Here is a 72,089-nt window from a genome sequence, read left to right on the forward strand (position 1 = left end):
ATATTAATAATACTTGTGATAATAATAACGTTAATTATATTAATAATAATAGTAATAGTTTTACTAATAATGATACGAAAATAATAATAATAGTAATAATTATAAATTACTACCTTAAGAGTATAAGCTCCAAAATAAAATAAAACTGTCTCTGCTAGGACTCGAACCCGCGACCTCTCGTTTAACCAACACAAGCCCAACCACTCAACTGTAAGTTCATTTTTGATTTAACCCTTATGATTAATTATTTTAACCCGTGTATACCTGTTGCCTACTACAAAACCCTATCGTCATCATCATCAAAAATGTTATCATACTCGTCGATCCTCATAAAATCATCTATGTATCAACTAAAATCTTCAATCGTGATATCATTTTCATCATCTTTTCGTACAATCAACTTCATTATCCTTATCATCACATCATCACTCATCATCAAATAAACATAATCATCATTATCAGTTTCGCTTATGCACCATCGCCATACGCCATTTATCATCGCCACCATCATCCCCTTCATCATCATATATCATCTCTCATTATCATCAACACTTCGTATATATATAGAAACAGATCGAATAGCAATAGCAGAAAACATACGTGTACACTCATCATCATCTCGGTTGGGATTGCTATGCTGTTGGGCTTATTTTGCTAGAAAACAAGTTGGTCAGGCTTGTTAGATGGGCTGAGCAGGTAAAACAAGATCGAATAAGTAACAGTTCAATTGTAAATTTGTTTAAGAATATGAATGGCCCGATAGCGGCTTTAATTAATTTGATGGGTTGGCTTTTGGCTCCACAACAAAAGAAATGGACTATAGCATCAGTCATGATCGAAGGTTGATAGCAAGATATAGGTTAGTAATAACCATGAACAAGAAAAGAAACCGGCATGAGCATGTCACGTGATGGGATGGGTGGCATGCCGGGCGAATAAATAGGTTGGCTCATGTCTCTAAACTTACTTCATATATTTGATCAAGTATTGGAAGGTAAAGAGTCTCAACAACGCAACAAACATAAATGGGTCCCGGCTTTTGAGTGGAGGCCTAAATCGAACATTAGAAAGTAATTTAAAGCAGTAAGTAGGGTCTTGATTAGCAGTTTTTTCTTCAATCATGATATAAACAAACAACTAAAAAAAATATAGTAACAACAAGGGTATTTAAGTGGTCTTGATCTTCATTGATAATAGTAAACAACATAAAGCTTTGGAAGTTTTGTTTTGGGTTGGGTTTTAGACCTTTGAACAGCAGTAAGCAGCAATCGTGTACTAGTAGAAACATGGAACTAAGCAGCATCCGTTCAATGGTTATTTACAGCTTCAGACTGCAGCAGGTGATCATCGTCATTAACAGCAATCGATCTGAGCAGTAGTAACCTTCGAAACAATAGTAATACATCGAAATAAAAACAGGAAAAATGATAATGGTGATCGAGTAAAAAAAAATATGAGGGTGGTGTCTAGTGGGTTCATGAAAAAGAGGGAGAGTGAGAGAGAGAAAAATGGCGGTTGTGATGGGGTTTCCCGATTAATATGGCTATAGTTATGATGGTTATTCATGGTGGTGGTCTTATGTGATTCTTGCTCGACAGGGAATAGAAGTAAATGAAATGGATGGCGATGGTTGTGGCTTGTTTGATTTAAAAAAAAAGTCCAAAGTTTGTGGTTTGTGGGTGATGTATGGTGGTGGTTTGCGGCTGTACCGAACAGTAGTGTGGTGGTCCGGTGAGGTGGTTGTGATGACCCGGAAATTTCCGAACAAATTTAAACTTTAATCTTTATATGTTCCCGACACGATGAGCAAAAATATGTAATGTTGAGTCTCGAAAGTTTTGAAAACTATATCCATATAATCAATTACCCTTTGACCATGCCTAGCGATTCACGAACAATTATATATACATATACATATGTGTGATTATTAAATTGTGATATATTATATAAAACTTTGAACGGATTAGTTAATATGAATATAAGCTATGAGATCTATTTTTTGAACTTGGAAATGCTATCAAGGTATTGAATGAATAATATATTACATAAACATATTTGTTCGGTGTAAGTTTATCGACGAGATTAAAAGATAATATCAAATGATTGAATTATCGGATACATTGAACTATGATTATGAGTCTCTGTTATGAGGTCCACTTTGAATTAGGAAACCCTTACTTTTTAACGGTATTCGGAATAAATGGTAAAGTGATTTATAAGTAAGAACAAAGTATCACTTATTGGGAGTTAGACAAAAGTTAGTGGAGAATCGAATTTCATAATACTCGATTTATCATATAGAAGGAATAATTGGGATAAGATTCGTTGACTAGATAAACCCATTTGATATGTTATATTAAGATATATTATTTAGAAAGTTAAAGAAATTAAACTAAACATTTACGCATAAAAGATTGAAATCAAATTAAGTTTTAAAGCATAAACGTTATAGGATTTTTTTCGATTTTGTAAAGGATCTTAAATTATATAATTAGTTTTGAAAGGATAACTAGTATGTTATTAGATAAATATTTTAAAAATATGTATAAGATTATAACTTTTAATTTAAATTAGTCATAAAACGTTTTGATATTAAACTAATATTAATAAATATGCTTTGATAAATAACAAGATTATGAATTATAAAAGTAAATGACCAAAACACTCAAAAGATTAAGTTACACTTTGAGTGGGTTAGATTTTAATTAATTTAAGTCTAGTTATTAATAAAGGTACGTGTCACAAAATGTTTAATTTAAAATAAAATATTTTGACAAACAACGAGACTTTAATTTATAGAAGGAAATGACCACAACACTCAATTTTATAAGTTATATTTTTATAAAGGTAATTTATTGTTGAGTAAGTCTAATTTTTGTAAAAGGTACACGTCACGTAACGCAAAAGGCTAGTTTTCTAAACGTACGAAAGTGCGCCCGAAAAACCGAAAGTGGTACATGAGTCGTGAGACCACGACCGTGTCATTTTTGTAAAAATTATATTTTTACCATGACCGTAAATATAATATAATATTTAATTAATTCTAAAGATTAAATATATTATATATTAAATAATATTTAAATAAAACCATATATTACGTATCATGAGAATGATATAGCGAGTGTCGGTGTTATATATTTTTTTTTATTTTTTTATTTTGTTAGTGCTCATGAGCTGGGGAGTAGGTGAACTAATTTTATAAATTGGCACGATTCAATTCATTTGCTCACAATCTCTCATTCCTCTAAGTATTGCTCTGTATTATATATTTTTATTTTATTATTATTATTATTAAGAAGAATATTATTATTAATCTTATGATAAGGAGTGTCATTATTAGTAATATTATACATAAAATACGATGACGAGGTCATGAGCGGGTCATTTCAAGACAAGTTTTATGAGTAGGATAGGGCTAAGGGAATTATGGGTTATGACTATGGAGGTGATGGGTATGGTTCATTGGTATGCTCGTGAGGTCAAATTTAGTGGTTGTCATCTCTGTTGTGTCTACGTACCTTTCCTGCAATATTGAATCTCAATATTGATATGTGAGTACTCCTAATTTAATTTTTACATACTAATAGTGTATCCCTGACTAGTGCTCGAGAAAATAGGATTATGCATGCTTGTACATTTGATATTGCCCTTAGATAGGTTATGTTGAATCTTAAAGGTTGTTATACTAGGGATGAATTAAGGTATAAGATATGCATGTCATTGGAAAGCTAGTGAAAAATTAATAACTTTACCTTTAGATGCCAAAGGGATCCGATGGACGGATTAGAAGTTATAGCCAATTGAAATTTCGTAAAAATGATTATTATTATCGTCGTTAATATCGTTGTTCTAATTTTTATCTAATTGTTAATATTATTATTATTATAATTATTATTATTATTATCATTATCATTATCATTATTATTATTATTATTATTATTATTATTATTATTATTATTATTATTATTATTATTATTATTATTATTATTATTATTATTATTATTATTATTATTATTATTATGTTAATATTAAAAAGGTATTGTGGAAATTAAAATTAGAATTACCATTTTATAATATTTTTTTTAGTAAAAATAAATATTGATTTTTTTATTAATAAAATAATAATAATTATTATTATAAAATTAAACGACTGTTACTTATTATTATTATCAATGCTAGTTTATCAAATAAAAATGGAATACAAATTATATAAATACCTCAATAGAATCTATCACAATATTTTTATAATATTAATTGCACTTTATAAATTTTATTAATTAAAAATATATAAAAGTATACTTTAACATAAAATGGCATTTATAAATGAATTATATTATTTACTCTATTAAATCTTTTAAAAATATTTTAAAAATATAAAACGACGATATTTAAAAATTATATAATAATCATTTTTGAATTTGGAAATCATTTTGAGTCAAACTAATTTTTGTCGATCCTTGCATATTAGACTCGAGCATTAGGATTGTGGTACACTATGGCTTAACTTAATTTATTAGACAAATATTGACAAATATACGAATATATATATAATTACTATAGGTTCGTGAATCCGAGGCCAACCCTACTTTTGTTCAATGTCGTTATATGTATTTTTACTACAAAATACAGTATGGTGAGTTTCATTTGCTCCCTTTTTAAATGCTTTTGCAATATATATTTTTGGGACTGAGAATACATGCGCTGCTTTTATAACTGTTTTACGAAATAGACACAAGTAATCGAAACTACATTCTATGGTTGAATTATTAAACCGAATATGCCCCTTTTTAGTCTGGTAATTTAAGAATTAGGGAACAGACACCCTAATTGACGCGAATCCTAAAGATAGATCTATTGGGCCTAACAAACCCCATCCAAAGTACCGGATGCTTTAGTACTTCGAAATTATATCATGTCCGAAGGAGGATCCCGGAATGATAGGGGATATTCTTATATGTATCTAGTTAATGTCGGTTACCAGGTGTTCACCATATGAATGATTATTTTTTGTCTCTATGCATGGGACGTATATTTATGAGAACTGGAAATGAAATTCTTGTGGTCTATTAAAATGATGGAAATAAATGATTATGATAAACTAATGAACTCACCAACCTTTTGGTTGACACTTTAAAGCATGTTTATTCTCAGGTGTTAAAGAAATCTTCCGCTGTGCATTTGCTCATTTTAAAGATATTACTTGGAGTCTTTCATAGCATATTTCGAAGAATGTTGCATTCGAGTCATTGAGTTCATCAAAGATTATTATTAAATCAATTTATAGTTGGATAGTGGATATTATGAAATGGTATGCATGCCTGTCAATTTTTTTGATGTAAAGAAAGATTGTCTTTTAAAAACGAATGCAATGTTTGTAAAATGTATCATATAGAGCTCAAATACCTCGCAATGTAATCAACTATTGTGAATCGTTTATAATGTATATGAACGGGTCCTTTCAGTTGGTATCAGAGCGGTGGTCTTAGCGAACCAGGTCTGCATTAGTGTGTCTAACTGATAAGTCGTTAGGATGCATTAGTGAGTCTGGACTTCGACCGTGTCTGCATGTCAAAAGTTTTGCTTATCATTTCTAGTCGGAAATCATCTACTTATCATCCATAGGAAATTACCTGCTTATCATTATTAGTCTAGACACGTCTTGCTATATTAATTGCATGAGTAGTGTATAGACAAACTTCATATCTTAGCGTATCTGCTAAATCATATCTTATCGTATCTGTTACTTTAAACTTTACCTGACATACCCCGCAAATTCCTCTGTAATCTATTTAATCTTTTGATCTCTATATATAGATATCCTATGTAAATAGAATACCACCCGATAGCCGAAAAATCATTTTTATATCGAAAATCCTTTATCCAATCGTACAAAATGGAATTTGTCCTTAGTTCAAGTCACTCGGATTCCGAAAAGGAATCTCACTCAAGCTCCGAAAGCAGTGCGACCGGAATGGATCAACCAATCAGTCATCACCTATTCTGGATGAATTGGGGATGGGTTCGTAGCCTCCTCAATCATTGGAAACAAGAAGAAGGCGATCCTTTCCATCCACCACATTGCCCTCTTGGCGAAGAACCTGAAGCACTTACCGGCGAACCTGTTCGAGACACCATTTTCTCTCTCATTTCCAGGGTATCTCGTCACGATTATATACTACATCAAATTCTAGATTTTATTTATCCGCTCGTTCCGACCGACAATCATCCTGGAATAATAGAAGAAGTCATCGAACTTCGCGCTCGGGTAGTGGCTTTGGAGAATATGGTGCAAAGGTTACAAACACCAGCAGCAGCACCTGCAGCATAACCAGTACCACCATCATCAACGCCAACAGTACCATTACCACCTCCAACCACAACCGCGTCGTAAACCTCAAACTTCACAACCTGTCCCACGAGCATCAACGTCATACGCATCATAGATGCCAAGGAATACCAACAACAATAACTGACGAAGTATTAATTCATAACTTCATTGGAGAAACATTCCGCGGAGATTATGTAATCTTTAAAGTCTTAAAGATTATCTAATCTAGCCCTAACCATAAATCAGTTAAGCGAACCAAAATGATAGAAGGAAGAGTAGAAAACCTGACAAAAATGGTGTGTGATTAACCAACTAAACTTGTTTTTATCAACAGCATCATCAGTACCGTCAGCGTCACCATCATCGTCAGTGCAGTCAGCATCAGAATCAACAACATCTATAATATCACAAATTCCGTCAGTACAAGAATCACTGTGGACATAATTACGAATCAATAACGCGTATATTGTATCAACGAGTTATGAAGAATTAACTCATTCCCTCTGAAGAAATTATATGTATATTTTATATATATATATATATATATATATATATATATATATATATATATATATATATATATATTTTGAAATAAAAATAAATCTTTCCGTGCTAAGCTATTGTGTGTGAATCTTAACTACTCGGTTAATTCATATTACAAATATGCAATAATGTACGTCATTCTCCCGCGACTTAACCATCGTTAACTACAATCTCTGTCTCAATTCAACAAATTCCAATTCCTAATAAATCAAGTATAGATTTGATTTTACACTTTCATCATCGATGTACTCAAAACTTTCCAGATACCATCATTCGTACTTTGCGAAGTTCACAAGAATTTAACAAAAACCAACATCACGCCTCAACATATAACGAAGTATTGATTCATAATTTCAATATTATTGAAGAAATACTTATGTAATCTCTAAAGCCTTCAAGGGATTATTCAATTCTAGTTCTAGCCGTAAATAGAATGAGTTTAATTTAGTATTAACTCATTAAAATCTATGTTACATCTGAAGAGAATATATACATGTATATTTTCATAAAGACTGTAATAAAATTATTTTGTACAAAATATTAATTGTGAATTTTTTTTAACGGGTAGGTAATACCCGAGAGATATATATATATATATATATATATATATATATATATATATATATATATATATATATATATATATATATATATATTCACAATTAATATGTTACATTCTTCGAATCTGATTAAGCAAATTATCAACTATACTTCCTACTTTCACAATAATATACATTCTTTCATAGAAATCAAAACAACCATATTCATTCAAACTCAATTACATATTCTGATTTTGAAACCTCGGAATTCAATTCGAGATATAACCGGTACCATCACTTTTAGATTCCTACATCTTTCAAAGCTATACTTTGACTTCAAAAGTGTGTTAGAACATCAAATGTATACAAACGATTACAATCTATGTTCAAACCCTTCGAAAATCTCTGAAGACACTTCAAATAATGAGCAATCGAGATGATGATCCAACCACATATTACCCACAGTTATGTACTTAAAAAGCTCTCGAAACCAAAGTCATAATTCAACACATATCTGTGTCAGATCTTTTGGCATTTATTAACAAAAATAACCTTGCAATTCCTTTGCAAAGTAGCAAATTATATCACAGCTCCTGCAAGACAACTTCAATTTTTTCATTCGGAGTAGCCTTATCATAATTTTGATATATGTGATTACCCTTTTGTTACCGGAGAACCTTTCATATTCCACCACATTAGCAATAAACTTACCAACAACTTCCCTGATCTTGGGCATTCCGAAGAATCTTTATATTTATCGAAACCTCATCATTTACTCATCTGCCTCTTGTAACGAGAATTGTCATAAGAATCATTGGGAGTTAGCAATCAGTATTTTGAAATCTCACAGCATGTTGACGCCAACAGTTATACATAACGTCTATTTCCAAGACTTACATACTTCGAATGTGAAGTTTCTGAAAAACACTCTGAACCACGAACTAGTTCTCGAAATGCTGATGAAGCAACAAAAACTGTAAACGACCTTAGCAGTAAAAAGTTTGATGATAAAGATTAGTGTATTAACAAAGCTCGGAAATAGAGAAGTTTTGGAACTGGAAAACGGATTGAGCAAAGTATGAAGGAGGCTGTGGAAAAATCACAAAGACTGAACCTGCCTTCAAAGAATCCAAATGATTCCGTGTCTGCTGAAGTCATTAATGAATACCTTGCTCCTGACACTAAACCCTTACAGACAATATTCTTCATCATCCTCTGATATTAGAAATTCTAAGATATCATCGTATCTTTCATTATAAATATCCTCCATATTTCTGAAAATATTTCCATAACTATTCTTATCTGGAATCATTTATCTCTTTGCGCTATCTGTATTACATCAAAAAGGAAACTGTTTAGTTCCTATACTCTGTAAACCTTTGAGTTTAAAATATGAATGTTTTTGAAGTAGTGTTGGAAACTGAAGCATGAGTTAGTATAATATAATGACACTTGATCAACGTGATTATATTACAGTAATTCATGCTGAGTTTCTAATGGACGCGATGATTCACAGAACATACCGTCATCATGTACCATTTACATGACTCTTACATTCTATCTAATCTCTAAACATATCAAGAAAATATTTCTTGATGATTCGGTCCTTTCCAGGGTATTCTGGTAATTTAAACAAATCAGGATTTACCATTACCCTTTCCTTCTTAGAACAATTACTATATTCCTTCTGAAATCCATACATACGAATTCCGGACCATTACAAGAGCTACTTAATCGCAAGAAGAAGAAACGAAAGGACAAAGCTCCGAAACAGAAATTGGGGTATAAACCGCAGCAAATAGAAGAGAACATTAACTGTGGATGACAATGATTATAGAAGACAGAAACAGGGACATCGAAGTATAAGGGAAGATGTAAAACCCAACAAATCACCCATAAATTATAAACCGTATATATCGATGCATATAGCAATATAAAGACACGGGAGGACTAGAAACACTATAAACCCTAGAGTATAGTAGAAGTAAATAGATTCTTCCGGTGGCAGATTAAAAAGAAGAACGACAGATATGAAAGTTAAGAGGATATCAAGGATCAGGATGGGATGGAGCATATTAACGAATACTTTAAAGTAGGAATTGAGAAAGAAAGAATAGAAGGTGTGAGTTGTAAGGAAATGGAGAGGGTGGATTTATAGGAAAATTTTCTACAGAGCAATCGAAGCAGATTATCGCGTTTGATCAAAGAAGATCTAAATCTCCTTAATTACCGAAGAATCAAATCTTAATATGAAGATTTCTTCTAAATTCCTTAAATTCCGAAAATCAATCTTGACTACGTCACCGGTTAAGTCAAACCTGCATTTATTCATTTTCACTCTTAAGCGATAACTACATTCGTGCTCTTCACAAAAATGAATTGTTTTATCTATATTACTCAATGTTGATAAAACCCTATTTACCAACTCATATTCGTCATAATAACGTTCTTACTGTTAGCCATGACGACCTCTACCAAATTTCGGGACGAAATTTCTTTTAACGGGTAGGTACTGTGATGACCCGGAAATTTCCGAACAAATTTAAACTTTAATCTTTATATGTTCCCGACACGATGAGCAAAAATATGTAATGTTGAGTCTCGAAAGTTTTGAAAACTATATCCATATAATCAATTACCCTTTGACCATGCCTAGCGATTCACGAACAATTATATATACATATACATATGTGTGATTATTAAATTGTGATATATTATATAAAACTTTGAACGGATTAGTTAATATGAATATAAGCTATGAGATCTATTTTTTGAACTTGGAAATGCTATCAAGGTATTGAATGAATAATATATTACATAAACATATTTGTTCGGTGTAAGTTTATCGACGAGATTAAAAGATAATATCAAATGATTGAATTATCGGATACATTGAACTATGATTATGAGTCTCTGTTATGAGGTCCACTTTGAATTAGGAAACCCTTACTTTTTAACGGTATTCGGAATAAATGGTAAAGTGATTTATAAGTAAGAACAAAGTATCACTTATTGGGAGTTAGACAAAAGTTAGTGGAGAATCGAATTTCATAATACTCGATTTATCATATAGAAGGAATAATTGGGATAAGATTCGTTGACTAGATAAACCCATTTGATATGTTATATTAAGATATATTATTTAGAAAGTTAAAGAAATTAAACTAAACATTTACGCATAAAAGATTGAAATCAAATTAAGTTTTAAAGCATAAACGTTATAGGATTTTTTTTGATTTTGTAAAGGATCTTAAATTATATAATTAGTTTTGAAAGGATAACTAGTATGTTATTAGATAAATATTTTAAAAATATGTATAAGATTATAACTTTTAATTTAAATTAGTCATAAAACGTTTTGATATTAAACTAATATTAATAAATATGCTTTGATAAATAACAAGATTATGAATTATAAAAGTAAATGACCAAAACACTCAAAAGATTAAGTTACACTTTGAGTGGGTTAGATTTTAATTAATTTAAGTCTAGTTATTAATAAAGGTACGTGTCACAAAATGTTTAATTTAAAATAAAATATTTTGACAAACAACGAGACTTTAATTTATAGAAGGAAATGACCACAACACTCAATTTTATAAGTTATATTTTTATAAAGGTAATTTATTGTTGAGTAAGTCTAATTTTTGTAAAAGGTACACGTCACGTAACGCAAAAGGCTAGTTTTCTAAACGTACGAAAGTGCGCCCGAAAAACCGAAAGTGGTACATGAGTCGTGAGACCACGACCGTGTCATTTTTGTAAAAATTATATTTTTACCATGACCGTAAATATAATATAATATTTAATTAATTCTAAAGATTAAATATATTATATATTAAATAATATTTAAATAAAACCATATATTACGTATCATGAGAATGATATAGCGAGTGTCGGTGTTATATATTTTTTTTTATTTTTTTATTTTGTTAGTGCTCATGAGCTGGGGAGTAGGTGAACTAATTTTATAAATTGGCACGATTCAATTCATTTGCTCACAATCTCTCATTCCTCTAAGTATTGCTCTGTATTATATATTTTTATTTTATTATTATTATTATTAAGAAGAATATTATTATTAATCTTATGATAAGGAGTGTCATTATTAGTAATATTATACATAAAATACGATGACGAGGTCATGAGCGGGTCATTTCAAGACAAGTTTTATGAGTAGGATAGGGCTAAGGGAATTATGGGTTATGACTATGGAGGTGATGGGTATGGTTCATTGGTATGCTCGTGAGGTCAAATTTAGTGGTTGTCATCTCTGTTGTGTCTACGTACCTTTCCTGCAATATTGAATCTCAATATTGATATGTGAGTACTCCTAATTTAATTTTTACATACTAATAGTGTATCCCTGACTAGTGCTCGAGAAAATAGGATTATGCATGCTTGTACATTTGATATTGCCCTTAGATAGGTTATGTTGAATCTTAAAGGTTGTTATACTAGGGATGAATTAAGGTATAAGATATGCATGTCATTGGAAAGCTAGTGAAAAATTAATAACTTTACCTTTAGATGCCAAAGGGATCCGATGGACGGATTAGAAGTTATAGCCAATTGAAATTTCGTAAAAATGATTATTATTATCGTCGTTAATATCGTTGTTCTAATTTTTATCTAATTGTTAATATTATTATTATTATAATTATTATTATTATTATCATTATCATTATCATTATTATTATTATTATTATTATTATTATTATTATTATTATTATTATTATTATTATTATTATTATTATTATTATTATTATTATTATTATGTTAATATTAAAAAGGTATTGTGGAAATTAAAATTAGAATTACCATTTTATAATATTTTTTTTAGTAAAAATAAATATTGATTTTTTTATTAATAAAATAATAATAATTATTATTATAAAATTAAACGACTGTTACTTATTATTATTATCAATGCTAGTTTATCAAATAAAAATGGAATACAAATTATATAAATACCTCAATAGAATCTATCACAATATTTTTATAATATTAATTGCACTTTATAAATTTTATTAATTAAAAATATATAAAAGTATACTTTAACATAAAATGGCATTTATAAATGAATTATATTATTTACTCTATTAAATCTTTTAAAAATATTTTAAAAATATAAAACGACGATATTTAAAAATTATATAATAATCATTTTTGAATTTGGAAATCATTTTGAGTCAAACTAATTTTTGTCGATCCTTGCATATTAGACTCGAGCATTAGGATTGTGGTACACTATGGCTTAACTTAATTTATTAGACAAATATTGACAAATATACGAATATATATATAATTACTATAGGTTCGTGAATCCGAGGCCAACCCTACTTTTGTTCAATGTCGTTATATGTATTTTTACTACAAAATACAGTATGGTGAGTTTCATTTGCTCCCTTTTTAAATGCTTTTGCAATATATATTTTTGGGACTGAGAATACATGCGCTGCTTTTATAACTGTTTTACGAAATAGACACAAGTAATCGAAACTACATTCTATGGTTGAATTATTAAACCGAATATGCCCCTTTTTAGTCTGGTAATTTAAGAATTAGGGAACAGACACCCTAATTGACGCGAATCCTAAAGATAGATCTATTGGGCCTAACAAACCCCATCCAAAGTACCGGATGCTTTAGTACTTCGAAATTATATCATGTCCGAAGGAGGATCCCGGAATGATAGGGGATATTCTTATATGTATCTAGTTAATGTCGGTTACCAGGTGTTCACCATATGAATGATTATTTTTTGTCTCTATGCATGGGACGTATATTTATGAGAACTGGAAATGAAATTCTTGTGGTCTATTAAAATGATGGAAATAAATGATTATGATAAACTAATGAACTCACCAACCTTTTGGTTGACACTTTAAAGCATGTTTATTCTCAGGTGTTAAAGAAATCTTCCGCTGTGCATTTGCTCATTTTAAAGATATTACTTGGAGTCTTTCATAGCATATTTCGAAGAATGTTGCATTCGAGTCATTGAGTTCATCAAAGATTATTATTAAATCAATTTATAGTTGGATAGTGGATATTATGAAATGGTATGCATGCCTGTCAATTTTTTTGATGTAAAGAAAGATTGTCTTTTAAAAACGAATGCAATGTTTGTAAAATGTATCATATAGAGCTCAAATACCTCGCAATGTAATCAACTATTGTGAATCGTTTATAATGTATATGAACGGGTCCTTTCAGTGGTGGAGGTAAAGATCAGTGGGGTTTGTGTAGGTTAATCGAAAATAAATGAAAACAGAAGTAATCGATGGTTTATGTTTCAAGTTCACAATATATATATATATATATATGTATATATGTATATATATATGTATATGTATATATATATATTATATCATATTGTTATTGTTATGCGATTAAATAACAAAAGGAAATAGTAACACAGTAATATTCGTTTTGATAATTCAATTCACGGATAGTCATTTGATAATGGAAAGATATAATATAATAATAATAATATATAATAATTAATAATAATAATAATAATAATAATAATAATAATAATAATAATAATAATAATAATAAGCGTGTGAATTAGAATTAGCATAATCTACCGACAGTTTTCTCGGACTGCTAAATCGTACTCCGTTGTTAAATCAGTGGTGGATAAAAAGTACTCAGATAAATTCCAAATTTTTATGATAATTATATTTATTTATTTCAGTCATTATGGTGTAAAATTTGGTTATTAATTATTAAATAAAAATTACATCACTGTCCATGCTCGATTTAAGGTAAAATATGAAAAATGTTCAAATTTAACAATTAGTTCCTAAATATATTTTTAATAAGCCTATAATTTATATAACACATTTTCGGATCACCGTTTATTTTAAAATCATCTAAGTTTGTTTAAATAACCATTTGAATGATAAACGAGTGTTATTATTGTTTCCTAAATGAATTCAAAACCATTTATTTTCGAATTACATTATATTTGCATAAATATATATTAACTAACAATTTAATTATTAATTCAAATCATCAAATCATATAATACTTTATTTAATATCTCTAATTAATATTATATATACCTATATATACATATTTATTTACAAATAATTGTTCGTGAATCGTCGGGAACAGTCGAAGGTCAAATGAATTCATGTAAACAGTTCAAAATTTTTGAGACTCAACCTAACAGACTTTTCTTATCGTGTCAAAAATATAATATCGTATCGGGAGTTTGGTTTAAAATTAGTCAAAATTTTTCGGGTCGTCACAATTGACATACCTGGTATTAATGATGTAGAATAGGAACAACACTAAAGAACCCTAATCGAATTGAAGAAATCGATTTGATTATATCGTTGGTGTTGAATACGATTGCCGGATGGTTTATATTATTACCGATGCCGAAACCATATTACAACAACCGATCTAAAAATGTGAACGAATCTTTTGAAAGAGCCCTAATTTTAACTAATTTTGAGCGAGGATTTAAGAATGGATTGATATGCTTGAACCCGTAATCACCCTCTTTTCTTTTGTGTTACATTCGTTAGAGACGATAGATTGATGAACTGATCAAATTGTGAATTGAAATACCACATATGATCTTGAATGTTTGCGAAGTTAGTGAACCGATGGAAGCCATGAATCAGAGAGAGTGTATGATCAAAAATACCTGGAGAGCGTATTCTGATTGAACCCTAAATTTTGAATTTTTTTTTGTTAAACTTTGAATGTGAAGATAAACTTGATTTTGTATTAGGTTGAAACTCTAAAATTTTGTATCTCAGTCAACTAATTGAGTTGAAAGTGTTAAATCTGCATTTAATTTGGTTAATTTTTATCCTATTTAATACATACACCATTGACTTTTAGGCTCAATTTTTAGTAAGGCAATTAATGTGATTAAGGATTTTTGAATTTTGAAATGCATACAAATGATTTTAATATGGTTTTGAAGGGTGTTTTGGTAATCAAACAATTCAAAGTTAGGAATATGAGCTCATAAGCTAGATTAAGAAAAAATTAAGGGTGTAGATCATTGATGATTAATTTAATGGGTGACTAAGATTAGTTTAGGCTTTTTAAAATGAGCTAATTTAGGTTTTGTTATTATATATAGTATAGAAGTATAGAAGTATAGATTTTTATGTATATTCTTTTTATAACTTTAAATTCAATTGATTTTGTTTATATTATGTGATACTTGATTAAAATTATATCAGTGAAAACACATTCAAAACTCAATTTATTATATGGCCTTTCAAAAAAAAAAAAATTATGATATGGCCTTTTTCAATATTATTTAAAATAAATGAAAATATTTAAAGTCAAAATTGAAAAAAAAAATGTTTTAAAAGTCAATATGAAACAGTTATTATGAGGCGAAGAGAGTTGAATACTAATTCGGGATGGTTTAAGAATCGTGTTCTAGCAATGCGATTCGGATTTCCTTTCAAAAGTGCGTGCCTACTTGGCAAATGATCGCTCGTTAAATCTCCTTTGATTGATGACGACAACTTACCTTAAAAAAAAAGAAAAAGAAAAAAAAAAAAGAATACTACTTTAACAATTATCATAAGATAGAGATTTATCACAAGAGGGGTTGTCTCTCCATAGTTTAAATGTGATCTGTCTGCTTAAATCCAATGTTGTGTCACTTTCATTATCAAAGCTTGTATTAATCTTCTTGCCATCTTTCTTCATAAAACATATCAAACTCTTTCAAATGCATCGCTATAATATCCATATCTACTTCACCTCCACTTGACTTTAATTCTTAATTTTATCCCATCCACACACATATAACATTATTTATTTATTTTATGGAGTTATTAAAAGATATCCATTATGCTATCTTTAAGAAATTTAGGAATGCAAATATCTTTTGTATTTATATGATAACCACCCATTCCCTATAAATATTACCATAATGTACAACTATTTGTGCATAAATTTAATCCTTTAACTATTTAGATGTATTTGTATATTTTGGTTTCAAGACAGTTGATTTCCTGACAATCGTAAAAATACATGCGGAGTATATGAGTATATAATACTGTAGCATCCGTCAAAAAACTTCTCATATATTATAAGGAGCTATATTGAAAAACTACAAACTCGAGGGAGCAAAATGAAAATTTTTATTGTACTAATTTGAGTAATTCCATGATTGAAGGCATTCACTGAAATTGTGAAATGGTCTTTATTTCTCTCTCACTTTCACACTTATCTTCTTTCATCAACTAAATCAAATTTCTCAAAATCTTTTGCCAAAATAACAAAACTTTCTTACCATTTTATACTTTGACCTTAACTTCAAATGGCAGCAGTATTATTTTTATTTTAGTTAATTATTATTAAATCATTTGTTAACCCCAAAGAATCTATCAATCTGTCACCATCTTATGTTAGCCGTCCAGTTCAAACCGGCCTGGCTGGATTAATATCCTCTCTGTTCTCTTCTGTTTTCCTCAACCCATCAACTAAATATTCAATCAATTCATCAAATTTGCTGTTCTTGATCTGGCAGGTGTTATTTTTTCATTCTATTTTTATAATAATCTTTAGATCTTTTATTGCTACCCGTTTGTTTGAAATCTCTTATGGGTATTCAATAATTCATGCTTATTACTACTGATCTGAGCTCAAGAACCCGAAAGTTCACAACTTTATTGGGTATTTGTTTAGATCTCTTATTGCTACTATTTTAAGCTCAAGAACCCTAGAGTTTGTAAGTTTATTGAATTTTTTTCTTCATTTCGTGTTCAGTAATTGTATATCAGATTGTTTGATCTCTTATTGCTATTGATCTTGTCTCAATACTTTAAAGTTCACAACTTTATTGAGTTTTATTGAAAACCCAATTGAAATCTTGCTCTAATTATGATGGGTTTTAGGGGATTTAAGTCATTTTGCATCTGGATTGTGTTCTTGATATGTTTATCATCATCATTCTCTTGTTATGCCCAATTTGTTCCTGCTGATAAATACTCAATTGATTGTGGATCTCCAACCAATACAACAGTTGGTAATAGAGTATTTGTATCTGATAGCTTAGGTTCAAGTTATCTTACAGCCCAACAAGCTATTTTAGTTGATACATCTTCAAATTCAATCCCATCATCAGAATATTCACAACTTTATAAAACAGCAAGAATCTTTTCACAACCAGCTACATATACTTTCAAAATCAATCAAGCAGGTCGTCACTGGATCCGACTTTTTTTCTTTCCGTTTTCGGCAAGTAATTATGTCTTAACCACTGCTGCTTTCTCCGTTTCAACTCGAGATCATTCCTTATTAAGTGATTTCACTACTAAAAATGGCACAATCAAGGAATATTCGGTAAATATTACATCTGGTGATCTTGAAATCACTTTTACACCTACCGGGACTTCGTTTGCGTTCTTGAACGCAATAGAAGTTGCGTCGGTCCCTGATCCGTTAATCTCAGATGACGCGAGTACTATTACCCCTCCTTCAAATTTCAAGGGCCTGTTGACCCAGGCCATGGAAACAATGGCCAGGGTCAATATGGGCGGTCCAATGGTTACATCAAGAAACGATTCGTTATGGAGGACTTGGGTTCCCGATTCAAGTTATGTGAAAAACCCGAATCTTGAATCGAACGTGTCAAATGTTCCGGCGGTTATATACCCTGACGGTGGTGCTACACAGGACGATGCTCCACGTAGCGTTTACGGTACAGCAGCGCGCATGGCGTCTGAAAACGACCCGAAAAGTAACTTTAATGTGACTTGGGAGTTTTCAGTTGACCCGGGTTTTCAGTACTTTATTCGGCTTCATTTTTGTGATATTGTGAGTAAATCCCCGAATAATCTTTACTTCAATGTTTACATTCAAGATTCGAATGTTTTAAACGATTTTGATCTGTCAACTAAAGTCGGGGGGTTAATAGCAATTGCTTATTACTCGGATTTTGTTACACCGTCGATTAACAACAACCAAATTCGTATTAGCATTGGGCCGTCATCTGGTGTAAAAGATGTTTACCCAAATGCTATTTTGAACGGTGTCGAGATTATGAAGATGAGTAACTCAGACGGGTCTCTTTCGGGTAAGAACGGGCCCAACGGGCCCGGGTCCAAAAGCTCGAAAAGCAAAGTAGGTGTGATTATTGGTGTAGTAGTTGGTGTACTTGTTGCTTTGTTATTGGCTCTTGTTTTCGTTTGTGTGTATAGACGTCGAAAACAAGAACGACTTAATCAATCAAAGATTTGGATTCCGTTATCGACTAACGGGCTTTCACAAACAATGGGAAGCAAATGTTCAAATGGAACAACAATTAGCGCGGGCTCAAATTTCAATTATCGGTGTCCGTTTGCCGCTATTCAAGAAGCTACAAATAACTTTGATGAAAGTTGGGTGATTGGAATTGGCGGTTTTGGTAAAGTTTATAAAGGCGTTTTAAGCGACGGTACGAAAGTGGCGGTAAAACGAGGTAACCCGAAATCCCAACAAGGTTTAGCCGAGTTTCAAACCGAAATCGAGATGCTTTCACAATTTCGTCATCGTCATTTAGTGTCGTTAATCGGTTATTGTGATGAAAAGAGCGAAATGATTTTGATATACGAGTACATGGAAAACGGGACTTTGAAAAGTCATCTATACGGGTCAAGTTTCCCTAGTATGAGTTGGAAACAACGTCTTGAAATTTGTATTGGTGCGGCCCGCGGGCTCCATTATCTTCACACGGGCTATTCAAAAGCTGTTATTCATCGTGATGTGAAGTCGGCTAACATTTTACTTGATGAGAATCTAATGGCTAAAGTTGCTGATTTTGGGCTGTCGAAAACGGGGCCCGAAATTGACCAGACCCATGTGAGTACTGCGGTTAAAGGTAGTTTTGGGTATTTGGATCCCGAGTACTTTAGACGACAACAGTTAACTGAAAAATCAGATGTGTACTCGTTCGGGGTTGTTTTGTTTGAAGTTTTATGTGCGAGACCTGTGATTGACCCGTCTTTACCCAGAGAACGGGTCAATTTGGCCGAATGGGCGATGATCTGGCAGAAAAAGGGTCAATTGGAGCAAATTATTGATGTTACTTTAAAGGGAAAGATTCGACCCGATTCGTTAAGGAAGTTTGGTGAAACTGCTGAAAAATGTTTGTCTGATTTTGGTGTTGATCGGCCTTCGATGGGTGACGTTTTGTGGAATCTTGAATATGTTCTTCAACTTCAAGAAGCGGTTTTACAAAATGACCCGGATGAAAATAGTACGAATGTTATCGGTGAATTGTCTCCACAGATTCATGATTTTAGTCATGATGGTGATGATAATACGAGCACGAATATTGGTCAATTTGAAATGTCGAGCAGTGATGATATTTCGGGTGTTTCGATGAGTAAGGTTTTTTCACAGTTGGTGAAATCAGAAGGTAGATGAAGAAATGAAGCGGGATTATTTGTTGGATTTGATATAGAGGAGTGAAGAAGATGGTGTTTTATAAGTAGTTCATTAATAATTTTCAGTAATTTATGTTTTGATAAATGATGTAATGAGTAACTTATTTGATTATTTGATATGTTTATGTGTTGCTGAGTTTTCTAAACCATGAAAGTATGGACACATGATTTGTGTGTTTCAGTTGATGAATCTTCTTTGCAAATATTTGTGTTAAAGTCTTTTGTTGTTCACTGCAGATTGGGTGCTCTGTTTTGTCTTTGGATGTTTGGTCCATTATTCAATTGTTTGTATGTGACTGTACATGTGTTAATTAAGATCTTTAGCTTTTTTTATGTTATTGTGTAAGTTGCAATGAATTCATCTCAGGCAGTTCATGTTGATATTGCTTTTTTGTGTGTTCTGATACAAAATCTGTGACGTTAGGGTTCAGTTTAATCAGTCATCTGCAAAAGCTAAAGGTAATCTCAAAATCTGAAAAGAAAGTGTCTCCAAATCTTCTAAAGGTATGTTTTTTATGTTGGGTATTTATTTAATTTGGTTGTCTTCAGTATGATATATAAAGGGGTTTTTTTGTGTATGAACCTTAATGATAAGTGATTGTAATGATTTGTTGTATGTTTAGGTTCACTAAAGGTAGCTTCTTTAACTTGGGTTTTTCTGTATGAAACTGTAAGTTGATATTTTTATTTAATGATTTATGGTATTGCTTTTGATAGTTGTAATGATATTGTATATGTATATGTATATTATGTACATATGAATTATGAATTATGCTTAAATTCACTATGATATCTCCAATATGTGAGTTAAAAGTTGCATTGAAGTTTGATGTAAAAAGGGCACATTAAATTTGGCTTCCACTTCAATGTTTACACCAAAATATTACTCCTAATTTTTTTTTACTACAGCATTATCATGAAATTATAATCAGTTCTACTGTTAACCAAAATATTCTCTTCCACAAGGCCGTTTCAACAATTCGAAGGCCCAAGGCGAAAATAAAAGTGAGCCCTTGTACACAGAAATCCTATAAACATGAGTAAAAATGTGTGAGCTTGAGAACTGAGCTTGAAAAGAGGGGAAAAAAAAGAGGCTCTAAAATTATATAGACCAACACTCATATGTTAACTTACTATTTTTTTTTATTAAATTTATTGAACACATTATTTTTATTTACCTTACTATATATATATATATATATATATATATATATATATATATATATATATATATATATATATATATATATATATACATACATACATACATACATACATACATACATACATACATACATACATACATACATACATACATACATACATACATACATTAAAAATTTTGGGCCCTTAAAAAATTTAGGGCCCTAGGCGATCGAATTTAGGGCCCTAGGCGATCGCCTATCTTGTCTATGTCCAAAGACGCCACTGCTCTTCCACGTTCGGTAAAATATATATGGCAAGCGGTAGAGTGGACAACAGTTTATCTAATTTGGAAAAATTGAAACGCAAGTTTATTTGGTAAAAGTAAATCAACTCATGCCGTGCTCGTCAACGAAATACAACTAAGAAGTTTCGAGTAGATCTATAATAGATCGAAAAAAGCTTCCCTCGATTGGCTTATTTGGCTCACAAACCCTCTCTTCTTTGATGCTCATTTGTCAAATAGAGTGAGAATCGGCTAAAGACGTGGCTAACATACAACTCTCAGCAGAAGCTACTGAGAATCGTTGCTCATACCACCCTCGGTTGAGTTATTCTTACTATCCAAATAATCTTTTCGAGCTGTTAACTTTCTATTGCAACTGCTGCTCGATATCTCCAATAGGTAACATGGTTTCAACATTGTGGTCCAAACTTTCCCTGCTTGGTTGCAAGTCAGTTTTCAAGTCCTGGTGTCTAATTGTGTGATTCGTGCAGAATTTCGTAGTCTATAGAAATATCTCCAATTGTAACATGTATATACATTTATATGTATTTATAGTAATATAGTAGTAGTATTAATATTAATATTAATAATATATTGCCTTTAAAAACAAAAGAGTGATGTATAATGTTGACTTGTTGCATCCAAATTTGATGTTTTGGTTTGGTGCATAGAGATGGTTGGTTTAAAGGTTGGGCCTTTTTTATATTTTTCTTATTGATAAATTAAGAACCTAATCCAATATTTTATAGGTTTTTTTTTTTTTTTTTTTTTTTTTTATGTACTTGCGATGTTAAATGATCATGTTTAATGTTTTATGTCTATTTCAACTAAAGGTAAGCTCTTTGATACGGTATTATTTTTTAGATTTTTTTTTTTTTTTTTGAAAGGCAAACACACACACCCATATACGAATTTAAACACGAATATATACATGTCCACCCTGGGACTCGAACTCCCAACCTATAGGCCGAAAGAGTCACCTGGATACCGCTAAGCCAATGGCCCTTTGGTATTAGTTTTTAGAATTTAAAAACTAATTTTCCTTAAAGTATGAGGTTTTATCTAATTTTCCACCCAAATTCGATTTGTATGCCTTTTGTAGTTTTCGTCTGTTGTTTGTACGTTATACGTTTGTCGTTTGATCTCGTTTTTTACGGTGTAATTTTAGTACTTCTGTTTCAAAGAGTCCTGTAATAAAAAAGTAAAATAGAAGTGGGATCATATAAAATTTTGAGGTCCGACAACTAGTTTGAAGTTTGAACACTGTCATTGGTTAGATTATATTGAATATTGAAGTGGTTTAGCTGCAGTTGTAACTTGCAAAGTTGCAAGTACTAAAAAGATGTTTGTTTATGTTATTAACTTGTATCAAATTTTTATAATAAAAGGTTAATAGTGTTGACTTTGAAAAGTCATATTATGTTTGTTTATACACTTCTTTATAATAGTTCATGTTCTGTGAGATTGGAGGCCCAAATTTTCTTACTGCTTTTTTGAAGTGATTCTTTTAATGTTCAAGATTAAGAATTACTCTTTATAATCATAATAATTACTCCTTATTATCATATAGTTAGTTGTAATAAAGTGATTATAGTAGAAGGGTTGTTAGATAAATTTACATTCTAGAGGAAACCTCTCAAAATTTTTTTATTTTTTTTTAATCTAATAAGATAATAAGAATATGATGGGATAAATACTGCAGAACTGATTATGGCGAATAATTTGTATAAGGCAGAACAGGACACACAACAGTTGTAGTTCATGACATGTAATTGTTTTTGTTCTTTTTGGTCATATTTCTATTAGTTTGAATGAAAATTAGTTTATGTGTGTTGTGCGCTTTTAAGCATGTTTTTTTTACTATTTAGTGAACTTTAATGAACGATAAGCATCCATAACTAAATGTTGCATAGTTTAATTGCATGATATCAGTTGAAATTTATAGGAGTCAATCTTGACCCATCTAGTTATGAAAAGTCAATTTGATGTGTACGCTTTAGTTAATGTGGTTGATGTTTTTTTGTTCTTGACATTTTGATTGTCTTGCTGTTTTGGGCTCTTGTAATATGATAGGTTAGTTTGTGTATTTTGGTTTATGGCATCGTTGAGCTAGACTTGAGTTAGCGTTTTACTTAGGTTAGCCTAGGTTGGTTTGTCCTTTTCGAGCCCTCTCGTTCGTTGTTTATCATTTTAGCAATCTTTCATCTATCAATGAAGGTTAATTTTATTTTATGTTCGAATAGGATGTATAAATTTCGATTTGTATATGTATCAAAATAAAAATTAAAACCGTATCAAAGTTAAAGCAAATTCAACAACATTCTTTTATAAAGATAAGAAATTTCATGTTTGTCGTTTATGTTCTTATAATTTTATTCGGTGGTAAAATTTGTCTACTTGTTGAATCAGTTAAAACTTCCATATCTTCCTATCAGTAATCCCATTTCATCAATTTTTGTTACACCCAAAGTCGTTAGATGCCGATTCACATAACAGCATTCACAGGCTATTCAGTGTTCATGCTCACTAGGTGTTTGGTAAAATGCTTAAACGAAACATTTTTCACTTAATTAACGATTTTTGTTTCCGGTGTCATTCACAACCTTCGATTATGACAGTCCCTTGGAGTATGACACTGTGGACGGCAAACTGGGTGCAGTTGGCTCTTTGTTGCTGGGTTATTGTTGTTTCATTTTTGCTGCTGAGATTGTTGAATCACTTCGTACTTGTGATACTGGCCTCTTTCATGTTGGTTAGATCGAAAGTTGCTACCTGTTTCAGTTGGTTTACTGGTTAGTAATTGTTTTCCACATAATTTTGATGCATTACTTTGCTTTATTGGTTTGTGATTGTTTTGTCTCTAGATGAGTTTGGCTAGCTTGTGCCCCAAGGGTACAAGATAAGATAAAGGATAATTTAAAACAATTAAAATTTTCAATTATAACTTGATTCTTCACTATTTTTGGACAGTGTTTTCTTGACAAGTGGGTCAAGATTTTCAACCGTTAGAATTCGTCTCAAGAGATGTTTAGCTCAAGTTACATCCGGTCAAACAACATGAGTTTTGGGTGATGTTATTCCGCTTTTGCCTTTAGATAGTTTTCATATACTTGTTGATTGTTGTGTTCAAGAATATGATGATTTCTATAGTGTATCTAAAAAACTATTGTATTGCTCTCTTGTTGGTGATAGTTGATTTTAAGTGACCTATGGGTCCCGTGGTTTAACTCTCGTTTTGAGGTGTTTTTCACGTAAAAAGTATCGTGTCTTTATGTGTGTTTGATTATCACTTTAATGTTGATGGGGATAACAAAAATACCCGTACTCGATGGGAAATCTGAAACTCGATATAATTAGGTCGTGTTCGGGGGTCCACGGATCTAGGGTCGGGTAAGAGGATGGTTTTAGGTATAAACTCGATTACCCGACCCGTATAGCCGTAAATAGACCCGAATTTATATAACTGCGCTTAAAATTCAATAATATATGATACACATATCATTTTATAATATATGTATATTTGTTGATAATATTCCTTGAGGATATCTGTTTACTCGCTAGTTTGGATGTAAATTGGGACCGAACATCCGTAGGAATACCTGTTTGCCCGCTAGTGAGTTCCTAAATGTGGACTCGTTCACTCGTCAGGTATGGGCCAATTTTGAGACGAAGTTTCTTAATCAGATTCGGGTTCGGGATTACCTATACCCGCCCAAAACCCTGCCCGATTCATTTCTGGTTGTAAGTGAAAGATATAAAGGATAAATGGAAGGAGAGGGTAAAAATGAAAATAATACCCACACATGCTACGCATGTGTGGAAACTCAACGTAATTTTACTGACGATTATTAGCGTTGGGACTAACTGCATAAAGATGTAAATATCATAAACCAACCTGATAATTTTGTTTAAAACTTGCATATTATTTAAGAAAAATACAAGAATAACATTAACATAAAATTACACGTCATTACAATCAACTACTATTATCGAAAAACTGTATTAAATCAATTTATATATTAATTTATTTATTTTGAATTTAAATTTGAAAATTATATTCCGTAGCTAATTTAGAAAGCATACCTTGGCCCCTAAACTATAGAATCCTAGTTAATGTAGAATACTTTTTGAGCTATGCTAACCCTATAATAACACTTTCCTTTTATTAAATTTAAATATATTCATCATACTGTATGTATATATAGATACAAATTCTTTTTAATCGACCAAAGCCATCATACCCTCAAACTAATTGAACGATCTTCAATCTCTACGTACTCTCAAACTAATTAAACGATCTCTAATCTCTAAATCCATCAATATGGCTGTCTTTTTTCACGATGATATTGTTCTCAGAATACTTGTTCATCTTCCGACAAGATCCTTAGTACGGTTCCAATGCGTATCGAAACATTGGAACCGTTTGATTAAATATCCTTACATCATGAAGTTTAGATCACCCAAACTCTTCGCTCTGCCCATAGACAAATCTTTACATCTCATTGACGCCGCGTCTAATTCCATAGTCAATAGTTGTTGTCCTACTGAAGACGTATGTGATTGGGGCCAATATGAACGAGTTTACGCTATTGGAGCATTCAATGGGATTGTCGTTTTAAGTTTAGAAGATATTAGAAGTTTAATCCTGTACAACCCGTTAACATACGAGTACAAGAAACTTAATCCTCCACCGGATAATAATGTTCGACAGATCCCATATGGATATGGATTCGGGTACGGTGCAACCCCGGATGACCTAAAGATTGTTACGCTTAAACATGATCATATTTGTCAAGTTTTTAGTATAAAAAAGAATACTTCGTGGAACATATTAGTACCATACCAAAGGAACACTCGTTTTTTAGATAAAGTGGGTACGTTTTTAAATGGATTTCTACATTGGATCAACTATGAAACCGACGTCTTACACGTACTGAATCTTAAAAATATGATGTTTTGGAATAGAGTTGTGCCATTTGAGACAAGAGACAATACTGTTTTAGGTACTATAGATGGATGTCTTTGTTTGCTTAACCGGAGGTTTGAATGTAATGAGTTGGAGATGTGGGTTATGAAAGAATACGGATGGGCTAAAACATTCACCTTCGAAATACCTCGTCCAAAAGACATTAATGGTTTATACCGCTTCTACTGTAAACCTCTTTCGATAATGGATAGCGGACAAATTCTTTTGGGTGATTACTATGATCAACTTATTTTATATGACATTCTCAATAAATCATATAGAAGTTTAAACGTGTCGTTGGGGAAGAAGTTAGAGGATTATTGGAGACGGATTAATTGCGTGGAGTATGTGGAGACTCTGATTTCACCTTCAGAAATATGTGTTTAACTGAAAAAATAATCAAGAAAGTTATTTTATCTTGAACTTTAAGGTCTCAAAGCCTGCATCATTGAGGTAAACAAGAAAGTTGCCTAGTTTAAGATACTATTCTTACAATATTTTTGTTTTTCTATATTTTGATTTGAGTGTTTTTCTATATTTTGATGAGTATGAATGTATGATAATAGCAGATGAATTATTTTTATTTTGTGAAATTGTTAATCAAATTATTTAACTATTAATTTGAATACGGAACTTACAATATATGAATTACTTGACATATGTAAAATCCGAGGGCATAGGCGGAAAAATCACCAGCCCTCGCAACGTAATGTGCGGAAGGCACCTTTGGGTTGAATTCAAGGGGTGAGAGACAACCTTGTGTACAATGTTGCACCTGACCTCACACTAAGAACTACTGACTACATGAGTTACAACACAACGTTTAAAACTCAAATCAATCTAGTTGACTCATAAATTTGATTAAGTTACTTAACTTATAAATATTATAATGTAGATCTAATTGACCTATGGTAATAATTATATTGATAAGTTACTCAACTTGAATTTTATGTTTTATATAGGGCAAATTGTCAACAAAAAAAAAAAAAAAAAAAAAAAAAAAAAAAAAAAAAAACGAGAGGTATAGTGGTATTGAATTCGAGATGTGGGTTATAAGGTATATGGATGGGGTAAAACACATACATTCGAATTAGGCATCAGATATATACGGCCGGTACTTGCAACCTCTTTCTATAATAGAATGTGGAACAATTCTTTTTGTTGGTGCCTACTGCAATGACATTGTTTTCTAAGACATTCTCGAAAATTCATGTAAAACGTATATGTTAATGAATGAATTTGATTATCTGAGACCGACCGATTAATATCACATTGAGTACATTGAGAGTCTGGTTTTACCTTCTGATATATTTGTGTTTCATGAGATCTGCGACGAAAGTGGAATCTAGAAGACGAATAATAACAGAAACAATAAGTTGTGTGTTCTCTGAGTTATCTCGAGTTAAGTTGAGTTAGCGTATCGTAAAATCAAAAATCAATTCATCGAAGTTAAAATTGGTACACCGATAATACAAGGACCTTTCTGTCACTTAATCAAAGTAAAAGTACACACTTCGTAACATCTCTACACATTAGGGTTATATATGTAACTTTTGATATTCAGAAAGTGACATTAAAAATGAACTATACAAACATCATCCATCTTTTTCCTTTTGATCTTGATTCGTATAACCATTAACTCGAATTTGAATATACAACAATGGAACACACAACAACATAACGAACCAATAACGAGCTGAGAACCCGAACAAATCAATACTTCGACTAACAACCACCATAAACACCGCATTACTAATCCACAAGTCAACCGAAGGCCTAATGATCCCAGTAATAGCAACCACATCAACCCAAACACACATCACAAACACTAAACCCATAACCGAATGTTCGGGGACTATATATAGCACGTAAACCCCTCTCATAGCCGTTATCCTGAAAGCCCATTTCATTGCTGATCCATTAAACGAGAATATGTTTTTAAGTTTTTGTGAGTTTGAGAAGAATATGATCAAGTGGAAGGCAATGGTGAATGAGAATATGTAGTTGATGGAAAATATGAAGTTGTTTGCGTATTGTGGAGTTGATTTGAAGGTGACGATAGTGCCGGTGACTGCGGTGGCGGAGATTAATGACCAGAGTTTGGTGTCTGTCATTGATAAATTTGTATTGAGTTTGAAGATTTGAAGTAGGAGTATATAGGTGTGTTTTGATGACAGTCAATTGTTAGTCAATTGTAACTGCCGTTAGATTCCGTTAGTCAACTACAAGATGTAAACTCTATTCTAATATTTCTTAAACTTAGTTTTAATAAAAATAAAAATATGATCTCTTTTGCCAATAATGGGTAGCTTCTTGAACATCTCCATTAACTAGGATGACTTTTTCAAATATAAAAGTCAACAAAAAGAACGTGAAGTAAATATGATTAATAAAATGCCATATGCATTTTGAATATTTGGTTATCTTAGCATACAATCTACTCATTTGTTTATAAAAATTATTACTGTATTTCTTTTTATTTGCAAAATACTGTTTCTACAAAATATTGTAAAACGATGATTCAAAAGATTTTTCTAATCTTTAAAAAGTAAAATTATGAAAAGGTATTTGTAGATATGGTTGGTTTTGGATAAAGAAAGGTAGAAGGTTTTTCCTGACCAGCAGGATTATTTACTGACTGTTTCCAACCCTTCCCTGACCACCACAATATATTTGTCCTAAACAGATCTCGAACTTGAAATCTCTTGCAGGAAACTGAGGGCCCCAATCACTAGGTTATCTTGCAATGGTTGAGGATAGTTAATTAAGAAAGTGGCTAGTTATTCTCTTCAAATTACTTAATGACAACCGGCTATTATCAGAAAACTTCACTTTTAAAATATTAATTCATTATTTATTTGTTTAAAATCAAAACCATATATCTGGTATATAACCTACTTTGAAAAAAAAAAAAGAATTTGTGGGCATCACCTGGAGCTTGAGTCGAGCTTTTAAAGAGTTGTAACTCGAGCTCAACTTGACTTGTTTATAGGGTCGTCTCAACAATTCAAAGGCTCTAGACAAAAATAAAAATGGGCTCACAAATACGTTAAATTTTTTATTACGCATAAAAAAATAATATTCCAATTTATTTATTTATTTACTTACATTATATTTAACTATTAAAAATAATGTATTTGAACTTTAATTGACAATTTTTTATTTGATTTAAATAAAAATATTGAAAAAAATATTTACATATTCAAAATTTTAGGCCCTTCTAAATTTTTGAGCCCTAGCCGATTGCCTATCTTGCCTATACTCAAAGAAACCTCTGCTTGTTTACACCTATGGTCAACATAACACGCTTGCATACATTTGCAGTTTGCACACATCAACTGCAGCCATTGCTAGGACTGGTTTGATCCGACGTTGCACGTTTACTAATTTGCTTGATGTGAACAAACTCAAGGAATCCTACTAACATCTAACACAAATCAATTACCGAAAGTAACTATCAACAATAATACTTGCATCATCACGACATCACATACAAAAGATCACAGTCATACAGATAGTACAGAAACAAGAAGAATAAACATATAATCAGTCATTTAGTAAATAAACGATTTAATCGCGGACTAATACTAGTATATTGAGTTTGTACACATCACATAAAAAGCCAACTCCTTCAGGTCCACCTAATATCCATACGAAGTTTTCTTCATCATTCTCATAAACTCTTCTGCACTAACTTCTCCATCACCTAAACAACGCAGACACAAACACATACATAAAACCTTTTAACAATAATTAATTAACCAAATGATACGCCAATAATAAGAATAAATATATGTTAAACGAATTAATAAGATGAAGTGATAAAAAAGAATTAGATGGACTCACGATCACGATCTGCTTCCTCCACCATCTCGCTGATCTCTTTATCGGTAAAATGTTCACCCAACTCCTTAGCAATACTCTTGATATCTGAAACAGATATCTTCCCCTGTTTTTCACCACAGAGATGTTTATAATTTCCGATTTCGAATAATGTAATATGATAATAAGTCTGATTAATAGTAATAAAAAAAAGGTTACATTTTTATCATGATCAATGATGTTGAAAGCTTTTGTAAGCTCTTGTTTGCTGTCCCTCTCACCGATTTTGGCAGTCATCATGTACACAAATTCATCGAAATCAATGGCACCGCTGCCATCTTTGTCTACATCCGCAATCATTTGATTAATTTGCTGAAAAACAAAAAAATGAGATACATTTACACGTGTACAAAATGACAAGTTGAGAGAAAATTAGAAAAATGTATGCATATCAGCATATGACACCCAAAATATTGACAAGGTTACATAAGGCCGGCCCAAAATTTGAAGATAAAAAAGAACTAAAAGTATCACTCTGGTTTCATTTAGCCAATTCCGACCACAACATGCTAGAAAATTTAAAATGACAAAAATGACCCTAGTTATGTAAAAGTTAAAACAGTAAATATCTTAAAATGAAATTTTTTTGGTACTTGTAACCCAGATAGTTTTTGACTAAAACTGCCAGTCTGCCATAACCGAAACAGATTAAATACTCAGGCGTTTATATATGAATTTAGGCACAAATTTGTTAATCAAGAGTGAATAATAAGACTAATAAGAATCATATAAGTAACTGAAACAACTAACGTTATACAAAAGAAAAATCATGAGATTCAGAAGTTACCTCCTCTGTCATTTCAAAACCAAGAGCCCTGAAATGAAATTAAAGATGTTATTGTTTGCATAATGCAATATGTCAAGACAATTTAGGTATGTGGATGTGACAATTTTTACCCATTTACTAATGTCACTTATGTTACACCTCCAAGAGGCAGCATATAGCTAAAGGAAAACTTGCCAAACAGGGTTGAACGGGTTCAAAATTACCTCAATTATACATTCACTTCATACTTCACACAACATTTAACATCGATTTGTTTGAAAAACAGTTCCATTATGCAATATTATAGTATTTACAATCAGTTTTTACCAACATACTAGCCCAATCCAACCCATTTCAACATGTACACAAAATTACCCATTTTACCAGCTCTAGTTATACGGTTATAGAAAGCTCATACCTCATTGCAACATTCAACTCCTTGGCATCAATGGTGCCTATAATAGAAAGAGCACATACCACACACGTTAAATCATATATTCTTCAACAATATAAAAATGATATGTGGATTATATAGACTTACCAGAGCCATCAGTATCAAATAGCTCAAACGCTTCTTTGATCTCTTGCCTTTTCTGCGGAGTTAACCCTTGATGACGTCCTCTAGGTTTCTCTCTCCTCGATGCTTCTCCATAAACGCCCTGAACAAAACCCAACCGCAAAAAAAAAAAAAAAAAAAAAAAAAAAAAAAAAAAAAAAAAAAATTATACGAAGTGAAAATGGAACAAGATATATACCAGATATATCTAAGACTACATGAAATATATACAAGCATAGCCACATAATCACACATTTCATTCTCATGTGCATCAATAGTATAACAATTAATTTAGGGTAGGGCCAATAATATGAAGCTGTGTGTTTAAATGAAGATAACTAGAAACAATTGCCATCTTTATTACCTATTTTCAATTGTTATGCAAAACAAAATATTCATATAATGTTCAAATTTATGATCAGAATAACATAAGTTAATTACTTTACTGTAATCAACAAACCCTAAACCTCCAATTTCAAAACTTTACGTTTGCTAAATTATCAGACACCGCTAATTCAACGCATCTATCTAACTGACCTAATCCCTCAAATTCAAAAATTCTGTATACCTCAATACCCGTTACAAATTTGTTGATCAATCATAAAAAAAGAAATTGAGCATAAAGTAGTTTAATTTCATACGATCACATGAAATCGGAACTATAAGATTAAGGGGAAAACTAAAAGATTATTAAAGCAGTTGGTATGAAATAATGAAAATAAAAACTCACCATTTTCACTTAAATCCTTGGATCAATCGTTAAACAACCCAGCTCCTTTTTACGTATACGCCTTGAACAAAGAAATTGGAAGATCTTGAATTGGGTCACACTAACACATGTATAAATAAGTTACAAAGGGCCCTTCAACTATTTATAAAGTATCACTTATACCCCCTTTAAACTTTATTGACACATAGTTGATGGGTTAGTCACATATTATTAGGTCAAAATCTCTGATTATGATATTAATCATCTATCTATACTTTCTATTAAATTGCTAAAATGATGGTGTGATTCTAACTTTATTTTAAACCATCATTTGACACATGTCATCTTCATAATAGTCATGGTGATGTTATTAATATTTTAATAATTTATATAAATAAATAAAACAATTTAGGAAATGATTATTAACATAATTGAAAAAACAAGCTTTTAAATCTATCATTTTTTTCTTAAAATATTAAAATTTAATTTTATAACGAGACTTACACTCCATAAGCTTAAAAAAATCTACTAATTTTTCTTTGAAAATATTAAAAGAAGCTTACTATTGTGTAGTATGATGATTTTATATTTTTAATGTAAGTGCTATTAAAGTCATTAATTTTTAGCTATGTTTAACAATTGTCTTTTAAATTTTCATATGAGAATATTTATCAAAAGTTTGATACGTCGTGTGTTGTACGTTTAATTTATATCTCTAAAATGATAATGTCATAAATAAATCTTATTTAAGCTTAAAAAAATTCTAAAATAAAAGAGAAAATTTTAAATCTCCATGATAATGTCATTAAAATAATTAATTGTATTTAATAAAAAAAATAGCATGTTAATTGTATAATATATGAAACATAATGTAAAACTTTATGAAAAAACATCTTATTACCATATGTACAATATTTGAGACATTATGTATAACCTTATGATAAAACACATGCATAACCATATGTATAAACTTTAAAACAAATAGTACAATCTTTTACAAAACATCCCATAATAATAATAATAATAATAATAATAATAATATTATTATTATTATTATTATTATTATTATTATTATTATTATTATTATTATTATTATTATTATTATTATTATTATTATTATTATTCAAAATACACCAAGTTTTTTTAGTGTATTTTCGTTTACATAAACCCGTGATTCCACGGGTCATTTCACTAGTTACATTAGTATTTCTCTATATAAAATAAAAGGGCTTTTAATCGATTGGTATAAACGGAACTCATTAACTTTGAGTTTGTATATGCGAATTCAATCGTAAAAAAATAATAATTTTATGTCAAGTATGTCAATTTAGTATTCCTTAATCCTTATTTATCAACCGTGACATGTGGTTATTACAAGTTTTTCATCATACCTCAAATAAAATAGATTCAAACAAGAGGAAGTGTAGCGTTCTGTGAAAGGTTAACACTTGTTAAGTCGGTTTTTATTAGATTAATCATTATACATCTTTTCACTCTTCCATGCTTGGGGCATAGTGATCAAATCTCTCGAATCTCTAAGGTTCGTTTTCTTTTGAGAAGGTTCGGGATCGCAAAATATAATGGGTTGGGTAAACTGGTAACGTTATATAATGTCTTGTGGGGCGGGAGGTCTCAATATCGAGTTACTTAATGCAAAAAAATTAGCTTTATTAGGTAAATGGTGGTGGTAGTTTAAAATTGAGCACAACGCCTTATGGGTCAAAATTAAAGAGAGTTTATGTGAGTACTATTCTTTGATAGACAACATAATTCCTATGTCATCGCGTCCCAAGTGGATTATACAACTTGGTTGCCACAAAAAGTAATTACATTTACATTTACGTTTACATTTACATTACAATTATAAGCAAAACAAAACCAAGTTCTGGATCATTCACATTGAATATCAAAAAGGTAAAAACAAAACCAAAATCCTATAAATAGCAAATGATCAAAATATATAAAACAAAGCGGCGATAAAAAAAAAGGAAAAAAAGCAAAAATATTGTAAATCTAAACTCAAAAAATCCCACAAGTCCAACCTCATAACTAAATTTATACCTCACCAGACACAACCACCATCAATCATTATTTGACAGTTCAAATGCATGAAGTTATTTACCAAAACTTCTGTCTACTTGGCCTGAATGCCTACCTGCAGCAAGAAGAAAGCTACTTTCAGTGGTCATTCTGACCCATTATTTATTTACTAACGAATGGGTTGGTTTGGGTTAGGCTTTACATCAAATTAGTCAAAGGGGTCTAACTTAAAAGGCAAAGGGTAATAGGGTATATATTTGACCAAAATGTTTTTTTAATGCATAAAACAAAGCGTCCTTAATCATTTAATCAAGAAAAAAGATTATTAATGAAATAATATAATTTTTATGATCATATCTGACACATAAATAGTATTTTCAGAAGAAAAAAAACACAAATTTAACTTGTTACCAACTTTGCCCCATTTTGACACTTCCATGTGCAGCTGAGTAAAACGGGCATGTATGTACCTTCTGATAACAATGTTCAAGTAACTACACTAAAAAAAGTTGCCTCGACATGCCACAAATGAGCACAAATATGAGTTAAAATATATATCGTATAATAATGCCTCAACTTTTCTTACCCCGAATATTTTTTGTTTATAAACCTAAAACGGATTTCATAACTATAATTTTGCCTCAAATTATTAGTCTTTTTAGCTAACACAGGAAAAAATTTAGGAACCCGTGGCACATTTCAACGGTTTATTCTTACAGTTGATATGAAATGGCACAATATAGTACCGTGAGTAACACTAAATATCATATTGATATATAGTGTCCAACCTTTTATTATCTCCTACAGGCCAGGACACATATCAATACCCTCTCTGTAATTCAAATTTTTTATTTTATCAGATGTCAAAAAATCATACCTTGAATGTCGCCGTTGACATTAGGAATCAAAATGTCTGTATCTGCTGCTGCTAGGTAAGGTGATCTAGAATAGTTGTCAAGTATATCTGCAACAAAATGTACATGTCAATTTAAAGCAGGAAAGTTTGACCCGTTGACATTTGATTCTCCAAATATATCAAACTTGATTCATTATTTATCAACAGGTTCACGGTATAGTTTTGACGCGTACAACCTACTACACTGTTTAATGAAAATAGTTAGGCCGTTATAGTAATTTTTCAACGTTGCAAAAATTGCTACTCAGGGAGTAGTCGGGACTTCTTAGGGAGTAGTCAGCAACTCCAGGAGTACTCAGATGTTGACCAAATTTGACTTTGACTGACTTTAAACAAGTTTTGACCGATATTCCGAGTCATCCCAAATTCTGACCGAATTTTGACCGATTAACCGAGTAATTCCAAGTTTGACCAAGTTTGACCGAGTACTCGCCGAGTTGCAAAAACTGGGTACTCACTGAGTTGCAAATACCGAGTACTTGCCGAGTAATTTTGAGTTCGGCAACAATCGGTAACTAGATATTTTCCGAATAATAATTAACACAAAAAATTAATACATGAGTCAAAGTTAATCAGGCCACTCTTCAACAGTAAAAAAGAAAAGAGAGAAACCTGAACTAATAGAAAAGTCTGCTGTCAAATCTGAAAGACTGAAGTTTCTGGGGATCCGTCCTAAAAATCCAAATGATGATGATGATGTATCCGGATCTACAATCGGTTCATTCACGGGTTTAAAATTTGATTCTTCTCCAACAAAAGAAGGAATAGGTGCACTTGCCCCTGCAGGGTGTCTTACAACAACATTATTTGGGGCATTGTACATAAGTGAAGGTTCTTCAGCGTAACAAAACTCCGGTTTAATCGTTTCGTCACCATTTCTTCCTTGAACAAGTCCCATATTTGAATCATGAACCATTAAACCGACACCCGATTGCATGCCCGGGTGAACTAATGGCCCACTGTTGATGAATCCGCTAGGATTAGCCACAACTGACTGATGCATGTTCTCTAGTTTCATAACTTGTCTTGTTTTATCTTCCGAATAACCTGAAGGGTTTTGGGACAAATAAACATAACAGCTAAAAATTCACATGTGTCGTAAGTTGTCCAACGTGTATTATTAAACATACAACCATACAACCTCCTAATACTAATGCTTACCTAGCCTAAGTAGCACTTATTTTCCCTTAATTAGATCGCTATAAAATCTTAAATGGACAAAAGAATGTTTCACACGGTTCAACTCGTGCCAAAATAACTGTTATAATCTGAAATTCATGTTTACCCAACCCATACATCTTGCTACACTTACATATAAGCATTTGACCCGTCAATATAATAAGAAGTATAACACAAAGGAAAATATATTGAAAAATTCAATTAAATATGTTACTTACATAAAGGAAGCTGAGATCCATTTGGGGTAGGAACTGAAGCTGATGCAGTAGGGGGTGGTATCTTTTTCATTAACTTAGCTTGTGTTTCGAGCAATTCATTAAATCTTATTATTTGGTCCTTCAAAATCAACCTCATGTGATAAGCTTTGTAAAACTCTTGATTTTGTTCTTCAAGCTTTTGCCAAACTGAATAAAGATAACAAATGTGTCACATCCTATAATCAACAGATTATACCACTGCAAGATAACAAATTTATCGTTTTTGAATCGTACCAAGTTCAGTAAAACTAGGTTCTATTTTTGCTTGTTGTTGTAGTGTTTTGACAACTTCATCCCGAGTCATATAAAGCTGCACACATCTTTCTATAAGATTTTGTACCTGAACCGAAACAACCCAAAAATGAATATAACTCACTGTAATACTAAAAAAACAACACTCAGGAGGTCACATATATAACAGAGAAACAGATATGCATCAAACAAGTGATCAACATATAGAAGCTTTAATTTATTAATGTAAACATTATGAAAAATGAACCATTTTTTAGCTCAAAATCATACCAGTTGTAAATCTTGAAGTGAAACCTTATTTACCTCTCCACTAGACATCTTCTCCAATTAATACCTGAACAAAAAAGTTCGATATATAAACTCTGAGAACGAAATTAATACACTTTAAACCGTAAATACAAATAACTATATTCAATTACTAATAATAATACCAAAAAATTGCAATAACATAAATTATATAGATACACATTCAAACCCTAGGGTATGATGATCTGTAGCAAAAAAATCAGTAAGCAAACATAAAATAACAACAACATTAATTTAAATGATTAAGCTTCTACGGCAATTATATAAACAAAAATTGATAGGATCAATGAAATATATGTATATTCTTAGATAAGAAAAAAAATATGAAGATACAGTTGTTATTTTGCATGCGATCACACAGCACAAATCACCAACAACATCAAATTAGTGTAACATTTCAACTCAAATCGACCAAATTACCTCGGCAATGAATATATTTTCAACGGAATTCGATTAATTTGTGTTGAATTTTTTTTTTTAAATAACTTTGAAAATCAAATTGAATTAAATTGAAGAATAGATAGGAAATAAAGAGGGAAAGGATATACGTTTGTTTGTTTTGGCGTTATCTTTGAGGGGAAAAAATATTACGTAATATTTTACTTTCTTAGCCGAAAAAACATGAATTTAAAATTAGTTTATCTTAATCAATAAATAAATGATCCGATAAGATCAAATGAAACCAATCATAAAGGGTGCAGCTATTTTTTTTTTTTTTTATCGGCGAAATAAATGATTTTGTTAAAACACGATAACTTCATCAAAACAATAAAGATTATCGGAGAGAGTTACAAGTCACGAAACATACAAGACAACAAAGAAGGATTACATTGAAAAATCCCTATTGGCATATATAAAACGGATTTTGCTCCCAAACGTAAACTTGAAACTCGTGCACTAACTTGAAATTTGTCGCCCAAAGAAAGATTTTTAGCCTGGTGTTCTGAACAACAATTGAGCGGCATGTTAATTACCATTGATAACGATGTCGTTTCTAGCCATCCAACTGGCCCAAATGGTGGTGGGGCCGATCATCTTTTAAAATTTCGACGCTTTGATGCGCATACCATAAAATCAATCAAAAGAGAAGTCAACAATTGATCTTGGAAGAACCCACCGAATATTCCACCCACCGAAATAAATCTGACCAGATACTATCCAAATTGATAAAAGATCACCGAACCTTCGACTTGCTTGAACTTGAATCGAATCAAACGCGAAATGTTTCCAAATTCCATATAACACCGGTTGACTTACTTCACTCACCACTGTTTCTTGAATTGGAAGGAATTAAATATGAAAACGATTGACTATTGATCCCGCCATCCGACCCCTTGATTTGTTACCGAGGCCGCGGTTGTTCCATGAGGCAAACCTCATCGCTTTGAGGTTTTTTCGGGCGTATAGTCATCCGCCATGTTCTCCATAAATACACCGAAATTGAACATCTCCTCTTTATAAGTTAGTTTCTTGTTTCCATAACCGGAGGTACCAATATGAGTGTTTGACGACACTTGACCAATAACATGATCGATCTCACTAGTTGTATCGAACATATCGGAGAGATTGGGTACTTCATCAATCCATTTGCAACCTTTATCCTTTCCACATTTTTTGGATGGAACAGACGGTTGTAGGAAAATTTCTTTGTTGCCACTAGAAGGGAGTTGTCAAGACTTAATTTCAGCACATGATATTCGACGAGAATTACTAATGCAGGTTTCGCTTATGAATAAAGGAGAGGGTGACTTTTCAATAACTTTTGCAGCAAAGGAAACTTTTTTGTAATAAAGGGTGATGCTATTTCTAAATTGATTTTTAATATATTCACTACAATTTAATGTTATCTTCTCATAATACCTTCAAATAAATTGTAACAAGAAAATTGTATTGTATAAAGGATCATTTAAGGGTATTTTAGTAACTCGTGTAGATCTATCAAAAATTAATTTGAAATTATCAACTCCCAATCATAAAAGTTCACAAAAAGTAAACAAGTGGAATCAACTAAAACTAAATCATGCTAATTCTAACCAAGCATTAACATAAGCGAACACCTAAACCTAAGCAAACAAAACAATTCGACTAAAACAATCAATAATCCAAAATTAACATCTTAATAATCATAGACACAAGATACCGAATCAACCCGCTTTGGAGGCACACCTCTTATGCCTTTACCGATCTGAGAGTAAAAGTTATAAGTTAAAATTTTAGTCAAATTACTACTAATGAGGTTGCCTGAAGATTGGAGAATCGGCCTTGATCTGCCAAATTTTGAAAGAAAATTTTTTTGATCAAAGACTGGTTACTCGACATCCACTCGACATTTTTCAATGCAGAATCCACCTTATACTTCCTTATTTTGGATTTAAAACCTTGGCACCACTATCAACCTTTTGATTAAATCTAGTACCACTCATTTTCACACAAATTTCGTTATCAGGAGGATTAGTTTTACCCGAATTAATTTCATCCACCAAAGGACTAACAGGGGCAACATTCACGTCAGGCATTGAAGCAAGAATCGAGTTCAAATTAATCCGCTCTACAACATCAACCTCGATCGGATCCAAACCGCTACATCCATAAATCCAATACTCCTGAATCGTAAACCGACATCAACCCCATCACCGTCCACGATATCGTCTAAAGCTTCATTAGCACTCTCGTGTTGATCAATGTTCACTTCTTTTCCATGATTACCTTGATCATCGCCACTAACATTAACGTTCAAAGCCCTGTTGACTAAACCAAAATGATGACCATAATAAGGATGACCCGTAAGAACAATTCGATTTAAAATAGCCAAAAGATCGGTGAAAATCTCATTTAACTCGAGATCCGAAGTGGAACCTAACTCATTGACCAAAAAATACACCGAGAATATGCCATCCTCGAGATCAACCACCATCCAATCATGTAAATACTTTCGGTTTACAATTTTGACGACGTGTAATAAGAACCTATGTTGCCTAAATTGATAGATGTGTTCGCAACCTTTAGAACATCACCAAATAAACTTGCAATAGTAGAAGCATTATCGCGGAAAGCATACAAAACGGGGATGCCTTTTATCTCCAACTAAGTGAACCTAAAGTAGGACTAAACTAAATTTTTAACCAGTGTCATGAGCACAAAGTTATTTGACGAAGAAGAGAGTACCCCGTTGAATCCAGCAGCATCAACGCAAGCCAAGCTAGCTCAGAATCGACCCACTATACACACCATATTAACCGAGACTTTATTCTTGATCAATAAAACTTTAACCTTTGATTCCTCTAACGGAACCGACTTAACAACCAATACATTTAACCCCAACTAATCTGTGACTAGTTTATTTGCTCCAATCCTGCATCAAATCATGTCCGGCAAAGAGGAACAATTATGGATAGGAAGTGAACAAATATTTCGATTGGCTCGTCGGTCCAGCAAACCCAAAAAAATGGCCTGGCCAAAAACACGTAAACCGTTCATAGAATCAACAACAACGGTATGAAAAGAAGCATTGTAATAAGAGACGAAACAATACCTTCGACTTGGACAAAACTTAATTTCCAACAAAGGATGAAACTTGTCGAAGGTGGACTCAATTGAATAGATCCTTGATATCGGCTAAAAATTCACGTTTTTGCCCCCCACATTTATGATAAAGTAATTGAATTTAACATCAAATTAAGCATTTTTGTAAAAAGTGTGGAGCATGTCCTTTCATCTCCCCTCAAACAGTGTTCCCCGTCCCACCCAACACCTCAGCCTCCACCTCCACCACCCCCACCACCTCCACCACTACTACCACAAGCCTCCGCTTCCACCACCTCCACCTCCTACATCTTCCCACAAGATGGAAAATAAGATCAAAAATATCTTTGTCGGCGGTCTTTCTAGTCATGCTAATCCCCCCATTCTCTTAGACTCCTTTCGAAAATTTGGTTCCATTCAGCGTATTTTTTGGAGAAGGGATCGGAACTATGCCTTTATTAAGTTTTCTCTTCGTTCACAGGCCGAAGCTACTGAATACGCTATGAATGATTGACACATTTGTAACACCCCATCAAAAACCATTAACGGCGATGTTAACTCTGGTCTCAGTGCTTGGCTTGACTTCTATGTTACAGTAAAGTTATACAGCGGAAGCAAAAAGTACCTGTGAATAAACATGCTTAGTGAGTTCATAGGTTTGTCATAATTAATGATTTTGATAATAGTAATAGATCACAAGATTTCAGTTCCAATAAATATTCTTACACCGCAGTGTAATAAAAAGATTCTACAACCATGGGCACCTGGTAACAAGCCTTAACGATAATAATATAATAATGAATACCCCTGATGTCTATAGAGCACCGAATCAAGTGCGATGAATACCCTCGAAGTACTAAACATCCCTTGACTGCTAGCGCGACTAGCCCTGATGGGGTTGTCAAACCCGATAGATCTATCAATAGGATTCGCGCCTACGGTACAGAGACCAGTAGATTCTGTTACCAAGCTAGGGGAATATTTGTGATTCTAACCCACGTAGAATTAAGTTTAGTACTTGTATCTATTTTGTAAAACAAATATAAAACATTGCATGTATTCTCAGCCCAAAAATATATATAAAAAGGAAACTATGAAAACTCACGATACGATAGTTTGTAGTAAATACGAGTATGATGGCACTGAACAAGTGCAGAGTTGTCCTCGGATTCACGAACCTATATCAAGTATATATATTAACACATATACTCGTAATCGAATAAGTTTATATATTTATTTCAATTGTTATATATTTCTATATATATACTTTTATATATATTCTATATATAAGTATTTGTTTGATAAAATGATATTAATATTGATAATGAATAATGGGTTGTATTATTTTGTAATAATAATAATAATAATAATAATAATGTTAGTAGTAAAAATAATAATGATAATAATAATAATGTAGTGAAATAACAACAATAATAATAGTAAAAATGAAAGTTCTTATAATACTAATAATAAAATAATTAAATTGTTATGTGTTAACAATAGTAATGATATTAATAATTTTTGTAATATCCATAATAATAATTATAGTAGTAGTAATAATATTAAAACTTAGAAATGATAATTTTTATTTAAAAATGATAGTTTTGATAATAATGATTTACTAATAATAATAATAATAACTTTATTAATAATGGTAATACTAATAACAAAAATGATAATGATAATTCTTAATATTAATGATAATAATGATAGTATTGATTATAAACAGATCAATAATACTAATATTTATAAAATGATACCAATACTAGTATTAATGAAAATAATAATAACTTTTATTATTTTCATAATAATAATAATAATAATAATAATAATAATAATAATAATAATAATAATAATAATAATAATAATAATAATAATAATAATAATAATAATAATAATAATGAAAACTACCTTAGGAGCTCTTCAAAAAAATAAATACCCAAGACGGGGCTTAAACCCAAGACCTCCCGCTATCACGAAACACCCCTTAACCATCCAATCCATTCTGTTTTTCTGAATTATAATCGATATTTATTTTATTTAATGTATTTCTGTTTCTGTTTCATCTTCTTCATATCAAATCGGCCAAAAGCTCAAACAAATTAATAACCAGTAATAGGTTTTGTTTTGGACTTTCAACTGAAATAAAATCAACCTATAATGGTTTTTGAATTATTTGAAAATGAAAAAAAAAAATCATAATTTGCTGCTACTGCAGCTCGCGATGATCTTCAAAAACTCATACATTGATTTCGATTTTAAGACTGTTTTGGAGAATAACTTTAACACAAATTGTGTTGCAAATCACATTTAGAAACTTTTCAAATCATCAATGTAAACAGAAACCTCAAAACAAATACGAATTTCATGAAGAACAATATGTTTAACTTTTAAAAATTAAACTTTGACTCTCAAATTCGATCTCATTTTGAAATATTGAAGGCTGTAACTTTATGGATAGTTTGAGTAATTGATTCACAACAACTCTGTATTATTACATTTCAAAATTATATTCGAATTCGAAGTTTGAGTAAAAAGTTATCACGTACAGAGTATCCGACTAGTTTCTTAAACTTTTCTGTTAAATTCAACAGCTAATAGCTGTTAAATGTGATTGGAATTTTTATTGATGGTGGATACTTGAATGAATTTTCTCAATACTCTGATCTTTTTTTTATAACGATTAAAGGGTCGCTTAAAAATAATTTTAAGGCCAGTAGGATATATAAAAAAAAATATCACGTTCACTAAAATTTAAAAGAAGGTTAATCACTTTAATAGTGCAAAATTAATAATAAATGGAAATCAATCGTGATCTGAAAAAAAATAAAAAAATAAAAGCAGATTTCCTAACCTAATTTTGTTATCTGCATTGTTTTATTTTCTATTTAAATAATTTTAATAATTAATAAATATATTAACACTAATAATACTAATTAATAATTATTATATTAATAATGATATTAAGAATAATAATACTAATAATAATAATCATATTAATAATAATAATAATAAAAATGAAGATAATAATAATAAACCTAATGATAATGATAATTGTAATAAGTTTATTAATAATTAATAATAATGATAATAATAATTATAAAATGATAATAATAATAATTTTGATAATAATAATATTAATAATAATAATAATAATAATAATAATGATATTTCATTATTTTGATATTAATGTAAAGTATTAATACTAATACTAATAATATTAATAATATAGTAGTAATTATATTAATGATAATTAATAATAACAATAATAATAAAGATAACACTAATAATATTGATATCAATATTAATAATGAAAGTAATAATAATTGTAAATGATAATGATGAGTGATAATAATATTAATATAACAATTTAATGTTAATACATAATTATTTATAAATAATGGTTCGTGAATCGTCAGAATTAGTCGAGGTTAAATGAAATCATATGAGAATTAGGTTTAAATTTATTCGGAAATTTTCGGGTTGTCACAGTACCTACCCGTTAAAAGAAATTTCGTCCCGAAATTTAGTTGTTGTCATTAATCGGCGTTGTTTGTAAACATGTGAGGATATTTTCATTTTATTTAGTCTTCACGTTGCCAGGTATACTCGGGGCCTTACGTGAATTCCAACGGATAGAATATTGTTTTGTTTTAAGAGTTTAAATCATACAAACCATAAATTCTACAGGTTCTTCGATGATGTGCATTTTATCATTAATGCGGTGATTATCTAAAGATTAACAAGAGTGTTCCAATGGATAGAATATTGTTTTGTTTCAAGAGTTTAAATCATACAAACCATAAATTCTATAGGTTCTTCGATGATGTGCATTCTTTCATTAATGCGGTGGTTATCTAAAGATTAACAAGAGTGTCATTTGACTAGGTTATCCTCAGAAGGGATGATGGTGCTATACAAGTAAACTGAACACATGAAATGTGTTATGAATAGTATTGAGCTCATTTAAAACCTTGAGCGTTTATGCTACAGTATTAGGGCGGACAACAAAGAGAGGAGTTCGTATAGTCATGAAATTTGATAGAGATCGTCATTGTTTACAACAAGAATATTTTAATGATGAAATAGAGTTTTATCATCGTTGAGTAATATGAATAAAACGATTTGATTATAGGAAGAGTATAAATGAAGCTATCGTAAAAGATTGAAATGAGAAAATTAAATGTTCGTCTTAACTTTTGACATAGTTAAAGTTGATTTCCGGAATTCAAGGGATTTAAAGAAATCTTCATAATCTTTATAAGATTTGATTCTCCGATAATTAAGGAAATTAGAATTTTCTTTAATTAAATGCGGTGAATTGCCTCGATTGCTGTGTCTAGAATTTTGCTATAAATTAGCTTCTTTCGTTTCATTATCTTCACCACTTCTATACTTTCTTTCTCAATTCATACTTCTAAAAGATTTGTTAATATGCTCAATTCAGTATTGATACTTGTTATTATATTGACCATATATGCAGTCATTCTTCTTTTTTATTTACCACCAGAGGAATCTGTTTACTTCTACTATGCTCTTGGTTTTATAGTGTTTTTAGTTCTTCCGTGTCTTTGTAACATCCCGCATTTTTCCGTTAAATTATTTTAACGCCCGTCTTTTTATTTTAAAAATATCCTTCGTAACTAAATTCGTATCCTCCGTTAGCTAACATTCTTAATATTTTTCCGTTATTGGATTTTAACATCCTCCGTTAATACGCGTTTTAAAATATTCCGTTTAGGTAATTTTCGCACCCGACTACAAACTCGAGGGACTAAAATTGACACGGGGCAAACTAGTTGACTAGGTCACCTAGTCCACCCCAATCACCACCATTCAACCATCTCCATCTCTCTCTCTTTCTCTCTAGCAAGAACACACACACAATTTCCAAATTCATTCAATCATCATCTAAATTCGACCTAGGAGGCTTACAATAAAATAAATTACATATTCGTGATCCTCTCTTCATCCTCTTCATTTTGGTACCAACTTCATCTCGTTTGGGTAACATTTCTAAAACACTAGTTTTCTTTAAATTTGTGTTCTTGACTTAAAAGTATGTTAATTAGTGTCTATGGCTCATTGTGATGTCGTGTATGTAATTTGTATGCTCGATTTGTTGTTTTTGGTGTAACTAGTTCATTATGAAAATTACTTGCTAAATCCTTGATTTTGGATGATCAAATGTTATTAGATTGTTAATGTGCATGTTTTAAAAGTGTTACTAGTATCATTAGCTTCATTTTGATGTATAGATTGATTAAAGAAACTTCATAAACGCGATTATTGATTTTGTGAACTTTTGGTTAGGGTTTGATAGCTTTACAATGAACTTTTGATGCGTTGAATGCTTGTTAATGTTATTGATAAGTGTTTAGTTGTATTACATGTTTCATTACCTTCAAAACGGCATATCATACATGTAAATTGGATTCCCGGAACTTGAAATGCATCTTGATGAACTTGAAACTTTGATTTTGGACGTTTAACTAACATTCAATGAGGTTATTGTTGTCTTAAATGATAAATTTGATTTAGTTAATGTATCTAGTTGTGTTCCTTGTCGAAAGAGCTTTCCGGTGATATAAAATACATGTTCTAATTGTTTGCGGATCATAAATTATGATTATTTGAAGTTTGGGTCGTGCACTTGTGTAATTCAGCAAACAGGACCTGTAAGCCATTTGGGACGCCGTCCCACCCTCTTGGACGCCGTCCCACTCTTCATATCAGGACACCGTCCTGATTTTGGGACGCCGTCCCACTCTTCATACTGGGACACCGTCCTGATTTTGGGACACCGTCCTGATACACTAAAACTGGCTGTTTGCTTTGGTCATTTGACATAAAAATGTTTGCTATGCTACGGACCTCCGATTAACATGAAACTTGGCCAACATGCTCATATATGATTATATAACTTAGAAAAATTGTCGGATACCCAACCCGACCCGTTGACTTTTCCGTTGACTTTGACCCGACCAAGTTGACTTTTAATCAAACTTAACCAAATAATTGTGCAATCGTTCTAACATGTTTTTATACTTGTACCTTGCATGAAACATGACAATTTGATTCACATGCTATTATGATCGAGTCTTAACGAGCCATAGGACTAATTGAACATCTTTGACCTATCGTGTTTACCGTTATTGATACAACCTATTGTTTAGGTCAAGACTAGCATTGTTCTTTGCACACGTTTACTTGTTGAAGTACTTTACTACTCGTGCACTCAAGGTGAGATCATAGTTCCACTTTTACTCTTTTTGAACTTACATTTGGGATGAGAAAACATAAACATTTCTTTACTAAGTGAACACAAGTACAGGAAAACAAACATTCTACATACGAGTTTAGAACAAAATCCTCAATTCGATTATCATTAGTTACACTTGCCGGGTGTAAGTGAGAACTTATGTTGTATGGATCCATATGGGTTTGACAAACCCTCATTCAAACGGTTCGCTACCGTTTACGAATGAAATATATTTTCGAGAAACAGTGTATGTTCTAGCACTAAGTGATGGGGTTCAATGGGAGAAATGTTAAGCATTGATAATTGGGTGCTCGTGAAACAAATTTTGGAATGGTTAACTATTAATTCGATGTTGCAAATCTTGTGGTTCAATCTACTTATTTACTCACTTACTTACTTAAACCTATGATTTCACCAACGTTTTCGTTGACAGATTTCTATGTTTTTCTCAGGTCTTTGAACGATATGTGTTACATGCTTCCGCTCATTATTTTGATACTTGCTTTGGATGTCGAGTATTTATGCATACATGGAGCATCTTTTGGCTACTTTTAAATTGTGTCGCATAGGTTTCATTTGTACTTATAACTTTGTAACGTAACTTTTGGATGAACAATTCTTGTAAAATAGGGAACACTCTTTACTTTCGCAATGAATGCGACATATTTTGGTCAAACGTTATTTTAAAGACTTATGACCGCATAACGGGACCTAAGTAGTCGGCGCCGTCAAATGATATTTTTTTTCGGGTCGCTACAATTGGTATCAGAGCATTGGTTGTAGGGATTTAGAGTTCATTGGTGTCAACCCCGAGTCATAGGGTACATTAGTGAGTCTAGACTACAACCGGCATATCGACTTGGAGTAGGAATTACTTGACTACTTGTGCATTTATACTCGATCTCTTCTATTCACATCTAACTCTTATTCTACCTTAATCTCACGTGGTTGATTTGATTGACACGCCACCTTGACTATATGAAATGATGTCGAATGCACATATGAATCAGGGTAATATAATTTCCGGGATTATATTACGGTGACTCATATGAACATTCCGACATTATGACATAAAGAATTTAAGGCGAGTCAAGGAAAAATTTCCTCTTTATCTTGATTTCCATATCACGATTAGTATTATTGATAATACTAAACAACGGTATTCTTGTGTCATGAAGGAACAATGGCTCACCAAGGTCAACCCAATACTCCTTCCGAAACTCTCGAACAAGCTCTTCAACGAATGATAACCACCGCCGTGGGTGCGGCCGTGGCCGATCACTTTTCCAACAACAATAATCATGGAGCTGATAATTCAAACGAGGGGTGCTCCTACAAGAACTTCATGGGGTGCAAACCTCCCACTTTCGATGGAACCGAGGGACCGGTTGCTCTCACCAGGTGGTTTGAACAAACGGAAGCCGTTTTTAACATAAGCGGTTGTCGGGACCAAGATAAGGTCAAGTTTTCCACCCTCACTCTCACCGGTATTGCTTTCTCATGGTGGAACACGTATGTACAATCGGTGGGTATCGATGAAGCCCACGCACTCTCTTGGACTGAATTAAGAGAAAGAATGATCACCGAATACTTTCCGCGCGACGAAACTCGAAGGCTCGAACAGGGGCTAAGAAATTTACAAACGGTCTGGAATGACCTCGAAGCTTATAATCAACGGTTTGCTGAACTAGTTTTATTGTGTCCAAACCTCATGACTCTCGAGTCCCTAAGAGTTGAACTTTACATGGATGGCCTTCCGAAGAGCATTCAACACAGGGTAATGTCATCCAAACCCGCCAACCTACAAGAGGCTTTAACGATGGCTCGCCAATCTATAGAAACGGTGGATGAAATTGAAGCACCGGCACCAACGGCCGAGGACCAACTGGGTAACAACAAAAGAAAATGGGAAGCCTCTCAATCCAGCAACTACAACAGCAACAACTTTGCCAAGGAACTTTTCACCTCCGTCGGCAAGAAAAGTTATGCTGGAACTCGACCTTTTTGCAACAAATGCCACAAGCATCACTTTGGTGAATGTGGCAAGCTAATTTGCCACCGGTGCCAGGGAAGTGGTCATATTGCCAAATATTGTGGAAGTACCGCCCCCGTCAGTCAAAAGGGACCCAACACACAAAAGCCGGGTGTTTGTTTCGAATGTGGCCAACCGGGTCATTTTAGGAATGCATGTCCAACGAAGAAAGTCAACCCCAACACACGCGGCCGAACTTCCAACATTAGCACCGAGGATGCTAGAGACGACATGAACTAGTCACGGGTACGTTTCTTCTTAACAACTCCTATACTTCATGTTTATTCGATTCGGATGTCGATAAATGTTTTGTATCCAAGGCTTTGGAGCCTACTATTTGCACTCCACCACCCCCTAGATATTACTTTGGCCATTCAAGTGACCAACGGAAAACTATTGCGTACCGACAAATTTATCGGAGAGTGTACGTCAAACTTATTGGGTAGGTAATTTGAACTTTGATTTGACATCTATGGAACTAGGGAGCCCAAAACCTATACGTTAGGAAGGGAATGTTTTCCCACATATATGTGATTTTAGTGAACTAAATAATTTCCGTTTAAGAACCGATATCCTCTTCCCCGTATCAACAACCTCTTGAACCGTTACACGGATCTCGCGTATATTCTAAAATCGACCTTCATTCTGGTTATCATCAATTGAGGGTTAAGGTAGAAGATGTCTCCTAAACCGCTTTCGGAACTCGCTACGATAGTTATAAATTTCTTTTAGTGCCGTTCAGTTTATCTAAGGCTCCGCCCGTATTCATAGACCTCCGGAACCGCGTATGCAAACTTATCTAGACAAATTCGTTACCGTACTTATAATTTTTAAGCTATTCAAGCGGAAAGGAAAAACGAACAACGTCTCCGTCTTACGCTCGAACTCTTGAGAAAAGAGCAACTCTATGCCGAATTCTTCAAGTGAGAATTTTGGTTAAACGAAGTCCAAATTCTAAACCATATTGTTAGTGGTCAAGGTATTACAGTAGATCTCGCAAAAAAAAAAAAAAAAAAATAATTTAAACATTTTCCGCGTCCGGACTTTGAACGTGATTTTTCACACCAACCTTACTAGATAAATTCGTGTGGCACAAAATGGAACTCAAATATAGAAATACTTCTACGTGAACGCCTGAAAGACAACCCCTCTCGACTCGAAATCAAGGAAGCTGAAATTCGTTATTTTACACGGAGAATTTGAATACTTATTTATGGATCCGATCAATCTTCTCGTCATCGCGTACCACGATACATAGCTCTGCTATTTCACTATTACCGTCTGATATTACTGAGACCAAAGATAACACACAATCCAAGGATACCCCTTTCTTCTTTGACTTAACGTCCTTGTGCTTCTGTTATACGGCCAACTACTACTCAACCCCGAGCTATACAACTACGTGTACTATCTCGTTTCCCACCAAGTCTCAACATTTGGCCACTAGATGCGCGATATGGCTACCTCAAAATGTGAACTCATCCTATTCTAAGTTCTCATTTCACTCCTATCTTTACGCTCGTACTTCCATATACGGAAACCTTTTTATATAATTTCTCAATGGAGAGAGAGACTCTTCACGTGTTACTAGTATTCGCCACGAGGGTGACTAACCCTTACGAACATTTTTCAGTAGCCGACAAGAAACCTGTTCCAACAAATGCTTTCGAACCCTAACTAACTTGTCCAAGCATATCTTAAGAAATTATATTCCAACACGGTGTATCATTGTCAATTATCCCGGATCGAAAATACTCGTTACACATCTTGTTTACAAGAAGCCTTCGGAACACGTTTAGACGTGAGTACTGTGTATCTTCCACAAACAGACGAGCTAAGCAAACGAACAATTTACATCTTGGAAAGACATGTTACAAACTTGTATTGTCGCCTTTAGTTGATCCCTATTACAACAGTAGTTACCACTCGCGTGTTAACGCGCACTTTTCGAAACTTTATATAACCACAAATGTTGTTCTCCTATTCGTTGGACCGAAGTAGGTGACAAGAAAATCATCAGATCCGAAATCATTCAAGAAACAACCTTTGAGATAGTTCAAGTCCGAGAAGGGCTCAAGACGGCCCGTGGTCGCCAAAGGAGTTATACCAATGTTAGATGAAAATCTCTCAAATTTAAAGTCAGTAACCGTGTAATATTGAAAACCACACCTTGGAAAGGTGTAATCCGTTTCGGGAAATCGAGGAAATTTATAGCCGCAATATTGATCCTTTTGAAATCTTGGGGCGTCTTGGAACCGCTTCCTACCGTTTAGAACCTCCGACTCAATTAAGTTTCCGTTTACCTTACGTTCCATGTAACAAACTTAGATACGTGTCCTACGGAACAGGAACGTGCTATCCTTCTAGATAAACTTACTATTGATGACAACTCCTCTTCGTAGAAAGACCGGTTGAAATTGTGGATCGTAAAACCAAGCCTTAATACAACATAAAACCCCGACTGTCCAAATTCGTGGGAATGCCCAAGGACGTATCTTCACTTATTCATAGCATTGACAATGCAAGGTCTCAAGGAAGAGACATCGACTATTACTTCCAACTAAATTTCGGGACGAAATTTCTTTTAAGGTGTGGGTAATGTAACATCCCGCATTTTTCCGTTAAATTATTTTAACGCCCGTCTTTTTATTTTAAAAATATCCTTCGTAACTAAATTCGTATCCTCTGTTAGCTAACATTCTTAATATTTTTCCGTTATTGGATTTTAATATCCTCCGTTAATACGCGTTTTAAAATATTCCGTTTAGGTAATTTTCGCACCCGACTACAAACTCGAGGGACTAAAATTGACACGGGGCAAACTAGTTGACTAGGTCACCTAGTCCACCCCAATCACCACCATTCAACCATCTCCATCTCTCTCTCTTTCTCTCTAGCAAGAACACACACACAATTTCCAAATTCATTCAATCATCATCTAAATTCGACCTAGGAGGCTTACAATAAAATAAATTACATATTCGTGATCCTCTCTTCATCCTCTTCATTTTGGTACCAACTTCATCTCGTTTGGGTAACATTTCTAAAACACTAGTTTTCTTTAAATTTGTGTTCTTGACTTAAAAGTATGTTAATTAGTGTCTATGGCTCATTGTGATGTCGTGTATGTAATTTGTATGCTCGATTTGTTGTTTTTGGTGTAACTAGTTCATTATGAAAATTACTTGCTAAATCCTTGATTTTGGATGATCAAATGTTATTAGATTGTTAATGTGCATGTTTTAAAAGTGTTACTAGTATCATTAGCTTCATTTTGATGTATAGATTGATTAAAGAAACTTCATAAACGCGATTATTGATTTTGTGAACTTTTGGTTAGGGTTTGATAGCTTTACAACGAACTTTTGATGCGTTGAATGCTTGTTAATGTTATTGATAAGTGTTTAGTTGTATTACATGTTTCATTACCTTCAAAACGGCATATCATACATGTAAATTGGATTCCCGGAACTTGAAATACATCTTGATGAACTTGAAACATTGATTTTGGACGTTTAACTAACATTCGACGAGGTTATTGTTGTCTTAAATGATAAATTTGATTTAGTTAATGTATCTAGTTGTGTTCCTTGTCGAAAGAGCTTTCCGGTGATATAAAATACATGTTCTAATTGTTTGCGGATCATAAATTATGATTATTTGAAGTTTGGGTCGTGCACTTGTGTAATTCAGCAAACAGGACCTGTAAGCCATTTGGGACGCCGTCCCACCCTCTTGGACGCCGTCCCACTCTTCATATCAGGACACCGTCATGATTTTGGGATGCCGTCCCACTCTTCATACTGGGACACCGTCCTGATTTTGGGACACCGTCCTGATACACTAAAACTGGCTGTTTGCTTTGGTCATTTGACATAAAAATGTTTGCTATGCTACGGACCTCCGATTAACATGAAACTTGGCCAACATGCTCATATATGATTATATAACTTAGAAAAATTGTCAGATACCCAACCCGACCCCGTTGACTTTTCCGTTGACTTTGACCCGACCAAGTTGACTTTTAATCAAACTTAACCAAATAATTGTGCAATCGTTCTAACATGTTTTTATACTTGTACCTTGCATGAAACATGACAATTTGATTCACATGCTATTATGATCGAGTCTTAACGAGCCATAGGACTAATTGAACATCTTTGACCTATCGTGTTTACCGTTATTGATACAACCTATTGTTTAGGTCAAGACTAGCATTGTTCTTTGCACACGTTTACTTGTTGAAGTACTTTACTACTCGTGCACTCAAGGTGAGATCATAGTCCCACTTTTACTCTTTTTGAACTTACATTTGGGATGAGAAAACATAAACATTTCTTTACTAAGTGAACACAAGTACAGGAAAACAAACATTCTACATACGAGTTTAGAACAAAATCCTCAATTCGATTATCATTAGTTACACTTGCCGGGTGTAAGCGAGAACTTATGTTGTATGGATCCATATGGGTTTGACAAACCCTCATTCAAACGGTTCGCTACCGTTTACGAATGAAATATATTTTCGAGAAACAGTGTATGTTCTAGCACTAAGTGATGGGGTTCAATGGGAGAAATGTTAAGCATTGATAATTGGGTGCTCGTGAAACAAATTTTGGAATGGTTAACTATTAATTCGATGTTGCAAATCTTGTGGTTCAATCTACTTATTTACTCACTTACTTACTTAAACCTATGATTTCACCAACGTTTTCGTTGACAGATTTCTATGTTTTTCTCAGGTCTTTGAACGATATGTGTTACATGCTTCCGCTCATTATTTTGATACTTGCTTTGGATGTCGAGTATTTATGCATACATGGAGCATCTTTTGGCTACTTTTAAATTGTGTCGCATAGGTTTCATTTGTACTTATAACTTTGTAACGTAACTTTTGGATGAACAATTCTTGTAAAATAGGGAACACTCTTTACTTTCGCAATGAATGCGACATATTTTGGTCAAACGTTATTTTAAAGACTTATGACCACGTAACGGGACCTAAGTAGTCGGCGCCGTCAAATGATATTTTTTTTCGGGTCGCTACAGTCTTTATATTGCTATACGCATTGATATACACGGTTTGTAATTTCGGTGTCGTTATCGGGCTTTATATTTTCCCTTATATATCGAAGCTTCATGCTTTTGTAAAGCATGTAATGGTTTAGAATTCGTAGGTATGAAGTTTCGAATGATCATAATGTTCTAAGTAGAAAGGAACATAATATCATGATTTGATTTGTTAAATTACCAGAATATCCGAAAAAGACCGAATCATCAAGAAAAATATTTTCTTGATATGTTTAGAGGTTAAATAGAATGTAAGAGTCGTGTAACATGGAAAATGATGATTATAAAGTCTATGAATCATCATCTTCCATTAAAAATTTAGCATGACTTACTGTAATATAATCACGTTGGCCTGACGTCATTATATTATACTAACTCATGCTTCAATTCTCAACACTTCTTCAAAACATTTATAATTTAAACTTGAATTTTACAGAATATAGAAACTAAAACAGTTTCCTTTATGTTGTGATAAAGATATCGCAAAGAGATAATTAATTGCGAACAAGAATCGTTATGAAGATATCTTCAGAAATATAGAGGATATTTATAACGAAGATACGATGATATCTTAGAATTTTCTAAGATCAAATGATAATGAGGAAAATTCTCCCGTAAGGATTTAGAATACTTAAAGAGAACTTTTGTGGTTTTCATCAGAAATCGAATCATCTAGATTCTTGGATTATAGTTTTAGTCCTTGTGATTTGTCCACAGCTTCCTTCATGGTTTGCTCAATTCATTTTTCAGTTCCAACTTTTCCATTGAGTATTTCCAATACCCCATTCTTTGTCATCAAACTCTTGGCCATTTAGGCCATCTACAATTTTGCTGTTTCCTCTGCAATTAATGCAGCCATATTTGAATCATCGGTTATCAATCCAAGATGGTTTCAAGAAATTTCTTTTTAGATGATTAAACGCTGATTGTAATCGTCAAGATACAAAGGATGTTTTCAAGAATTTTGAATTTGAGTGTTGAACGCAGGATGTAAGTGTCAACGGATCTAACGGTTGACGAAGAAATGTTGTAAATTTCAAAAGTAATGAATGGTAATTTTGGTGGTTTGATGTGATAATTCATCACAGAATACGATTGAATATAATTCATGAATGTAGTGATCTTTAGGCAGATAACACCTGCTAAAGCTTTACTTGGATTCTGATATGTCAAAATCAAAATATGTAATTGAATTTATATGAAAATGGTTGTTCTTTAGTGAACGGATACATATATTTGTGAATGTAAGTAGTATAGTTACTGTCTATTGAATCAGAATTGAAGAATGTACAATGTAACATATTAATGTGAGATATAATTATTTCTCGGGTATTACCTAACCGTTAAAATATTTTCACAATTAACAGTTTGTACAAAAGAGTTTTTTTTTAATTACAATCTTTATGAAGATATATATTCATAAATATATTCTTCAGATGTAATCATGGATTTAATGAGTTAATATAATATTAAACTCATTTGATTTGCGGTTGAAACGAGAATAAATAATCTCCAAAACCTTAGAGATTTCATGGTTGTCGCGAAATATTTCACTAATGAAGTTATGATTCAATAGTTCATCGTTACACTTGATTTATTATGAAATGGAGTTTATTGTATTGAAGCAGTGATTAACAATTGTTAAGTCATTAACAAAGGGTGTACATCATAGCATATTTGTGATATGAATTAACCAAGTAGTACTTACTAGTTAAGATTTACACGTAATAGCTTAGTACGGAAAGATTTATTATTATTCCAAACCATATATATAAAGTATACATATATAATTCTTCAGGAAGAATGAGTCAATACTTCTTAACTCATTATTACTAATATTCCTTGGTATCTATGTGCGTATGATGTTGATGTTTGAGGTACCGAGTGTGATGTTGAGGCGTGGAATGCGGATGTTGTTGTTGGTGAAGCTGGTGCTGTTGGTGGTGATGTTGATGGTACTGGTGGTGCTGGTTATGCTGCTGGTGCTGCTGATGCTTGTAGATATTGCACCATATTCTCCAGAGCCACAACTCGAGCTTGAAGCTCATTGACTTCTTCTATTATACTGGGATGATTGGCGGTTCGGATAAGGGGACGAATAAGATCTATAATTCTAGATATTATATAATCGTGGCGAGCTGTTCTGGAAATGAGGGTGAAAATGGTGTTTCGGATTGGTTCGCCGGTAAGTGCTTCAGGTTCTTCGCCAAGAGGTGAATTCGGTTGGTGGAAGGGATCACCTTCTTCTTGTCTCCATTGATTGAGTCAACTACGAACCCAACCCCAATTCATCCAGAATTGATGATGACTAATTGGTTCATTCGTTCTGGTTACACTGCCTGTGGAGCTCGAGGAATCAAGTGAGAAATCCATATTATGTGTTTAGAATAGGGTTTGATATGAAATAAGTGTTGGATACTGAATGATATATTCGTTTCCTTGAATACGTATATATAGCAAAAAGATTTTCGTGATTTACAAGGGAAATTAAGGAAAAGTGGTAGACAAAGTTTACTAGGATAGATATGATAAGATATGATTTGTCTATACTCCATTTATGCAATAATTGCAGTATGACGTTGTGATGCTCCGTACAAAACCATCGTGTATGAATCATCAACAACAGGATTATTACAAGGTCAAACACTATATGCTAACACAAAATACGTTTGCAATTATGATAAAAGGTGGCGTCATAACTAACGTCGAATGTTTTACATCAAAAGTATGCTTCAATGAATAGAAGCAATCAGTAATAGTGCGTGACCCTTAGGTCGTTACAAATCATTGTTCAAAAATAATTAAGTTTATGAATGCAAGATAACGTTCATGCAGTGACATCTCTAAAGCAGCGGGTGTCTACAGCAAGACTAGTATACAGCGGAAGCAACCTTAAGCACCTGAGAAAAACATGCTTAAAAACGTCAACACAAAGGTTGGTGAGCTATAGTTTAAGTATAACAGTAATGTAAGGTAGGCCACGAGATTTCAGTGCTATAAAGAGCGTTTCAAAATAGTATGATAAAGTATATGTTTAACCGTGGGCACTTGGTAACTAACTTAACGTTTATACCCCCTAAAAGTACACTTGGCAAGTGCGTATGTTTACGAAGTATTAAACACCCGTTAAATGCTTGCGCTACTAGCCCGAGTGGGGATGTCAAACCCTATGGATCCATATCTAAGATTCGCGTTCACCGGTTCAAAAACCAATGACTAAACGTTACCGAGCTAAAGGGAATGTTTATGCCGTTGTATAACCCACACATATATAAAGTTTAAGTACTCATGCCTAGTATGTAAAATGTAAAATGCGCATGTATTCTCAGTTCCCAAAATAGTTAAAGTAAAGAGGGAATGCTATAACTCACAGTGGTAAAGTAGTGGTAAAGTCGAGTCGGAAAATAAGCAAGTACGTAGGTCCAGAAAGTCCTCAACCTAAGTAAAATAGTACTAAGTCAGTAAATCGTCCCAATAGGTTTAAATGTATGTAAATTAGGTCTTAAAGGTCATCATCATTCATCATCAAACAAAAGGTGTAAAGTACGTTTCGTTCATGAAAAGAGTTTAAAACAAAGGCTGACTTGGATCAGTCACCACGGCCTCTATACCTACTGAAATAAGGTGAGACCAGTGGCCATGGCTCCGTATATGAGTCCTTTAGTTGTGGTAAAAATTCCGGAAGCAAACTCGTCTTCGTTTGACCGTGGCGACGGTCTAAGTGCGACTAGGTCAGAATTTTTCAGCACAACTTTAGAAGGACATAGTGACGATCGGAGGGCCATAAATCCTAAACCGTAACTTGGATTAAGACGAGTCCTAAATGAAAAGTTATCTAATCGAACAGAGCTAACTGAAAATTATCTTTACAGTAGCCCAGGGCAGACTGATCAGACCCAATAAGAGTAAACAGTAGGTTTCGGGTTTTCTTGGTACTCGATGCTTATCACGGTTCTCATCCTTGATGCATATTGAAAGGACCCGTCCTAATCCACCTGGACGAAGTCATCAATATTTGGTCCCATTGCGATGATCGACTCCAAGTAATGTCCTTAAAATGAGCAAATGCACAGCGGAAGACTTAATTCGTACCTGAGAATAACATGCTTTAAAACGTCAACATAAAGTTGGTGAGATATAGGTTTAATGCTAGCAGCGTTATAACTATGGACCACAAGATTTCATATATAAACGTTTTAATAAAAATATTCTAAGTTGTTGAGCACTTGATAACCATACTTAACATTTAATCAACGTCGCATATTCCCTTTATTATGAAATCTTACTACACCGTACCAAGTGTAGTTAACGAAACGAAGTACTGTGCAACCGTTGAATACTGGTCATCCAGTCCGGTTGGGGTTGTCAGGCCCTATAGATCTATCAACAGGATTCGCGTTTACAATACCTCATGTAAATAGTAGTTACCAAGTTACAGGGAAGTATGCCAGTGGCACAACTCAACGTAGAATATATATTTTTAATCACTTGTGTCCATAACGTAAATCATAAAATGCATGTATTCTCATCCCGAAATATTTAAAGTTTAAAAGTGGGACTATATACTCACCATACTGTATTTTGTAGTAAAAATACATATAACATCATTGAACATGTGTAAGATTGGCTTCGGATTCACGAACCTATATAATTTGTATATTTATTAATATACATAATTGTAATCGATCAAATATATATATGTATTTATTATTAGAGATATAATTTTTATGTTAATAACCTATATATGTCATTTTATATATATATATATATATATATATATATATATATATATATATATATATATATATATATATATATATATTTATTTTATAAATATCTTTTGTTTGTTAACTTAATGATAATACTAATAATAATGATGATATTATTGATAATAATTATAAAAATAATACTGATAGTTTTATTGATAGCTTTAGTAAAAATTGATAGTAACGATAGTAAATTTTAATAATAACAGTATAGATAATGATAATCATAATAATGATAGTAAATATTAATGAAGATACTTATAACAATAATAATGATAATTATGCTATTAATAATTATAAATATATTGATAAAACTTATATTTGTAAAAGGATAATAATCCTAATGTTAATGATAATAATAATATATTTTTATTACTTTCATAATAATAATGATAATAATGATAATCGTAATCATAGTCATGGTGATGACAAAATTAATAAAATGATAAGTTTACTACTAATAATAATATTATCAATACTTATCATAATGATAATTATAATGACTATAATACTTATAAATATAGTAATAAGTATAATACTAATATTATCATAATTATAATCATAATAATAATTAATACTAATAATAATTAATAATAATAATAATAACAAAATTAGGGAGGCTACCTCACATGAAACGTGTTCCAAAAAAACAGTCGTTCCCTGGACTCGATCTCGTGTCCTCATGCTAACACACAAACACTCTCGACCACCCAACCAATTTTGTTTCTCTGTATTATAATTGAATTTAAATTTTATATATAAACCGTATTCTTCTATTCCTCTTCTTCTTCCAACCCAGAAACAAATCGACCAAATGTATAATTAATTGAATTATTTGGATACTAAATAAGTTTAGGTTCTTAAACTGATCATAAATGATAAATGACTGATTACTTTAATTAAAACAGGAAAAGATTTAAAATAATTTTTTTTATACAGATCGTATAAACCCAAATTCGAATTAGAAATTTTAGGAATTTTTAGCCTATAATTATAACTTGAAAGAGGTTGTAAATCATCCTTGTAAACTCTCTGAATCATAAATTTAATTCAAATCACACAAACAAATTCGAATTTTACAATTAACATACCGTTTGACTTTTGATAACATAACTTTGACTTCAAAATTTGTTCTCGATAGAAAGAATTGGGGTTTAAGATTTTGCATATGAACTGAGTAAAGGATTTCTGACATAACGGCATTTTTACATTTTGAAAAAGGATTCTATTTGGAGGTGTTAAATAAAATGAACAAGAACAGAGCTATATGACGGGTTCTTTGTATATATATATATTTTATTTCTCTTCCCTTCCTTCTTGAATCGTAGTCCCGGTTTCGTAGGGCATAATTGGGATTAAAACAGTCACAAGGTTCAATTATATTTGTTTTGTAGTGTATTAAGGTCGACAGAATTTTTCTCACAGTACACCGAAATATATAAAAAAATATAAAAGGAGATATCACAGCTATTTGATTTTGTTTGTAACTGTACAATGAGATCGACTTCAAAGAAATTTCAGTTAGCAACAAAAGTAATAAAGCTTGATCACGGTATTGATGTGTATGCATAACAGATTCGATCCCTTTATCTTTATTTATGGATTATATAATTAATAAATATATTAGTTTTAATAGTAATTACATTAATACGAAGTAATAAATAACAATGATAAATAAATAATGATTTCATAATAAATATAGCTGTATATATATATTTATATCTATATATCACTATATATGTATATCTCTTTATATTTTTATTTTTTATGGATTATTATTAATATTATTAATAAATATAATTATAATAATAATGATCTTAATATTATACATAATAATCATACAAATTTATAATAATAATGATAACTATAAAGATTTCTAATGTTAATGATAATAATAACTAAAATAATAATACTAATCATAGTAATAACTAAAATTATATATATATATATATATATATATATATATATATTTATATATATATATATATTATATTAATTATAATAATAATAATAATAATAAAATTAGTAATTATAATATCTTACATGTATTATTTATATATATATATATACACATTTCTATTTACGATTAATGGTTCGTGAATCGTTGAGCATAGTCGAAGGGTATTGATTACCTAAATATAGATTTTCTAGACTCCACATTACAGATTTTGCTTATCGTGTCGAGAACATATATAGATTAAGGTTTAAATTTGGTCGGAAATTTCCGGGTCGTTACAGTACCCACCCGTTAAAGAAATTTCGTCCCCGAAATTTGATCGAGATAGTCATGACTAACAATAAAATGTTTTTATGACGAATATGAATTGATAACTAGAGTTTTATCATCATTTAGTAATAGTGGTAAAACAATTCAATTAGGTGAAGCGTACGAGTGAAGCTGTCACAAGAGATTGAGATAGAGATTTAACTTTTATCGTAGTCACAGCGAATTTCCGGAATTTAAGGGATTTAAAAGAAAATCTTACGTAATAAGATTTGGTTTTTTGGCGATTTAGGAAAATCAGAATCTTCTTTGATTAAATGCAATAATCTGTTCCGATTTCTCTGTCATTACTATAAATCCACCCTTTCGTTTCCTTATTTCTCACAACTCACACCTTCTAGCTTTTCTCCCTTGATTCATACTTCAAAACATTTGCCAATATGCTCCATCCCATTCTGATCCTTGATATACTCTTAATTTTTACATCTGTCATCCTTTTCTTTCATCTACCATCTGAGAATCTTATTTACTTTTACTATTATATTGGGGTTATAGTGTTATTAATTTTCCCGTGCCTTTTCGTGGCAATACGTATTGATATGCACGGTTTGTAGTTTCAGAGTTGTTATTGGGTTTTATATCTTCCCTTATATTTCGATATTCCTACTTCTGTCTTCCATAATCATTGTCATCCACAGTTAATGCTCTCTCCTATTTGCTGCGATTTATACTCCAAATTCTATTTTTGAAGCTTTATTCTTTCGTTTCCTCTTCCCGTCCTCGAGTCAAGCGAGCAATGGTCCGGAATTTGTAGGTATGAAATACGGAATGAACATAGTTAATGTTCTAAGAAAGAAATAGTAATGGCACGATTTTGACTTGTCAAATTACCAGAATATCCTGGAAAAGACCGAATCATCAAGAAAATATTTTCTTGATATGTTTAGAGATTAGATAGAATATAAGAGTCGTATAACATGACACATGATGATGGTACTGTGAATCATCACATTCCATTAGAAACTCAACATGACTTACTGTAATATAATAACATTGATCAAGTGTCATTATATTATACTAATTCATGCATCAGTTCCCAACACTACTTTAAAACATTTCTATTTTAAACTCGAAGGTTTCAGAATTTAGAAACTAACACGATTTCTTTTATGTTGTAATGCAGATGTTACGGAGAGATACACGATCTCAGATAAAAATGCTTATGGAAATATCTTCAGAAATATCGAGGATATTTTTAATGAAAGGCACAATGATATCTTAGATTTTCTATCATCGATGGATGATGAAGAAGATTTGTCTGTGAAGGTTTAGAATGAGAAGTAAGGTATTTGTCAATGGTTTCAGCAGGCACTGAATCATTTAGATCCTTTGAAGGCAGGTTTAGTCCTTGTGATTTGTCCACAGCCTCTTTCATACTTTGCTCAATCCGGTTCCCTTCTCTGTTTCTGAGCTTTACCAACACACTGTACTTTATCGTCAAACTTTTGATTGTTAAAGTCGTTTACAGTTTTTGCTGCTTCATCAGCATTTCAAGAACTAGTTCACAGTTCAGGGTGTTTTTCAGAAACTTCACATTCAAAGTATGTAATTCTTAGGAATAGACGTTATAGGTATAACTGGAGAAGTTCTGCGAGATTTTCAAAATACTGATTGCGGATTCCGCCAAAGAGATGGCGAGCTGCTGGTACATCTGCTGATGATGTCGTGAATTATAAAAGGTTCTCCGGTCACGACGGCGAAAGAACAACGTATATATATCGAGGTTATAATAAGACTAGTCTTACTGAGAAGTCGGAGTTAACTTGCTGAAGCTGTGACAAAATTGGTTACTTTGAAAAGGAATCGTAAAGTTGTTTTTGCTAATAAATGGTAAAGGATTCAACAAGGGTACAAGTTAAACTATGAATTTGGGTTCGAGAGTTTTTCAGATGCATAAATCTTTTCTTCCGTAAATGAAGTGCGGCTGGTTCATCCTCCCGATCGAGGTGTTTTCAAAAATCATGAAAAGATTTGAACGCGGATTGTAACTGTCGAGGTACAAATAAGGTTTAAGATGAATTCAAGTGGCAAACTTGAAGAATTGTTTAGTTTCATATGTTATAATCAATATTTTAATTCATTTTAATTGTCCAAAGTTAGCAGTCCAATAGTCCAATTGTCCAATAGTCTAATAAATTCATATATAATTTAATATATAATATTCGAATTAATTAATACGTATCGTGACCCGTGTACCGGTCTCAGTATTGATCACAACTCAAACCATATATATATTTTGGAATCAACCTCAACCTTGTATAGCCAACTCCAAAATTCACATATAGAGTGTCTATGGTTGTTCCGAAATATATATATAGATGGGTCGATATGATAGGTCGAAACCTTGTATACGTGTCCTGTTATTTAAAGTGCGTAAAATAAATACAGAAATTAAATGACGATAAATAAAATTGCAAGAATGTAAATTGTGATAAATAAAATGTAACCAGTTAGCTAGGAACAGTTAGCTAGGAACAGTTTGCGTGGCTTCTTAACAATATTTCAATTAGTTAGTTCGTTTGTTTCTAACAAATTTTACTTTGTCCGATGTTTTCTTCATTATGCCACTTGTTGGATTCTGATAGGTCAAAATCCAAATATGAAATTGAACGCAAATGGATTCTGTGATGAACGGATACGTATATCTATGGATATAAGTAGAATAGTGACTGACTGTTGAATCGGAGTCGAAGAATGTACAGTGCAACTTATTAATGTGAAATCTAAATATTCCTCGGGTATTACCTACCCGTTAAAATATTTTCACCATTATCAGTTTGTACGAAAGAATTTTTAATTACAATCTTTATGAAAATATACTTACATATATATTTTCTTCAGATGTAATATAGATTTAATGAGTTGATATGATATTAATCTCATTTAATTTACCTTTGGAACGAGAATATATAATCTCTAAAACATTAAAGATTACATAATCGTCATGTCGAACGAAGGTAATTGATGTAGAAGGATTCGTAGAACGATGATTATACTCGAGGTACAGAATGAGATGGTGAGGCATAGATTATTGAAACTTGGGTTATTGGTGGTACTGGTACCGTTGGTGCTGAAGCTGGTGATATTACTGGTGTTGGTGATACTGCTGGTGCTTGCAAATTGTGTACTGTGCTCTCTAAAGTTAATACTCGAGCTCGGAGTTCTCTAACTTCTTCTACTAACCCTGGTTGGTTATCAGTGTGAGGTAAAGGTCGGATATCTTCTCTAGTTCCGTTAATGGTAGTCTCAAGATGAAAAATTCTTGCAAAAAGTGTATAAACGGTGTTGCGAACGGGTTCGCCGGTTAGCGGGTCAAGTACTCCAAGGTTAGGTGGTAGATTCGGTTCATAATATGGAGTACCTTCTTCCCTTCTCCATAGGGTGAGTATGTCGCGAACCCACCCCCATTTTCTCCAGTAATCACGGTAGTTGATTGGTTGGTGTGCTCCTGTCACGCTGTCTTCGGAGTCAAAGGAACTTGGTCGATTCGTAGAGGCCATCTTACGCGATCTCAGAAAAGATTTTTGGTATGAAGAGTTTAGTGACAGCAATTGATAGTTGGATGGTATTCTCAATGCATCATATGCATAGATATATATATAGTACCAGATTCCCCTAAGTTACGGAGAAATTTACGGAAGGTATCAGGCAAAGTCTATGGTAATAGATACGCTAAGATATGATTTAGCAATTACGCTAGGATATGAGTTTTGTCTATACACTAATCATGCAGTCAAGGCAGTAAGATGTGTCTAGACTAAGAATAATGAGCAAGTAATTTCCTAAAGATGATAAGCAGATGATTTTCAACAAAAATTATAAGCAAAAATTTTGACATGCAGACACGGTCGAAGTCCAGATCCACTAATGCATCTAAACGACTATCAGTTAGACACATTAATGCAAGACCTGTTTCGCTAAGACCACCGCTCTGATACCAACTGAAAGGACCCGTCCTAATCCACCTGGACGAAGTCATCAATATTTGGTCCCATTGCGATGATCGACTCCAAATAATGTCCTTAAAATGAGCAAATGCATAGCGGAAGACTTAATTCGTACCTGAGAATAACATGCTTTAAAACGTCAACATAAAGTTGGTGAGATATAGGTTTAATGCTAGCAGCGTTATAACTATGGACCACAAGATTTCATATATAAACGTTTTAATAAAAATATTCTAAGTTGTTGAGCACTTGATAACCATACTTAACATTTAATCAACGTCGCATATTCCCTTTATTATGAAATCTTACTACACCGTACCAAGTGTAGTTAACGAAACGAAGTACTGTGCAACCGTTGAATACTGGTCATCCAGTCCGGTTGGGGTTGCCAGGCCCGATAGATCTATCAACAGGATTCGCGTTTACAATACCTCATGTAAATAGTAGTTACCAAGTTACAGGGAAGTGGTACAACTCAACGTAGAATATATATTTTTAATCACTTGTGTCCATAACGTAAATCATAAAATGCATGTATTCTCATCCCGAAATATTTAGAGTTTAAAAGTGGGACTATATACTCACCATACTGTATTTTGTAGTAAAAATACATATAACATCATTGAACATGTGTAAGATTGGCTTCGGATTCACGAACCTATATAATTTGTATATTTATTAATATACATAATTGTAATCGATCAAATATATATATGTATTTATTATTAGAGATATAATTTTTATGTTAATAACCTATATATGTCATTTTATATATATATATATATATATATATATATATATATATATATATATATATATATATATATATATATATATATATATATATATTTATTTATTTATTTATTTTATAAATATCTTTTGTTTGTTAACTTAATGATAATACTAATAATAATGATGATATTATTGATAATAATTATAAAAATAATACTGATAGTTTTATTGATAGCTTTATTAAGTGTATTAACAATGAAATACATATGTAAAAATAAGACTACTAACTTAATGATTTCGAAACGAGACATATATGTAACGATTATCGTTGTAACGACATTTAACTGTATATATATCATACTAAGATATATTATATATCATAATATCATGATAATATAACAATTTAACATCTCATTTTTTATAATAAACAATGGGTTAACAACATTCAACAAGATCGTTAACCTAAAGGTTTCAAAACAACATTTACATGTAACGACTAACGATGACTTAACGACTCAGTTAAAATGTATATACATGTAGTGTTTTAATATGTATTCATACACTTTTGAAAGACTTCAAGACACTTATCAAAATACTTCTACTTAACAAAAATTCTTACAATTACATCCTCGTTCAGTTTCATCAACAATTCTACTCGTATGCACCCGTATTCGTACTCGTACAATACACAGCTTTTAGATGTATGTACTATTGGTATATACACTCCAATGATCAGCTCTTAGCAGCCCATGTGAGTCACCTAACACATGTGGGAACCATCATTTGGCAACTAGCATGAAATATCTCATAAAATTACAAAAATATGAGTAATCATTCATGACTTATTTACATGAAAACAAAATTACATATCCTTTATATCTAATCCATAGACTAACGACCAAAAAAACCTACAAACACTTTCATTCTTCAATTTTCTTCATCTAATTGATCTCCCTCAAGTTCTATCTTCAAGTTCTAAGTGTTCTTCATAAATTCCAAAAGTTCTAGTTTCATAAAATCAAGAATACTTCCAAGATTGCAAGTTTACTTCCAAGTTTTCTAAATCCATTCCAAGTAATCATCCAAGATCAAGAAACCTTTGTTACTTACAGTAGGTTATCTTTCTAATACAAGGTAATAATCATATTCAAACTTTAATTCAATTTCTATAACTATAACAATCTTATTTCGAGTGGAAATCTTACTTGAAATTGTTTTCGTGTCATGATTCTGCTTCAAGAACTTTCAAGCCATCCAAGAATCCTTTGAAGCTAGATCTATTTTTCTCATTTCCAGTAGGTTTATCCAAGGAACTTGAGGTAGTAATGATGTTCATAACATCATTCTATTCATACATATAAAGCTATCTTATTCGAAGGTTTAAACTTGTAATCACTAGAACATAGTTTAGTTAATTCTAAACTTGTTCGCAAATAAAAGTTAATCCTTCTAACTTGACTTTTAAAATCAACTAAACACATGTTCTATATCTATATTATATGCTAACTTAATGATTTAAAACCTGAAAACACGAAAAACACCGTAAAACCGGATTTACGCCGTCGTAGTAACACCGCGGGCTGTTTTGGGTTAGTTAATTAAAAACTATGATAAACTTTGATTTAAAAGTTGTTATTCTGGGAAAATGATTTTTATTATGAACATGAAACTATATCCAAAAATTATGGTTAAACTCAAAGTGGAAGTATGTTTTCTAAAATGGTCATCTAGACGTCGTTCTTTCGACTGAAATGACTACCTTTACAAAAACGACTTGTAACTTATTTTTTCGACTATAAACCTATACTTTTTCTGTTTAGATTCATAAAATAGAGTTCAATATGAAACCATAGCAATTTGATTCACTCAAAACGGATTTAAAATGAAGAAGTTATGGGTAAAAAAAGATTGGATAATTTTTCTCATTTTAGCTACATGAAAATTGGTAACAAATCTATTCCAACCATAACTTAATCAGCTTGTATTGTATATTATGTAATCTTGAGATACCATAGACACGTATACAATATTTCAACCTATCATTTCGACACATCTATATATATTTCGGAACAACCATAGACACTCTATATGTGAATGTTGGAGTTAGCTATACAGGGTTGAGGTTGATTCCAAAATATATATAGTTTGAGTTGTGATCAATACTGAGATACGTATACACTGGGTCGTAGATTGATTCAAGATAATATTTATCGATTTATTTCTGTACATCTAACTGTGGACAACTAGTTGTAGGTTACTAACGAGGACAGCTGACTTAATAAACTTAAAACATCAAAATATATTAAAAGTGTTGTAAATATATTTTGAACATACTTTGATATATATGTATATATTGTTATAGGTTCGTGAATCAACCAGTGGCCAAGTCTTACTTCCCGACGAAGTAAAAATCTGTGAAAGTGAGTTATAGTCCCACTTTTAAAATCTAATATTTTTGGGATGAGAATACATGCAGGTTTTATAAATGTTTTACGAAATAGACACAAGTAATCGAAACTACATTATATGGTTGAATTATCGAAATCGAATATGCCCCTTTTTATTAAGTCTGGTAATCTAAGAATTAGGGAACAGACACCCTAATTGACGTGAATCCTAAAGATAGATCTATTGGGCCTAACAAACCCCATCCAAAGTACCGGATGCTTTAGTACTTTGAAATTTATATCATATCCGAAGGGTGTCCCGGAATGATGGGGATATTCTTATATATGCATCTTGTTAATGTCGGTTACCAGGTGTTCACCATATGAATGATTTTTATCTCTATGTATGGGATGTGTATTGAAATATGAAATCTTGTGGTCTATTGTTACGATTTGATATATATAGGTTAAACCTATAACTCACCAACATTTTTGTTGACGTTTAAAGCATGTTTATTCTCAGGTGAATATTAAGAGCTTCCGCTGTTGCATACTAAAATAAGGACAAGATTTGGAGTCCATGTTTGTATGATATTGTATAAAAACTGCATTCAAGAAACTGATTTCGATGTAACATATTTGTATTGTAAACCATTATGTAATGGTCGTGTGTAAACATGATATTTTAGATTATCATTATTTGATAATCTACGTAAAGCTTTTTAAACCTTTATTTATGAAATAAAGGTTATGGTTTGTTTTAAAATGAATGCAGTCTTTGAAAAACGTCTCATATAGAGGTCAAAACCTCGCAACGAAATTAATTAATACGGAACGTTTTTAATCAATAAGAACGGGACATTTCAGTTGGTATCCGAGCGTTGGTCTTAGAGAACCAGAAAATTTGCATTAGTATGTCTTATCGAGTTTGTTAGGATGCATTAGTGAGTCTGGACTTCGATCGTGTTTTCTTTAAAAATAATTGCTTAACATTTTTGTTGGAAACTATATATTTTTAACATGTGAATATTATGTGATATATTAATCTCTTAACATGTTTGATATTGTGTGATAGATGTCTACCTCTAACACAAGTCCCATTGACTCACCTAATAATAACGAAGAGTCGAATATATATTGGACTGATTCACAAGTTCCCGAAGAGGAACTGGAAGAAGAATCAGAACCGGAAGAGGAGGAACCGGAGGAGGAAATAGAACCGGTGGGAGAAATAATAAAACGGTTAAGTAAAAGAAAATCCTCAACCAACCGACCAAGGTTAATTATGGTCAATGGTGTTTCCGCCAAGGAAGCAAAATATTGGGAGGATTACCAATTCTCCGATGAATCGGATTCCGACGAGAATTCCGATGATGTTATAGAAATTACCCCAACTGAATTTAAAAAGGCAAAAGAAAATAATAAGGGAAAGGGCATAAAAATAGAGAAATCTAATTCCAACCCCGATGAACTTTATATGTATCGTCAACCCCCGAAGCCCTTAAGTTGTAACAATGACCCGGGAACCTCTAAACCACCAGGTTTTTCTAAACCGTTGTGGAAAACGACAGCTCGTATTAGGGGAACATCATATATCCCTAGAAACTTGTCAAAACGAACCAAAATCGAAGAAGAAGAAATGAGCGAGTCATAATAAGATAGTTGTATTCGTGTGGTGTAATATATGTAATATAGTGTGCATGCTTTATGATATATGTAAAAATTGCTTGTATTAATAAGTATTTTTTTTTATGAATCTAACTCTTGTCTATTTTACAGTATAAAAACACAAAATGGATAGACAACCCAATATTTTAAGAGACCTACCCGGAGACATGATTGATGAAATCTTGTCTAGAGTCGGTCAGAATTCCTCGGCACAACTATTTAAGGAGAGATCAGTTTGTAAGAAATTCGAAGAACGTTCCAAGAATGTCTTGGTTTATAAGAGACTTTCGTTTGAAAGATGGGGGATATCACATTGGGAAACCCATAAGTTACGATGTGTTTACTTTGACGCATATATTGCGGGGAACCCAAATGCTATTTTACGCAACGGGTTAAGAAATTATTTTGACTCAATGTATCCGAATATAGGACTTCATGATTTAGAAAAAGCGGCTAACATGCAACATAAAGAAGCATGCTATGCTTACGGGTTAGTAATGTTCGCTTCTCACCAAAGTGAGAAAAAGAACATCGGGCTACAACTATTAAACAAAACGTTCCCACATGTGACGGAGTCGGTAATTGGGGTAAGAAATGAGATTTTTAGGTTATTACGAGACTGTTGGTCATTACGTAACCCTCGTCCCTTTGACGACGTTACAACACGCTGTCTTATCAACGGCCATAACGGTTATGTTCCACAAGACCAAGGATGAGAAGTAGTCCTAGTAAAACCAGAATGCATGACTTGTTTCTGGACGTATGAATTACGTGTCTTTATTGCCTTTGCTGAACGACTTGTGTACTAGCTAGAATTATCTTCACAACTATCTTGTATCAAAGTTATTGTGTGCTATATTTCATGCTTTATGTAAAATAAGCGGTATTGTAAGTTTGTAAAATATTGTATAAAAGTTTGAACGCGAAATATTATTATAATCAGTTTTTCATATAGAATTGTAGTAGTTGAATTGTATATTAGCTACTAAGTATGAACTTAACGGGTAGGTACTACCCGAATTTAAACTTATAAAACGCTAATATGAAGAAAAAGCTTTTATAAATGATTTCATATTATGCTAGGAAATACTATTAACTACTCTTAATATTCTGTATGATTAACTTGTTCCATTTGACTATTTTGAAGGAAATGGCACCGACTACTCGACACACCGTGAATATGAATGAAGAGGAATTCCGTACTTTTCTAGCTTCAAACATAGCCGTAGTACAGGCTGCGCTACATGCCAACAATAACCTTGGATCTAGCAGTACAGGAAATCGTGTAGGATGCACCTACAAAGAATTCACTGCCTGCAAACCTTTGGAATTTGATGGAACCGAAGGACCGATCGGATTGAAACGGTGGACCGAGAAGGTCGAATCGGTGTTTGCCATAAGTAAGTGTACTGAAGAGGACAAAGTGAAGTACGCTACACATACCTTCACAGGTTCTGCGTTAACATGGTGGAATACCTATCTAGAGCAAGTGGGACAAGATGATGCGTACGCACTACCGTGGTCAGCATTCAAGCACTTGATGAACGAGAAGTACCGTCCCAGAACCGAGGTCAATAAGCTCAAGACAGAACTTAGAGGGTTACGAACCCAAGGATTTGATATTACCACGTACGAAAGACGATTCACAGAATTGTGCCTATTGTTATAATAAACAACGGGTTAACAACATTCAACAAGATCGTTAACCTAAAGGTTTCAAAACAACATTTACATGTAACGACTAACGATGACTTAACGACTCAGTTAAAATGTATATACATGTAGTGTTTTAATATGTATTCATACACTTTTGAAAGACTTCAAGAAACTTATCAAAATACTTCTACTTAACAAAAATTCTTACAATTACATCCTCGTTCAGTTTCATCAACAATTCTACTCGTATGCACCCGTATTCGTACTCGTACAATACACAGCTTTTAGATGTATGTACTATTGGTATATACACTCCAATGATCAGCTATTAGCAGCCCATATGAGTCACCTAACACATGTGGGAACCATCATTTGGCAACTAGCATGAAATATCTCATAAAATTACAAAAATATGAGTAATCATTCATGACTTATTTACATGAAAAACAAATTACATATCCTTTATATCTAATCCATAGAACAACGACCAAAAACACCTAAAAACACTTTCATTCTTCAATTTTCTTCATCTAATTGATCTCTCTCAAGTTCTATCTTCAAGTTCTAAGTGTTCTTCATAAATTCCAAAAGTTCTAGTTTCATAAAATCAAGAATACTTCCAAGATTGCAAGTTTACTTCCAAGTTTTCTAAATCCATTCCAAGTAATCATCC

At 32.2% G+C, this 72,089-nt stretch overlaps 4 protein-coding genes across 4 annotated transcripts; 2 read left to right on the forward strand and 2 right to left on the reverse strand.

Annotated features, from left to right (window-relative positions):
• The first annotated feature begins 16,628 nt into the window (after nt 1–16,628).
• Nucleotides 16,629–20,022, forward strand: LOC139845340 (receptor-like protein kinase HERK 1). The gene has a single exon (XM_071835593.1). The coding sequence runs from the start codon at nt 17,287–17,289 to the stop codon at nt 19,810–19,812; it is 2,526 nt and encodes an 841-aa protein (XP_071691694.1). The 5' UTR covers nt 16,629–17,286; the 3' UTR covers nt 19,813–20,022.
• Nucleotides 20,023–25,582: 5,560 nt separating this feature from the next.
• On the forward strand, nt 25,583–26,614 carry LOC139841049 (F-box/kelch-repeat protein At3g06240-like). Its single transcript, XM_071831284.1, has one exon. It carries the CDS (start codon nt 25,583–25,585, stop codon nt 26,612–26,614), a length of 1,032 nt encoding a protein of 343 aa, XP_071687385.1.
• Nucleotides 26,615–29,697: 3,083 nt separating this feature from the next.
• Nucleotides 29,698–32,291, reverse strand: LOC139840309 (caltractin-like). Its single transcript, XM_071830574.1, has 7 exons — nt 32,162–32,291; nt 31,417–31,534; nt 31,294–31,330; nt 30,897–30,924; nt 30,269–30,421; nt 30,074–30,176; nt 29,698–29,933 (listed from the first exon to the last, which is right to left on the reverse strand). The coding sequence occupies exons 1-7, from the start codon at nt 32,162–32,164 to the stop codon at nt 29,869–29,871; spliced, it is 507 nt and encodes a 168-aa protein (XP_071686675.1). The 5' UTR covers nt 32,165–32,291; the 3' UTR covers nt 29,698–29,868.
• Nucleotides 32,292–34,020: 1,729 nt separating this feature from the next.
• LOC139844418 (uncharacterized) lies at nt 34,021–37,632 on the reverse strand. The gene is made up of 7 exons (XM_071834648.1): nt 37,511–37,632; nt 37,055–37,118; nt 36,767–36,872; nt 36,494–36,679; nt 35,709–36,143; nt 35,058–35,144; nt 34,021–34,295 (listed from the first exon to the last, which is right to left on the reverse strand). Exons 2-7 carry the CDS (start codon nt 37,100–37,102, stop codon nt 34,255–34,257), a joined length of 903 nt encoding a protein of 300 aa, XP_071690749.1. The 5' UTR covers nt 37,103–37,118; nt 37,511–37,632; the 3' UTR covers nt 34,021–34,254.
• Nucleotides 37,633–72,089: the final 34,457 nt, after the last annotated feature.

Source organism: Rutidosis leptorrhynchoides, chromosome 4 (assembly GCF_046630445.1).
Source record: "Rutidosis leptorrhynchoides isolate AG116_Rl617_1_P2 chromosome 4, CSIRO_AGI_Rlap_v1, whole genome shotgun sequence".
NCBI classification, from domain to species: Eukaryota; Viridiplantae; Streptophyta; class Magnoliopsida; order Asterales; family Asteraceae; genus Rutidosis; species Rutidosis leptorrhynchoides.

What these genes read in the sequence shown, in the direction of transcription:
- LOC139845340 (XM_071835593.1), top strand. Translation starts at nt 17,287, where the DNA reads ATGATGGGTTTTAGGGGATTTAAGTCATTTTGCATCTGGATTGTGTTC.
- LOC139841049 (XM_071831284.1), top strand. Translation starts at nt 25,583, where the DNA reads ATGGCTGTCTTTTTTCACGATGATATTGTTCTCAGAATACTTGTTCAT.
- LOC139840309 (XM_071830574.1), bottom strand. An exon ending in GTTTTGAAATGACAGAGGAG is followed by an intron (nt 30,422 to 30,896) that starts GTAACTTCTGAA and finishes TTTGTTTTTCAG; the next exon opens with CAAATTAATCAAATGATTGC. An exon ending in GGAGGAAGCAGATCGTGATC is followed by an intron (nt 29,934 to 30,073) that starts GTGAGTCCATCT and finishes TGCGTTGTTTAG; the next exon opens with GTGATGGAGAAGTTAGTGCA.
- LOC139844418 (XM_071834648.1), bottom strand. Translation starts at nt 37,102, where the DNA reads ATGTCTAGTGGAGAGGTAAATAAGGTTTCACTTCAAGATTTACAACTG. An exon ending in AGACTTTTCTATTAGTTCAG is followed by an intron (nt 35,145 to 35,708) that starts GTTTCTCTCTTT and finishes ATTTTGTTGCAG; the next exon opens with ATATACTTGACAACTATTCT. An exon ending in TGTCAACGGCGACATTCAAG is followed by an intron (nt 34,296 to 35,057) that starts GTATGATTTTTT and finishes TTCTTGCTGCAG; the next exon opens with GTAGGCATTCAGGCCAAGTA.